Raw genomic sequence first — 72,089 nt, forward strand, 5'->3', positions numbered from 1 at the left:
AGCTCTTCTCAACATGCTGTGTATAGAAGTGGAGAGACGACCCGTGACCGCCCAATGTATAGATGACGTCATCACCCGCCCACACTGAGCACACAGACAGCTAGCAGACCAAGGTCATGTGACCTCATTAGATGTAATGTGGGTGGCTGAGCCAGCAGTTCCGATTTTAATTAATTAAGAGCCGGAAGGGAACCCACAGTATGTGACAGGTCAACGAATCAACGTCTGTCTTCTTAGAATGGAGGTTTTTGGTCGCTAATTGGTTTAATTAAGCGGCAGTGAAGTTGTTTCGCTTTTATCTCTCATGCTCGACAGGAGGTGAGCATTATTAATATGCGCGCAGTGCACCCGCCCCGCCCGTGGCGTGCACACACGCATGTAGACACGCACGTACACATTTGCAACTTTAGTTTTTTTACTACGTTTTGACTTTTTGTTTTCACACAGGCACACACAAACTGAGTAAGTGTCAGGGCATCTCAAACATCTTTTTTTTGTAAAAGCACGATTAAACTTCTCAGGATTAAACGGGTGTGAACATGACTGCAATATTCAATGTTGTAACGTTATGTACAGTTGGATGAACACCCCTCATTTTCGCCTATAACGACCTGCTCAAAATAGTGATGCCAGGTTGAAGTACAGTACATGTCCCTGCGAAATACTAGCGTCATATCCAAGGGGTGTACTTGTACATCATGTCCATGGGCACTGTGCTGAAGGAAGTCAAGGACTTCAAGGACCTGCAGGGCTCATGGGTCAGCTCAACCGAGCAAGACCTGAAAGTGAGGAAGGCACTTGCACGGAGGGCCGTGAACGTCATGAGCAGTGTATGGAACCTCCCCCGTCAAACCAAACTGAGCTTCTTCTATGCAACGATAGAGTCTGTTCTTCTATATGGCAGTGAATGCTTGGGGAGACAGGGCCTTCGCAGTGGCCGCCCCTTCTCTTTGGAACACACTCCCAACTCACATCAGAGCTGCCCCCACCTTCGAACTGTTCAAAAGCACACTCAAAACCCACCTTTTCAAACTGGCTTTCCCTACATAACCCCCCCTCCCCCCACACACACACACACACACACACACACACACACACACCCCTCTTGTTTGTCCTTTTTCGATTTTGATTTCTAGTTTTTAACCTTTTAAACCTTTTAAATAGTTTTCTAATAAAATATGTCTGTACTTCTTTCTGTGAAGCGACTTTGGGTACCCAGAAAAGCGCTATATAAATCGTATATATTATTATTATAATGCTTGACCCTGAAGCCAACCCTGCAGAAAGAAGTCTCTCTAGACGGGTGTTACACCACTGGACGCGGTACACCAGAATGTTGCGTGCAGTGTACTTAACATCAGCAAGAGTGTATGTTATCAACAAGATCCTGTATGGGGGAATACCAAAGGGTGAGACAGAAAATAGCAGCCAGGAGAATGAGTCTAGCAGGACACTGCCAAAGACATCAAGAACTGCCAGCCAGCAAATTGGTGCTGTGGGAACCAACAGAAGGGCCTCGATCAAGAGGACGTCCCACATTAACATCCGTGGATGTACTCAAGAAAGACGCAGGAGCGTCCGAGGAACTGGCCAGATGTATTGAGAACCGGGATGACTGGAATCGACAATGGATGTCTGAGGATGAGAGAGAGGGGGTGTACTTGTACATCAAGCTGCCTCACACTCCAGCTCGGCAAGGCTTACAACCATGAGGGTCCCTGTACCCCACTTTGAGCTCTAAAACAAATGTCTCCACCAAAAATAGCAAATCTAAGCCGGTAGGTTGTAGCGTGGCTATTTTCTCTGAAGGTTTGTGCCCAGCACCATGTGGTCTATTCAATATACTGTACTGCAGTATACCTTGAGACTGGGAGGTCAGAATCGCTCATTATCGCTCGTATTGACGCGTATCCTGTGCAGACTATATTACGTGATGCTACACAGACATACGTGTACATTTGACTGTTTATCCTCTCTGTCCTCTGAGCACTTTTCTTTGTGATTCATGTCCTTTTAACAGCAGCATTATTCTTCTCCACTTTCCACTGACCTGTGCTCCTTTTTTGGGTGATGCTCCCAACCTCTTGACACGTTGCGGTCCTAACTAGGATCAGAAAGAGCAGTGTTGTGTCTGGATACTATCAGCCTGTAAACATCACACTAGAGTTATGTGACTATAGCTCCCCTGGCCTACAGTATGACACACTGATTTGATGAAAAAGGAAAATGAAATACAACATTGCAGTAGAACTCTTAACCAGTAGGTGGCTGCCTACTCAAGGTTATTATAGTAAACATAGACTAAATAAAAACTGAAACTTGTGTTTTTGTTAGCTGAAATACAAATAAAAACCAGACTTTTGACAAACTAAAAAGTCATGGAAAAATACAAAACTAATAACTCATTTGACAACAGAACACCCTTAATTGCGCATAGTATGTCACCCAGTTAATGACCTTTTTGATGCACGTGTGTGTGTGTGTGTGTGTGTGTGTGTGTGTGTGTGTGTGTGTGTGTGTGTGTGTGTGTGTGTGTGTGTGTGTGTGTGTGTGTGTGTGTGTGTGTGTGTGTGTGTGTGTGTGTGTGTGTGTGTGTGTGTGTGTGCGTGCACATGTACGCGTGCCGCAAAAGCCACCCTCTATGCAACTGTATACTGTATTGCGTTGCTGTTGTGTGGAAAACTTGTATATATCCAAAACCATTCGTTTTTTTAATTATTAGCCTATTATTAAAACATTTTCAATTGCTGATCAACTGCCTTAAGGCTTAAGTGGTTAGGTTAATGATCAATAATGGTCCAATAACTAATAATACATAATTACTTTTGCTACACTTGTACATTTGGATGTTAAGACTTTTGTACTCTATGGTTAAAATTCAATACAAAGTACATTGAAAATAAAAAAATACTTTTGTACTCTGACTTCAGTATGTTTACTTTTACGTTTTAAGTACTTCTTCCACCACTGGTTTAGTGGAGTGAGCTCTGTTACTCCTCCTCCGTGCTCATTATAGTTAAAACAAGCCTTTTGGAGGTGATTATAGAGGGGATGTCTGAGCGCCTCAGCAGACCAATAAAACCTGGTGCTGTAATTAAGACTATTGAGCTGTCTTCATTGGTTCTGACAAGCACCAGGCTGGACAGAGAGGGAGAGGGGGGGGGGGGATGCTGGCATGGATGAGGAAGGTGAGGATGTGTGATACAGGAACGAGACTGAGGGTCAGAAAGAGAGAGAGAGAGAGAGCAGGGGGCATTCTGGGTACATTGGAGTGGAGACGTGAGGAGAGCTGTGGAGACTCGAGGGAAAGTATGTCCTATGTAACACTAGAAGCACAGTCAGTCTCATGGGATGTCAATCGCTCACTTTATTACTTTACAGTTATACCCTCTGGCACAATCCTGACAAAACATTAGCCAACGACGGCTAGCGGCGAGTAGAGAGAGGCCGTCTGGTAAAGCAGAAGGCTCCCGGTCCGCCCAGTCTATATGTGTCAAAGTTTACCAAGACATTTAACCCTGCAGGCCGGGTGATGTATTTAATGGCACTTGACTCACTGCTCCTAATGGTTAGGATGCAGGGATCGGGAACATAACTAAATGGCCACACTGGCCTAGAAGAAAAACAAACAGTCTGGGCCAACACAACGGACACTTGCACACTCAGGCCAATTAAAATATTGCTTTAGAGATAAAAAATAAACCAGTAACACATATTTTGGTATTATTGTCATGTATACGGCCTACTGGTGTTTTTTCAATGATTTCTTTTTGTGGTTAAATCATGCAGAGGGAACATTTAATTATGTGCAAATATAGTCACAAATCCCCCCCCCCCCCCCCCCCCACCCACCCACCCAAAGAAACAATACGGGGCTAAATTTAGATGAAGCAGATGATGATGATTAATTGGACTAGTTTTTGCTTTTCTGCAGGCTGATGCTGGAAGGAGGTCTGTTTTGTCTGTCATCCTGAAGGCTGACCACAAACAAACACAAACAAAGGCCACTGTGACCATGGCCGTGGGACTCACTTGCACGCACTGCAAACTTTCCCACCTTGCGTGTTAAGTGTGAATAATGTGCTACAATATGCCCCACAGTCCCAGTAAAGAAGGTACTTACAGTAGATAAGGTATTTTACTGTTCACTGTAATGGCATTATCAAATGAAGCATTGATCAAATGAAGCAAATGTTCTTATTTTTTTCCTATTTAACGTTTGGTGCCCACGTGGAAAACAATTTAATTTGTTTTATGGCATCATCTTCAACAAAGTATGGTAAATTGCCCATGTTATTTTACATTGCTAGAATTTAAACAATGGATAGGCCTTATTCATTGTGTGTTGTTTATTATGAACGAAGTCAATTCATTTATTTTGTGTGTATGTGATATATTTAAGAGATCAGTCATATATCAGTGATAATAGACTTGGAACTATGTCTAATATCAGCCAAGAGCTTCACAGCATGGCACACATTTGCCCATAAACTCACATGCCACAATTAACCTAGATGCTAAGCTGGCAACAAATGGAGCTGGATTCAATAACAACGGTGTCTTTGTGAGAGGGAGTAAGCAGATTTACACACAGCCAACTTCAGACTTTGTGAACCCTAGTGTTTCCTATTCTGTATTCTCGGGGGCAAAAATAGCAGAAGCATAAGATCACAACGTGTCACAACACGCCGCATTGTGATCTTGTAGATCTGTTATTTTCGACAAAGAAATTTGGTGTCGAGGGAAATAGTAGCAGACCTAGTATAGAGCCCTGGGGGACCCCGGGTCAACTCAGGGTTTAAGACCTTCAGGTTAGAGCTGTGTGCTTGTGTGGTAGGAATTATGTTCCTGATTTGATCCCCTTGTCAGGTTGGAAAAGATCTAGTCAGGGAAATGATGGAGCAACTACACTCACCTCTTCCTCAGTACCCTCTCTTGAAGTGCCCTTGAACAGTAGTATGAAGATCCTTACACACTAGGGGCTTGAGATAAATCCGCCCGAAACTATTATTATTTTTGTGTCAAAACTATAAAACGCAAAGATTGCTCTGAGATAAAGCGACGACATTATATGCACAGCGAATAAATGCATCAACTTGTGTGAGACCTAGCTCATTAGCAATAGTTTCGATTCAAAATAGAGGGCAATTCTGTGAGTGAAGAAGGGACGAACCTTCCGGTTATACGAAGCTAAATCGTGTCATATGAGGTTGCGAGGAGCGAAGCGCTGACAGCCTACAGCAGGTGCTGGCCACTTCCCTGCCATCACACGTGTGTTTTGTACTGTATACAATGTCTACAGTGAGTATTAATCAGCAGGGCATGGCACAAAAAAAAAGATCAACCCGCATGGATAAAAGTTTAAAATGCAACCAATCAATCAAGGATCAGTGTGCATACATTTTCACTGACTGTGTTTGCTCCAACAGGGTCGCTGCTGATCCGGAAAGGCTTTACAACAGGGCCAAAAAATACAGCTTAAATCTGTGCGTGCGTACGTATGTATGTGCACACCGCTGTGCTCACATGAGTATGTGCGTGCGTGTGAAAGAGTCTTTGTTGTAGAAGGCCTTGTTGCTCTTGACTCAAACTCTAAGCACCTTACAGTGTAACATCTTAGCTCCCGATGAGATTAAAAGATGTTTCTATCGATGAGGCTGAATAATTAGTAGGAATAAATAACTGAGAAGAGGAGTGTGTGTGTGTGTGTGTGTGTGTGTGTGTGTGTGTGTGTGTGTGTGTGTGTGTGTGTGTGTGTGTGTGTGTGTGTGTGTGTGTGTGTGTGTGTGTGTGTGTGTGTGTGTGCGTGTGCGTGTGCGTGTGCGTGCGCGTGCGTGCATGCTCAATCTGTACCTCAGGGCAAATAATGTTTAACCATCTCTGATCATATCTGGTTCAGAAATGACCCTGACTTGAACATATTCACCTTGGATCTCACCAATGGAATGCTGGTGTTGTTGCTGGTGCATGTTGCTATGTTCACGTGTGTGTGTGTGTGTGTGTGTGTGTGTGTGTGTGCGCGCGCGCAGCGCGCACGCACGTGCAGGTTAGGACGCACGAGCCACGAGCACGCCCTATAGAAATCCTGAGTGTTAATAATTTCACAAATGGGCCCCGAAAAGGCTCAAGTAAGCACTCAGGATTTGGACTGTGGGTGTTTGTATTTGGCCCGTCGCAGTATTAGGCTGATTAGCAGCCGTTGGAGCCACAGTACGCTCAGCCAGGCTCACAGCCACCATGGAGCTGTACACGGATTCCACTGCACTGTGCTTCCATCCATCCAACTCCTAGTCACCTGGACGGCAGAATAATGCCTCTTTACTGACCACTGGGAACCCTGAGAGACGGAGAGAAGGACGAGAAGAAGCCTGGTTACAGGAGGAAAGGAAGTATGAGTGCTGCTATGGGGCGGTCGGAGCGAGCCTGGTGGGTCGTGGTGGAATGCGCCTGCAGAGTTCTTGGCATCTCCACTGCAGTAGGTACGGAATCCACGTTTGCTTATTTGGTATTGATTTTATATTTTGTCAACACGGCAAAAATTGCTGAAAATAGCCGATCTACATAAGCTCACAATGTGAGCTTGGCAACTTGTAGTTTAATGTAGTTAATTTTACTGATAGTGGCCCGGCCGTAGCTGAGTGGGTAGAGAGAGACCGTCTGAGAATCAGAAGCTCGCTGGTTGGACCCTCAGCTTAAACTGGGGGGACCATAACTCAAAGCGACGCTTTTATTTGTTTCTATTTTTTATCATCAGATCTAAACCACGTCTGGTGGCGCGAGGTTCCTCAATCTGAGTTGGGTAAGTGTCCCAAGACAACTTAACCCGTAACCGCTCTGACCTTGTGTGCTCATCTGAGCCATCTGAGCAGCCATCTGCTGGGTGAATGTAGAAGAGTCATTTCCCCTTGCCCCCGGGCCCAGGGACCAGTAAATATAGGTGCTTCCGCCCTTTCCCTTGATCCAAAACCTGAGTACATATACAGTAAACTGCTCTCTGTCTATCCTGAAGTCTGTTTGTTGCTTTACCTTTGACCCTGACACGACCTTGAGATCTTCTCTCGGCAAAACACTGCAGGGTGAGTTTGCTCATGGCCAATTCGCTGAGCATACAACAACATATAACGTTATAGCGTAAAAGAAATATGTTTTACTGCCCCTGGTGGCTCCAGAGAGTCCAACAGGAAGCGGGATGCATGCACATGTTCCCAATGTGGAGTCTGGGGGCCCCTAGGGGGTCCTTCATGGGGCTCCCCAGCTAAATGTCTGATAGCTAGTAGGAACCTTAATGGAAATTGGATTCCTCAGCCCTGATTAGGCCCGAAAATTCAGTCCGCTAGGTATGATACTATGATTTTGCAGTTAAATCCTCAAGTGTTCATTGATGATTGACAGGGTCTGTAACTCTGAGAGTGTACACATGGCCCCGTCACTGAGTAAGTAAAAGGCTGAGAACGGCTGCAGTACAGTAGTAGCAGCTACTATAGCTACACCCTCCAGCCACACTAGTAAATCGTGGGGAGATTGTCTAGTTGCCGCTTCCCTCCCTCTCTAGACCTCCCTCCGCTCTAAACTCAAACACATGCAGAGTTGCAGACTCTCTGTACATCCACTGGCCCGCAGTTGTCTAACCTCGCCTCACGCCGAGGCCTCTTTAGCCTGCTGAGTTATTGGGCTTATTTGATCACAAGATGCTATATGCACTCACACCTTCTTGATCTTTATAAGTGCACAGAGTGTGCACGTGCGTTTCTGTGTGTACTGTATGTGCGTGTTCCTCTGTGCATCTCTGTGTGTGTGTGTGTGTGTGTACTCCGGGGTCTCTGTGTGTCTGGGGCAGCCCCGTGGGAGTATCCGTGCGTCTGTGTGTGTTCCATATAGACACAGACACGCACGGTGAGCACTGAACATACATGTTAATTTTCCACCAGCGTGTCTGTAAGCAGCGTTAATTCTCCTCACACTCCATAAACTCCCAGAAAGCATTTAGCTACATCCCCTCGCTGTATAGCTCTCTAATCCCACCGGTGCAGATTCTATCTTCACATTTCTGGTAAACAGGCCTGACCAATTGCTTCCACATGTTTAGCTGTGACCCCCCCCCCCCCACACACACACACACACACTCTGGGTTTACCTCATTCCTGCCTCCCAGCAAAGGGCATGTTATACACTTTTTATGTGACTGCAAGGGGTGTAAGAGAAAAGTGTATCTATATTCTGATAACAATCATTGCGTGTTTGTAATCCAAACACGCAATCTACCCAGCTCAGAGAACTCATTTTCAGGTCAAAACACCAATATATCCAGTCAGGAGAGAGAACTCACACAGGATACAGAATACACAGTGAAAAGGAAGTGATGAAACACAAATGGCAGACACAATTGTAACTGCCTCTGGAACAATATAAAATTGAAGCTGATAATTTGATTGATTGATTGATTGATTGATTGATTGATTGATTGATTGATAGATAAATTGTATCAGTTTGTAGAATGAGCACAGTTGAAAGCACAGAGGAAAGCACACACTAGCACAGTTCAATACAAGGTCTGCTAAGAGGATTGAGATACCTTGTGGAGTTCTCTCTCCTGATTGGCATCCCAACCTGAGCATTCATTTTCTGTTTATTAAAGTGCTGGAGAGATGTGAAGACCCCCTACTGAACAAAAAACACTCTATAGCTACAGTATAGGCTATAGTATGATAACTATTGAAATATAAAGCTTTTTAACACATCACTTACACCCCCTTAATTCATACAGCTGAGTTGACATCTAGACAGAAGCATAGGGTTAGGTACCCCTGTACTAGGCCTCCATTTTGGGTTTGCACATGCCAACGATGTGAACATGTATCTGCAATCAGCATAATTTGTTTTGAGACGGTGTAGAGACTACAGTGATTTGAAAGACTTGCAGTTCTTTGTCATTTAACAGAATCATGAACCTACCCTGACACCTAGTGACCACTTTGCAAACAGCTTTAATAGACTCTTCACGTTGAACCTAATTTTCATCATTCTTTGTCAGATGCAGTGTGCTCTGTGGAATGTGGGATGATTTTCTTAAAAAGGCATGGACTAACAATTACATCCCCACAAAGTTTGGTGCTTAGAAGTATTGCAGGGCCAGGCTATGTAAAAACAATTACATCAATGAAAAGGAATAATTGACCCTGTTGTCTCCATTCCAGTGTTGTGTGCTGTAGGCGTGGAGACACTGCATCGGGGAGAGTTCCACAGTCTGGCCATTTATCTGATGTAAGTAGCCTATATGCTCATTAGTCACAAAAGAGCTTTTTCATGGCAGCCATATTGGCATTGGGTAAACACTGTTAGGGCATGGTCCAGTCCAGTCACACGTCAGACGTCTATTCATGTGGAGCTTCCCGCGTCACATTCAACACGTGGAGTTCATCATTGGTGAACTTTGACCAGGCGTCAACCAAGCGCCGTGGTTGGGGGTCCGCTCATAATTCCGATATTGCAATATTCTGTCCATTAGGTTAGTGGGTGGTTAGGGTTAGTTATGATATGGCATCCGTGGTGGACCCCACTTGGCAGACATTTCGCTTGTAAACTAATTTCAATGTTACATTTTCTTAAGTCAAACTAACTGCACAGCAGCAAACTGGCACCGCCCCACAATCTGCATGACAACATGTGTAATTGACTGTATACGTGTGACCTTACCCGGAGCCTACCAATATTTCTTTTTTTTTATTTATATTTTTTGACCCACGATTTTTGTAACCCCTGTGTCAATCATCCTGTGATGTGATCCTGGGCTCTACACACCCTCCGCCAACCTAGGGAGAGTAACGGACTTAACTCATGCTTCCTTCATGCTTGAGTGTCCAAGTTGCTCCTTTACACCTGACAGGGGGGAGTTTCCCTGGTTGGACGTAGCGCGTGGAAGGAACACGTTATTCCAACCAGTTCCTTTCCCCTCCATCAGGCGTCCCGGCTGGCCAGGGGGAGGCAGTTTTAGAGACCAGGATTACTGCATGTTTTTGTGAGGGTACCTACCCTAGGGGACACGGGGAGAACATGCAAACTCCACACAGAAAGGCCCTTTCGCCAACCCCACCTTCGGGTATGGGCACTGATGACGCGGAGGAGGAAACACGCCGCCAGCACCCACAGCACCCCGAGCGGGAATCGAACCCAGGACCTTCTAGCTGTGAGGCGACAGCACTACCAACTGTGCCACCGTGCCCCTTGCCTACCAATATTTCTAATTAAGGTCCTGTTCCATTACATTTGGTGTAGCAGAGAGCCAACATGCACAATAGCAGCCCCCTAGTTTGACCTGAATGGAACACAACCTTAATTAATATATTGGCACCATCTGTGTTTAAGGAGGATGAATCTGATGCAATGCATATACATTGAGACAGTCTGGAGCAATGACAAAGCTATCATAAGTAAAATACAATGGTAAAATATAAAGAGGCACGAGCCTCCTCCCCACAATTCCGTTTAATCTTTACAGTCGCGCAAATTTATCCTAATATAAGGCCTATATAGCTTGTTGGTTAGCAAAAAAGGAAATGAAAAAATATAATGTAAAGATATTTTAAAATATATTTTCGCGAACGGAAATAGCAGCTTCCTTACTCAGATTTCGGGAGGCATGGTTCCAGACTATATAGCATTCGGAGATTGTGGAATAGTTGTCTGGCTACACGAGACTACCTGACCAGTTACAATGATTTGGACTGATGGGTGATGGGCCACAGGTGTGGCATGTCACACTATGTGTACAGTGTATATAATGTTGTCAACTCCTTCCATGTGAAGGTCTGAAGAAGGGCTACGGCTCGAAACGTTACCACTTTAAGAAAAGACATTTCTGGGAGCAGAAAATGTTTTTTTCATTTATTTACCATCTGTGTTTCTACTATGTCATGCCAAAGGTAAATTATATCTATCTATCGATTGATCTCCATCCTTTTCATTATCTATGGTCTCTGTCACTCAGTTGGAGGCAACATATTGTTTCGGTTCAGCCAAATGAGGACCAACTCAGCAGAGCATCTTGTATTCATTTATATCGATATAATCCACCAAAGCCCTCTTGAACTTGGTTCTACTTGGCCTGATCTGGTGACATTCCAGAGTTGCAGAAAATACTAATGAACTATGAACTGTTTTAATATAGGAAGGAATGTGTGTGGCCAAATCTTTCAGAATAACTTCCCCAACCTATACACGGTATTACACGCACGCACGCACGCACACACACACACACACACACACACACACTCACTCAGGCAAACACAGCACGCACGCACGCACGCACACACACACACACACACACACACACCCACACACACACCTACACACACACACACACACCTACACACACACATCCACACACACACACACACACACACACACACACACACACACACACACACACACACACAGTGGGCATACAGTTGGCATGCAAACAGCAGATATGGTATGATGGACAGGATACCCTGGGGGACGTGATGAGGTGCAGAGCATGGTGGCAGATGGCAGAAGTCACCAGCAGGCAAGGCTGACATTCTGTCCTACTTATTGTTATCTGTGTGGCTCACTCCCACACTCCCACAGAGCCACAGGAAAACATCTCCCCAAGGAGGGCACAAATGCATGAAAAGTATGCATGTTTATTTCATGTGAACCCACCCCCCATACATGCACGCACGCACGCACACAGTCTCACACACACACACACACACACACACACACACACACACACACACACACACACACACACTGTCTTAGGGGAGGCTGATAGTGGTGGGTGGTTATGTTCTCCTTGAGAACATTACTTCAGTTTCAGATGGTTAGATGTTATCAAGACAATCCGTAGAAGATGGAATAAATTACAGTACACTTTAAATGTAGGAGCTGTAAGTTTCTGTTTGTGTATCGTTGACACATGCTTACACTTTTTTTAAATAGCTGATCTACAAGCTCACAACCACGATGTGCATCTGCTATTTTTGACTATTCATAGTTTTTTGGTTTCAACACAGCAATGCAACATTGATATTAAAAGGTCCTTTGTAATTTGTACTTTTGAATACTAGAATATAAAAGCAAGAACTCCAGTACGTTAACTCAAGTCCAAGGTGGACAGAACAACTTTCACTTAGTACTGTCCACCTCTGCACCTGATATTGAAACTCATACAACACACCTGACACTAAGACTGCAATAAATGTACATATGGTACATGCAAATACACATACTGTAGCAGTGCAGTGCCCATACATTTACAAAATGGAACCATGCGCACAGCACCTTCAAGCACCTCAAAACGGGCTATGATTAATGTACATACAGTATTTACCTCATATTACTGTTGATCATTATTATTCCTGTTATTGCTACTGCAGTGTTGAGAAACCCTTTATCTCTCCCACCAGTGTGTCATCTGTGTGCATAATGCTGGTTGAAGTGGCCTACTTCCTGGATGTCATCTTGTCCATGTGTCTGCCGTAAGTACTGTACAGCATAGACAGACACTTTAATTTATCCCTGAGATATCCCATAGCTCATACAGGCATACAATTAACACATCACACAGGTTAACACTGAGATAAATATACAAAAGAATATATTATGAAAGCAAGAAAAGCATTAAAAAGGTGTCACTGGGAATAATAATCCTTTCTTATTGCACATAGACCCATAAATAAGTCAAACTAAAACTATTAGTCCAGTTCATAGGCTGGTCATGGAGTTGAAGAGCCTAATTGCTTTAGGGGACAAAAGTGTTCTTAAAGCGTTCATTCTTGCAGGGCATTGGACGGAACAGAACCTTGCGATTATGTTGTGGAAAGGATGACTCACATTGTCCATTATGGCCCCGTCTCTTAAATGCGTGTGCATCTCTCCACAACAGACTGCAGGGACACAGCATGCATCTCTCTTTATCTGCATATTTGCATTCTGTATTCTGACTGCGGTGACTGCATGCACGATGCAGTGTATGTCAGTGCCAGCCAGATACACACAGAAAAGTGGGCCTATGGTGAAAAAGCACATTAAGAGTGGTACGCCTTCATCCCCTGCCCCCTGAGATGCCCATTTGAAGTTTGTATTTTTAGATCACCAGTGAGACAGGTGTGTGTGTGTGTGTGTGTGCGTGTGCGTGTGTGTGTGTGTGTGTGTGTGTGTGTGTGTGTGTGTGTGTGTGTGTGTGTGTGTGTGCGTGCGTGCGTGCGTGTGTACTTAAGTGAGCATGAAGCAGCTGGAGCCACTGAAACAAGTGCGACTGTAATGCTCAGTCTAAATCCCTGTCTGTCTGTCTGTCTGTCTGTCTGTCTGTCTGTCTCTCTGTCTGTCTCACTGTCTGTCTGTCTGTCTGTCTCGCTGTCTTTCTCTCTCTCTCTCTCTCTCTCTCTCTCTCTCTCTCTCTCTCTCCTCATAGCTTTCCTCCAGACTGGCCAGTGTTTTCATTGTGCAGGAGGTTCTGTCACGTTGGCGGTTTCCAGAAGTTCCTCTACTACTCCATCATGTCTCTGGTCTGCTTCCTGCATCCTGTGCTGGTGTGGCACGCCGTTATCTCAGGTATACAACCACTCTGCCAGGTACTGGAGTTTTAAAGCTGCAATCCACAACGTTGTTAGTGAATACGGTCGTTAATGATGTTGTTCATTTAACTACTGCATCTGCATTGGTTGGAGGTGTCTGGTCTCCCTACTCTTCCATTGAGACATATATAGATCTAATGGTTGGGTAGGACACCAACTGGTTGACAGGCAGTACTGCATGAAGCTCAAATTGTAACATCTCCCCGGCCCTACCCCCCCCCAAAAAAGTCTTGCATGGGAGTTCGAATCCTGGGTAGGACATGAATCTTGCGGAAATGTACCTATAGGGGTCAATTGACACTCTGTGTACCTGCAGTTTTGAGCATTAATGGATAAACTCTAAAAATCGCAGAAATTCATGCATGTATTTTGATTCTGTTTCAGAATAAAGTTGTAAATATCATAGGATGTCTTGTGACCGCAGGGAGCATGCTTCTAGTGACAGCCTTTCTCAACTTCATACTAAGTAAGAAGGTCAAGAGCGAGACTCCCAAAGCGCCTCAGGGCCAGGACCCGTCTGCGACAGAGAGGGGAGGCTCATTCCTTCACATGGTCCCAGGAAGAAGGGGACCCGACCAGCCTATGACACCCAGACACGGTGGCCTCCACCCGGGAGAGGAAGGAGAGAGCGTCCAGGCGATGCTAGAGCCGGCACACGCCACAGTCCCAAAGGACAAGCAGAGAGAGAGCAGGGGATGGAAAGAGAGGAGACAGGTGCGTTTCACCGGCAGAGAAGTCCTTGTGGAGAGAGAGATGGAGGAGATGGAGAGGTACTGTGACGCAGAGCCAGAGACCACCTCGGACACTGCACCCATGATCACTGATTGATCTATGGTACTTCTCTGTGTGGATTCAAACCAGCTACTTGGAAAGTAAACATCTCAGCCAGAGAGGAATATTAAACTTCTGGTCCTCAGACAGAGCTACTCTGCTACAATCAACAATCACCCTCCTTTAACCCTCGATGCACGCACAGACGCACGCACAGGAAACCAGTTGGATTCAAGCCAAAGTCTACCGCACAGCAAACATCTACTGCTGCGCCGAAGGGAAGTCCCCCCTGACCAAGGTAGATGTTAGGCTTCCGGCCTTCAGTCAGGGGCAGAGCTATAAACAGAAAGACACAGTTTGCGTACGGTACTGGATGTAATGCAGCGCTCCCCACATGTGTTTTTATAATTTCTGCATTTCAGGCAGAGCTACTTTGCTGCAGACAAACTACACTCAACAGCGCATGTATTGTATTCATATTGACAATCACAAACTGTACATCCATGTGACTGTATTTCAGTCTCTGTTTTCAGCCTCCGTGTTGAACTTGGTTCTTTCTGGTGAAGAGGTATGAGATTTTTTTCCCTTTTTATTTCTTTTGAGAATCAACTTATGTGGAAACTTGGAACGTCTTGTGCCCATTTATTGTTTTGTTTTTTATTGTTTTTGTTTTTTTTACAATGAAAATTACATACAAAGCATCTGTTAACATTTCTATAAAGAAATAAAATGATTTATACCAACATCTGCATGGGCCTTTGCCCCTTTTGTTCAAAGGTCAGCGCAGACAGAAGACGCTGAAGGAATCCAATCCACTTAGAGCATGCATGCATAATTCATGAGCCAATAAATGAGATAAACCGTTTCATTTTGTACAATCAGACAACATATGCGCTTTAAGGAGACCCTAGACACATCACGTGACTGAGAAATTCATTCAGATGCCTTTCTCAAAAGCATGCAGCAGCGTACACCTCGCGTGTGTTTGCCATCTCTCCCCCTATATGGCTCTTGCCACGTGATGAGCTGTGAGCGCCGGTGACCATGGTGACCGCGCTCAGGGACAGAGACAAAGCGCTGGGTTCGTCATGGTGATGAGCAGAAACAGCATGATTGTTAGGTGGCTCCAGCTGTAGTGTTGCTGTACACGCAAACATAAATATATATATGACAGTAAAATGTTTAAAACTTGACACAGAGAATTCCCAGTCACCTTTGGTTCTAACCACTTTACCTGGCTCTCTATACAAGGTCTGCTCCTTTTGTTTCGTGCAATCTGCCGTTTTTGCCAAATGTTTCCCCCAAATAGATGCTAGGGTTTATGTGGTTAAAACAGTAACAGGAAGAGTGGGCACCTCGATGTAAACTTATATTTTTTATGTAAAGTGATTAGAACATTCGACAATTAAGGTCTCATATTGCTATACGAATTGCTACAAGACCCACATCCAACAATTTTGGGCATAGAATTTGATTTTTTTTATTTTTGGTCTTTTATATATTTAAAAAAAAAAAAAACATTTTTGATGACAAAATATGCTCTTCCTTAGTGCCCACTCTTCTTGTTTCCGGTTAAGGGGCAACGACAGGGAATGGCTTGGCCGGTCACCTTTGGTTTTGACCACTTTCAACCTGGCCGCGGCATCCATATTTTTTGCTATCCCTTGTATGTCAAAGTGACCTGGGGCAGAAAGTGAAGTGCAGATCTGTGTGAAGTATTGTGGAACTAGCCCGGAAACCGGACAAATCTGCCAGAGCAAAATCATTTATGTTTTAGTCTGGTCATGCCAGGCTACAGTTAATACATTTAGGGCTCTGAAAACAAACAGTAAAAAAATGTCAATTCTGTATTTCAATGGTAACCGGTGCAAGTGAGCCAGAGCAGGGGTGATGTGTGGTATATGACATCCTTTGAGAACTATACTCGAGAAAGAAAGGGAATTAGATACAATAAATAAATAAAATAGCTTTTTTTGTTAGTTGATAATCTGAGCGATCAGGCTTTTTACTTTTTAAAGCATTAATGCTTTAAAAATGCTTTTTGAAAGCATTATTGGTCTTTTAAATTTTTTATAAGATGCAATTCACCATGGGCTACAGATATTCCTCTATTGTTCTTCTGCTCATAAATCAATGCGGTTTTCTTTTCTGTTTTCTCTCTCACACACACACACACACACACACACACACACACACACACACACACACACACACACACACACACACACACACACACACACAGAGCATCTGGACTGCAGTGTTGTGTGTGTAGATATAATACTGTATGTGTAGCCTTAAGAGACAATCTCTCCCCAACATCAAAGCTAAGCGGTGAATCAATAGGTGCAGAGGAAGCAGCCATTCATCAGACATCGCCTCACTGAGCTCAGGTGCCAGACAGAACACACACACGCAAACGTGCGCACACGCACGCACGCACACCACGCACACACGCACACAAACATACAAGGACAGAGACACCCCCAACTACTCATCCGGCATGCACAAAAAGAATGTGTACATTATATTAAGGTGTTCCTCTGCACACACACACACACACACACACACACGTACATTTGTGTGACATGTGAGGCCATTCTAGAGGGGTTATAGGCACTTCATGTACAGATTCTGCTAATAGCGGATTTATAAGATCACCACAAGCGCTGTGAGCATGTAGATCAACTATTTTAGGCGTGCAACACCGGTGTCTGGCTTATGGGGCTGTTTGCTGCATGCATCCCTCCATCAGGCGCCCCAGATGTCCAGGGGGAGGCAGTTTGGAGACCAGGATTACTGTATGTTTTTTGTGAGGGTACCTACAGTACCTATACCCTAGGAGACACGGGGAGAACATGCAAAACCACACAGAAAGGCCCTTTCGCCAACCCCAACTCAGGACAGGTATGGGCATTGGGCACTGATAACGCGGAGGAGAGAACACGACCCCAGTGTCCCCAGCGGGAATCGAACCCAGGACCTTCTAGCTGTGAGGCGACAGCACTGCACTACTGAAACTGTTAAGTCAGTAGGCCAGAGAGGAGAGGAGAGGAGAGGAGAGGATGAGACATAGACAAAGGCAAAATGATGATCTCAGTTTTTCCAAGCTGGTTCCAAAAATGTCATTAAAAAGGTCTTTCTTTTTTTGGACATGACTTTGTCACAATCTATATCCTCTATAATGAACTGCTTCCTAGAGGGGAAGTTATTCGGGAGCTGGAACAGATTACTTCCTCTGTTATGTTAAGTCATCTCTGCCCTGTTGGAGAGAGGGAGGGAGGGAGGAGAGAGAGAGAGGGAGGGAAGAGAAGGAGGGAGGGAGGGAGGGGAGAGAGAGAGGGAGGGAGGAGAGAGAGAGAGAGAGGGAGGGAGGGAGGGAAGAGAGAGAGAGAGAGAGAGAGAGATGGAGGGACTTCCTAAGAGTTATACCACCCGAACAGTAGTTTCCTAGACGGCATTTATCCAGACTCAAAAACAGGATGAGAGAGTATAAATCTTAGTGGTCACACGGTGACTTCCTCCCTAGAGTCCCTCCCTACTGCACATCATTATAACTGCTACAATAGGCTACTGCAGTGGAAAACAACATAGGCTTATCAATAATTAATTGGCTTAAAGATTGCATTATGGAAAAAATCCATAAAAACTAAACAATTAAAATGTTAGTTTTGTAATCATTATACTACTGTACCGAAAATAACCTTTACGAGAGTCTAAATGTTTGGGCTAATACTACTATATTGCGTTAATAATTTAAATGCTATTGTTTAGTTAAGCCTAATAAATAAATAAAGCGTATATAGCATATATAAAGCATAAAATAAATAAAGGCTATATATGGCCGATCTACAAACTCACAGCACGTCGGGATGTGAGCGGCGAGCGGCGCTGTGAGTTTGTAGATTGGCTATTTTCGGTGGAACCTTGGTGAACGCCGACCCGCCCACAGCTGACGGTGATTGGTCGCGGCTTATCAGTACGGCGTTCTATTGGGTTATCCTGCCGTCGTTCAGACCCGGCAAGCCTCCAGGATACTTCACGGCTGTTCAGAGCTGCGCAAACTGATAATAAAGCGTAAGTGCAATCATATCATAAAACCGCAGTGGAGAAAAACGAGAAATAATAAAGGACGCCTCGTTGCTTTTTTTTGACCAGGCAGAAGACGAGCTTCATTGGCTATGGTAAGAATGTGCATGTAGGCACTAGGCTCTACTCTAGTTTTTCGTTTGATAATGTATCATGTACTAGTATGATCGCTGTAGGCTCAGGTTGTTAGAGACGCGACCTGGTTTGTGTGCGCTTTGGGAAAACGTGAAACAGAATTAACCATCATAAATCACCGTCGCTCTGAAGTTGTCATGGTTACATAGAAAAATAGGGGTTACATTCCAATGACATGCACTCAATTGCCATGGTATTATTATTTTGTGTGTTGTCTATCTTTTGGGGAAACTGAAACAAAAGATCCAAACTAAAAACTTAGTCCCCCCCCCCCCCCCCCCCCCTCAGCTGCTTCTGTTCTCAGTGATGGACTAATAACGGATACTGATCCTACCAAGTCCAGACTTGTGCGCTAGTCATGAATGCTTTGTTTTGTTTCTCAGTATTTTCATTGGAATTCCGCTTTTTGGGGGGCATAGGCTATATGGAGCTGCCGTGGACCTTGGTAATGCATTGTTTACGGCCACAGCTGCTGTGAAGGTTGGGTAATTGAGTATGAAATGAACTAGCCCGCACCCGAAAATGAATCATGGAATGATTAATTAAGACCATGGGATTGGAGAGTCTTTTTTGCAGGCCAGGGAGCTTCACATAGCACGATGAAGATGATGAGAGGACAGGAATGCACGTTTTCTTTGCAGTGCAGTGACCCCCATTCTATATGGTTCTAGGGGCCATGCAATCTCAACCCGTGGATCGATTTTGAGGGGTCCCCCAGGACCCCAGATGACAGTGAAGTGACAATTTAGGACGTTCAAGACCTTTTTAATAAAAACATAAATGTAATACCATAAAATACCATTATCACTGAAACAAAAGTAATCAACAAACTATATCCTACTATAAAAACTGATTTGCCAAATTGTCAAATAATAAGAAAGATCTACAAAAGCATTGTGAGCTTGTAGATGAAAAGGTTGAGAGGTGAACCTCTGGACTATAGGCTGGCTACTACTGTATTATTCTTGAGCTTCTGGTCTGCCTGTGTGTGAACTTGTGAAGCCATGTGTGGTGGACTGGTGGTTAAATAATTCATAACGGTGACAGACTGGGAATCCTTAAACTTCTTAGCCTATGGAATATTTATGCGTCCATTACTTTGTATGCATATGCATGAGGAGGAGTAGACTGACCACTGGATAGTCCCATTAGGCGGCAGGCCTACTTGCTTCCTTGATGGAGGTGAAGACTGCTGACACTTGAGATTTTCATATGAACATCCCCTCCTGCGTGACTATAGACTCCAATGTATCTCATAACTCAAATAGGAATGGAAGATGTATAACTTATTGGAATAAATGGACAATGAGGTCAAATGGAATGAACATCCCAGAAATGGGAAAGGGGGTTTTAAGTGAATATAAAACAGCCCTATCTTTATGCAGTACAGGTATTGAATTAACTGAAGCTTTCTTATTGGGGACAGCAACATTTGTTAATATAGCATCAACATTATTTTTAATTGTGATGTGTGAGCTTGTAGATCTTTTTTTTGTGTATATTATAGATTGTTTTGTTACACAACTCTTGGCACAAAATATTGTTTGTTAGAATAGTTAGAGAAGGAGACTTGGTTACAGTTGTATTTGTCTCGGTACCCAGGTTTTTATTTCTGTTCGCATTCGGCTCAAAAAGAATAGCCTGGGGAAACCCATTGGAAAATCTGGCATAGGAAGTGGGAGTAAACTTGTATTTAGCTAACCAATAACATTGGTGCAGAGGCGCGTAGTTCCAAATTTGGTGACGTCGGTGTTCTCCGCTGTTTTCTACCGGGGAGGGGAGGAGGTTGAACCAATAGGACCCACCGCTTGTTTTCATTTTCAACCGGCACCATACTGAGAATTTTACTGTGTATCCTACTGTGTGTAGCCTACTGTTCCTACTTTGAAGTGAAATGGGGTTAGTTCTGTAACTGGATGTGTTTAGGTTGAGGTGGATTGGACTGATGGGAAATGAGGAGAGTGACACACAGCAATTTAAAGGTCGTCAGGATTCGAACGTGCGGCACGCTGTCAGGCTGGCATTGCAGCCTAGGGTGCCCGGACCACCACACCGACGGCCTGGGCCAAGGTGGAGCATCTTCTGATCAGTTGATGATACTGAGCTGGTTGTCTGTTTCACGTCAGAGTTAATTGTCTCAGTAGTCAGTAGTCTGTTTTTTCCTTCCCTCCCCCTCTCTCTCTCTCTCCACTATTTGTGAGACCAAATTATGTAGTGTGTAACCAAAGCATTCAATGGCTGCCAATCTGTATCTTTTAATCCGGTTAATTGGGTGTGAGGAAAAGATAATGATGCAATCACGTAATTGCATGGGTGAAGATTGCTACTGGCCAGTGGCTTCATCACTACTAGTACACAGATGGTTTCATTCATTCAGTAGTGAGATCAGAATCTGCGTGGATAGTTACACACTAAAATCCAGTGTTAATTTCAGAAAGTATGCAAATATGTAGCTCTGGTCCATAGCTCTAATGCATTGCATTTAGAGATATTTTACTCTCGACTTCCGCAGCTCGCATGAATGCAGACCAGCCTCTTGTCTTTAGTGTAAATAAAAAGAACGTTTTTGCTACTCACCAAAACAAAGGCGGGTTATGTCATTAGAAAGGCTACTTTCCTTAGTGGGAGCACTCTGAGCCCCCCACCACACGTATAAACGGTACTTTTTGGCCAGAAAGGGATTTTTCTATTCTCTATGAGGCCATTCTTTTTGGTTTGTATACTCTGCTGTAAATTAACGCTGAGGATGTTGCAGTTTGTGTAGTAGCATTGTTCCAGTTGATTGGACCATAGATAACTGTGACCAATCAGAAATACTGGTGCATGGCAGTTCAGGATTTTCAGTATGCTTATTGGTTCAGCCACAAGGTGGCAGTGTCATTATCTTACACATAAATACCATAAGGAAACCTCTGTCTGGTCTGACTGTATGTCAGCCTGTTTGTTCTGCATGGTTCAACTCAGTGTGTTGAGCAATCTGAACTTGCACAGGCTTTGGAGTGGTGCATTGGAGACGAAAAGGTGCCTCCATTAGAACTGGACTGTGGGGCTGGTGAACAGTGGATATTTTAACAGCAACAAGTTTGATCCAGACGTTGATGATTGATTGCTAAATTATGTATCAAGTCAATTATCTGTTTCAAAGCATTACATGGTAATAATGTAGTGGCTGGGCAATATTACTAAACAAATGCAAATTAATTGGAGTACGTGTTTGCAATAACTTCCTCCACGCCCGGCTTCCCTCCTCCGAACACGGACCTGTAGTGTTGACATAGACAAAGCCGGATGCACCACAGTGCACCACAGTGCAGCCACAAGCTCCATGGTGGTGAACAGGGACTTTGCTGGGAAGTACTCTGTCTTTTAGTTGTCCTCGGACTGAATTCTGGGTCTGGACACCTACACTTTAATCCCGGGATAAACGTTTTAAATCTTTTCTATGGACCTTGACCTACATGTCGAGATTGGACGTCAATTCAATACAGTGCAGGAAAAGTGGGCATTACAGTAAAACACTTGAGATTCGTGTAAGTTGTATTGTGTATTGCAATTTGCAACCTACATTTAATAACGGTGATCGATTCCCATTTAAATACACTGTGGCAAGAGGAGCTGACAGACTGAGCTGGAGTTACACATTGACACAATGGGCAATGGAGTTGCAATTATGTGATGGTTATCTGTAACTTTTAGCAAAACGTATGCTTTAGAAGAAAATGCTAAATGTTAGGAACAGTTGGGCTTAAGTGGCCATGGCCTAGATGGGTAGTGGCATTATGATCCAAGGAATCCAGTGATATCTTTAATTGTGGAGTCTGGAGTGTCTGACTTCCTTGGCCTGCTGGGAGAGTGCAAAGTTTGACCCTGATCTGTTCAGTGGTTTGTGAGGTTTTCTTATTTTATTTTTTAAGAAAAAAAAGGTATCCAAGAACAAAAAAGATGTAGAGAGGAAGTAACCTTAACCGGACAGACGGACGGACGGACGGGAGTTAAAACATAATCTCAGCCTGGCAGAGATGGCTTATCACAAATGGCAGTTATTTATTGGTTTAGCCACAAGGTGGCAGTGTCATTATGTATAATCATTTTGACAAAGCCTGTTATATTATGATCACCACATGAAGCTGTTTTTTCTCTTTTATAATTTTTATCCCACGATTTTGTAACCCATTTTTCACCCCTGTGTCAATTATCTAATGTGATCCTGGGCTCTACACACCCTCAGCCAACCTAGTCTCCATATATGGGGGACATGGGGAGAGCAACGGACTTGAACTCATGCTTCCTTCATGCCTGAGTGTCCAAGTTGCTCCTTTACACCTGACGGGGGGGGGGGGGGGGGGGGGGGGGGTTTCTCTGTCAAGCTGTTTTTTAATGCAGATAAGATGAAGTTCATGCTACTCTCCACTAGGGAGTGAGCTTTTGCTAAATCTTGCAAGGATAAGGATCAGTTATTGAACTAGTCTCTAGCTATATCACCCGGGTTACCATCTGTTATTTTTTTAACTTCACATCTCAAGTCTAGTCTCAAAGCACTAGGCAAAGTTGTTTTGTCTATATAAATATAGCAGCCAGAAAATGTCCTGTCATCAACCTTCTTGCTTGACTATGGTGATTTCACAATCAATCAATCAATCAATCAATCAATCAGAATCATGTCTCTATCATTGTGCCTTAAAGGAGAATTCCATGCTAGAAGGCTTTCTTAACTTTATTTGTAGTTGTTACGTCCCCACCAAAGAGGTCCAGGTGTTATTTTGTGTAAAAGCGCATTATTGGCTATTTCCCCTACCATAAGCCCCCAATGAATTGAATTGAATGGGGCATTGTGGTGTTGTGCTAATTCGCTTGTTTCGATCGCTTTTTATATATCCTCTCTTCATAATGTAAATAGTATCCTAAGCGGCACACATTACTACTTATTTCGATGGAAATAAGCGAATTAGCACAAAAACCCAACCCCCATTTAGGGCTTATATTAGGGGAAATAACCAATAATGCACTTTTGCACAAAATAACACCTGGACCTATTTGGTGGGGACGTAACAAACAACTACAAATAAAGGTAAAGCCTTCTAGTATGGAATTCTCCTTTACTATTACTATGTAACTTTTCTGGATTGTAAGTGCTGAGATTTTTACAGTTGAACTAATGGAGCTGACTTCTAATAATGTCCTCACAATCCCCCTGCCTGCCCTGAACTGTGACAAGAAGGATCTTGTTGAGTTGCTCCCTTTCACTTTAGCATGGTGTATATTAGAACCATGCGGCCCAAGTATTGGCATGCATTATTCAGCAGCCATATCGCATTTCTAACCTCTAACGAAGACACGTTCCTACAAGCATCACTGGAAGAAATACTGTGTCTGTATCAGTCAGTCAACCGGGGGTTCCTGTATGACCATATCCAGTGCATCCGTTCTTCTCACATGGTTTACAGGAAAACTCAGGGTTTTTTTTTTTTTAAAGGAAACCATCCCTCTGCTTCTCAGTGCTCACCTGGGCTTCTCTGTTTTCAGAGGGTTCGTGTCACGTGTTCATATTACAGGCTGGCTGCAATGCATCACAGGTGTAATATGAAGTGAACCGCGATGATGAGATTACTGCCTTTTGTGTTTGAGGAAACGGTGCAGTGTACCAGCCCGCATTGCAAGCGGGTCCTATGTCACTCTTAACGTTGATAGGCTTTCTTTCCTCAAAGCAGGTTTTGATATCTTTTTTCCGTTATTGAGAAATCGACCTGTGATTATTATTGAAGTCTGATGCCTCTTCTTCACTGGTTCTCAATGTCTGATTCGGGGACCGCCAGGGGTCCACATGGACACTTGGATTAACACTGAGCATTTGACAGTGTATATTGTGGTCCCAGAGATGGCAAATAGTATCAAATAAATACATACTGTAGAGTAGATAGCCGATCAACTGCACAAGTTCACGTGTCTCATCACAACGCATTGTGAGCTTGTAGATTGGCTATTTTCACTGTTTATTAAAACTTTTTTTTTTAATGAATGATCTGTATGCAGTGGCGTTTCCAGGAATTACATTTTGGGCAGGCAAGAATTACATTTTGGACAGGCAAGATGTGTTAATTGTCGTCTCCCCGCGCACAATCGTAGCACTAAAGGTTTTCAAAGAGATATACCTGCCAGACGAGTAGGATACAAAGGCTGAAAGGCTCTCATTTACATTCCAATGGGTGATTGAGGGTCGCGCTCTACCGCAACGGCCAATCAGCTGTCCACTAATAGTTCTCATGTCTTGTTTTTGTCCCTTTTCTTTTTTTCCCCTTCTTTCTCATTGTATGGATTTTGGCCAGGCCAGAATGGATTTGGACAGGCGGACGCCTGCCCTCGCCTTATTGTACATACGCCTCTGTCTGTATGGTAGTTATGTTAATACCATATAAGTATACAATTGAGGTGGTTTTATTTTGTTTCCCTGCTCTTTTTTTGAGACATTTAGATTGTGTCAAAGGTCATGTCTCACCTAGAAAAAATATGCACTTGCCGGATTGGTTCAAATCCAGGGTAGAAGAGGAAAGCTTCATAGTGCAGCTTCAGGGGTCATCAACACATCCGTGCACAGACAAAATGTCTGCGGCAAAGACTTGTCCTTGTCTGTGGCAAATATTAGATTATTTATAATCTTATTTTAATCATAAAACCCAATTACTGAATCAGTTTCCAGGTTTTGTTTCCCCACAATATTTATGACATGTATTTACTACAATGCTATGACACATTAGGAGTGCACTAGTAGGCTACTAGTAGTGCTCAAATGTTTTATTTGCAATGACCCGTAAGGGTCCATTTGGTTCCATTTGTACACTCTCAGAGTTACAGTTATGGTCATTCCGGGCTTTCTCTTTGTGTTTCTGGTAATATTAAGTGTGTCTGTGACGAAAATGACCCCTGCGTAGCTTTAACAGCAGTAATTATTTTAACTTCTGAAATTCTTTTTTTAAGTTCTGAATGTTAATTAAGATTGTAGGATATGGGTCCATGGCCGTACTGTTGACTCTTGAAGCCCCAAAAGCCTTTCAGTTTCAACTTGGCTGAAACACATTGGTCTTCACTTTCGGGGAACAGTGTTTACATTGTAGCCGCCTGATGACTCATGTCCTGTTGTTGATTAATTAAATCTCAGGCTCTGCTGAGTGTAACCCCTCATTTCCTTTGTTTTCTCTTTCTCCTCATTCAAACCTAAATGGAAGAAGTGACCATTTTATTAGATAAATGACCACAAAACGTTGAGCTGTATTTGATACATTTATTTACAAAAGTGCAATATAAAAAAACATTAATATTTTTAATAATAAACAAAAAATGCATCTCCAAAAACGTTAAAGTTATGACTTCATAACATACGTAACGGTGTATAAATGCTAAAAATCCTACTCGATGGCACATAATAAAACGAAGAACCAGCTTTGTTTTACTGTATCTCAGACATACAAAAATGGAAAGCTACTGCCACCAGCAGAGCAGGAAAGGGAAAATGTTCCTTATCCAACAGTCCCTGGAAGTCTGTCTTATCAGACAGGAGTCATCATTGGGTCAGATTCTGGACGGGACACTTCCTCTCCATACAGTAGTTTTGTATTGTTCTGGTTGATTGCCTAAGAGGAGTTCGGGGACATTGCCCTCCTTTTGTGGCCCCCATTCCTGTGTCGTGACCTCTGATGCTGCGGACGGCTTTTCCTACTCCGCCTCAGGCAAAGCTTTACGTTGCGACCCAACTCAGTGGCCCTGAAAGAAAGGAAACAAACATACGAATGTTTAGCCTTAGTGCTTGACTTACTTACTTACTGAAACGCATTTAGGTTCTCTGCGTTGGTCAGACTCTTGACACAAATAACCTCTGTTCTGCATGGTTTTTAGGCCTACTGTGATGTATTTGTACAAAAGCATAACTCATAAATGGAACCAAATAGACCCTTGTCCTTGTGTGTCCGTGTGGTTGTACTTGCACACTCTTCCAAGCTAAATTAGGCGATCACACTGGCATTTTGTTGCATTACTGCGATTAAATTAATACAATGTTTTTTTTCTGGTGGGTTAGGACCGAGAACTGGGTCACAAAGTGGTCTGACACAGCTGTGACTTGTAAATCAAACATTGTTTGACACAATGCTGTTACACATTGTTACACAATGCTCTACCCCCTCCAAGTTCCAACGCTATACACTTTCCCCATTTTCAACTGTTTTTATTATATTTTGACACTTGCTTTGGCAATGTAAACGTATGTTTTCTCATTCCAATAAAGCTCCTTTGACTTGAAAATTGAATTGAATCCTAATGCAAGACAAGTTAAAATTGCAAATATTACAAACTTTTGTTTTCAAGGACAGAACATAGTTAAACTCTAATTTAGTTCATCACAAGTGAACATACAGTATGTGACATCATGTCTCTCACCTGGTCCAGCAGCGTATGAGTAACCTTCCAACTCGTGACTGTGGATTCAGACACACTTCAGCATTGTTCTTCTTCAGAACGACTCTGAAATACAACACACCCATTAAATCAGAATCCTACTTAACGGTAGCAGGAATTTTGTGTGTTCGTGTGTGCGTGCCAGGATGGGGTACTCACATGATGGTGTGTCTGTCACAGTTGGGGTTGCTGGGAGTTACTCTGAGATCTGCTAGTTGTCCTCTGACTGAGTTCTGGGTCTGTGGACACCTGCATCTTAATCCTGGGACAAACGTGCCGCTTGTCTCTGGAACTAGACATTATATAACAACTTAAGGTTAGAGGTCAAAAGATGACAAAAATTTTAAATCAATAAAGTGCAACAATTCAGAATTTATGTCTCACTTGCACAGGATATCTGCTGTTGTATAATTGTTTCTATTTGCACAAGAGTGCGATATGCAGCCTTTTTTATTTTCTGCTCTGATCATGCATCTTATGTGTATTTGACATATTGCACCCTGTTATCTGACTTCCTTTGTTTCCTTCTCTGATCGCTATTGTCTGTTTTTTAAACTAAAGTTTATACAAAAAGTAACAAGTAAAGTAGTCATATTTCCACAAACATGATGGATTGGCAGATGGATGGATCAATAGAAGTAGACAGATATGGTAGGTAAATGGATAGATTTCTTACCCGTGATGCAGACACAGCAGAGGCTCAGAGCAATGAGCTGGCAGACTGAGCGAAGTTGAAGCTTCATATTTACACACTGACAGTGCTCTAAGCCACGTGTGTGAGTCGTTATATAGACACTGTATACACATACCCCGCCCACACACCCACACAGCCACTCTGGATATTCCAAACCATGCGGAAAACCCCTCACTCTCTCTCGCAGTAAAAAAAAGAAAAGAAAACCTTAAGTATCGGTATCCGGCTGCAGAGGCCCTGACGGTCAGCGACAGACATTCCTTCAGATTTGTCATATTGAAGGACATACTGTAGTGGTTAATACGTTTTTTCCCATGTCTGTTTTCAAGGCGGTTTCCTTTTCACTGACTGTGCAGAATGTGTGCAGAATGTGTATGTAATTGTCAAAGAATCTAAATATATATATTTGAATGAAGAAATAATGAGTGTCATCTTTTATTGCTGTGACTGAGAACATCATAAATTATCAGTTATTGACTACGGTAGCTGTATCCTTCCTTTAATCTTTGTGCTCGTAGTGCATGCCGAGCTTTGCCCTGACATGCAGCCTTTGTTAGTCCACCTGGCTCTGAATCAATAAGTACATGTGATTTCCTTGAAACCTCAGCGAGGAGCCACCATGGATTTAACAACCTTTTTTTTAAATTAAAAACATTACCAACTGTGCATTGTTGGAAGACCTTTTGACCCGGATCCACTGACAGCAGTTATGGGAGTCAGGGGGCCCGGGGTCAAACTGTCTACTTTCCAATATAACATGGTAAAATATCTGACTCTACTGGCTCGCAGACTGATACTGTTGAATTGGAAACAAGCACAGGTTCCGACTCACACTACACCTATGAGAGAGGTTATGCACTACTTTCAATTGGAAAAGATAAAGTTTGAATTGAGAGGGAGTGAAGATAGATTTTACCAGACATGGCAACCCTTCATTGACTATGTCAATAGGTGCACGCTAACCCCTCCTACACAATAGATAGCATAATAGAAAATTGGAAAGAAAAGGAAAAAAAATGTTTTTTCTTTATTTAATTTTGTTCTCATTTAAAAAATAATAATGTAATTCATTTGACTTATAACAATATATTGGAAAAGTTTGAGAGCAAGAGTGTCTGTCCTGTTGTCCGTTTTGTTTGTCTGTTCACACTTGTCATTGTTTAACTGTTTTTAGTAATGTTTATCACATTTATATATCCTTTTTATTATGTATTGTATGTGGAACATTTACATTACCTGTCATTTTTTTCATTTTATATAACTGAAACACTCATTATCATTGTCGATGATATTCTGATTTTGTCATATGCAAAAAATGCCTAATAAAAACAGTATTAAAAAAAAATATATAATTTACCAACTGTGAAAAAGCCATTGAAACCCAAGCTAATTATATTCAAATGTTAGCTGAAATGATTACATTTAATGCTTATGCTTTTTTCCTCTCCTATTCTGCAGCTATGTTGTGGACAGAATGGGTGATAGTCAGACCTACGTGAAGCTTACTGAAGAAAAACGCATCGCAAAGTAAGCACTTGTGTATATTATTTGATTATAGCATGAACTTAAAGGGATATTTCACTTTCAAACATGTTTGTAACTTCTAAATCCATTTTAACCATGTTAGATTCATTTAAAGTGAAATATACCTTAAAGGGCCACTTGACTTAACCCATTTTCAACCTATCTTCATAGGTTGAAACTCACTAATGCTCATGTTACCATTTGTGTCTACTCGGTCTGTACGTGTCTCAGAAACCCACCTACCTATCATCGGTAGGGAATAGAAACTGCACGCTGTCTATTCCTGGAAAGTTAGCATGCTATAATGGAAGCCATTGTTCTCGCATTAAGAACATACAGCCCTGCTATGATACACAGGCCGAATAGAAAAAAATGAGCATTACTCAGGACAAATTATATTAAGTTAAAAATGGGTGAAGTCGTTACGACATCTCCGTCCACTTCATGGGGCCAGTCCTCTTCTACATAGACTTATATTGGCAAATAGGGACACGGAATGTATTGTAGTCGATAGGGCTCGCGTGAGTACATGACCACGTGACCGGGCTGTTTTCTGCCCCCTCAATGTCGCAACTCTGTCTATACTCTATGGCTCTGTTGTAATCCAAACGTACACGTAGGTGTATGACTTGACTACCGCGGCCTGAATGATTCAGCCCTGCAGCCCTGGTGTGAGATATGATCTGGACAACAGATGTCAATATGAAGTTGAGGATAACATTGACCACTTCTGTGTCTTAGTCATACTAATCTCTACTTTCTTTCGTAATCTTTTTTTGTCAGACGGACAGCTTGGTCATATACTTCTCTCTTTGTTGACGTTTTGTTAACTCATCCTCCTGCCGTTAACCTAGTGGTGGAAAGTAACTAAGTACATTTACTGAAATACTGTACTTAATATTAAAAACGGGTTTAAAATGCATATTGTAGTTCCTTTTAAAGGTGGTGGGAAGATGCAGGGGTTTAAAGTCACAAGTACTGTACTATTTTTGAAAAATCGTGAAAATATTTATTTCAGAAAACTGGAGGATTTAGAAGTTTTTTATTTTTTTAATTTCGAGGTCAGGCCTAAATGGGTTAATAAGTAATATCAGCCCCACCTTTACCATCTTCTACAGTAAAGTGATGAACACATTAACCACTTTCACCCTACTTTGGGCATGTCATTATAGGCCGATTTCTGCTATTTGTTGTACATAAATGAAGTAGGTTTGTTTTTTGACTAAAGTACAATTTTGAATGCAGCACTTTTACTTATACATAACAGAGTAGTCCTGCATTGTGGTGTTGGTACTTTCAGAGGGTGCTTGCATTGTGTTGGCAACTTGGCATCTGTGTAATCGATCCTTGGTGGTAATGTGTTCACATTCAGGTCTGACATTTTGTCACTGCTGAGAACCTACAACTGTTACCATGAAGGGAAGAACTTCCAGCTGAGAACGCGGGAGGTAAGACAATGTGGTTATCACCTCTCTGGAGAAAGCTACAGTCTATGAAGAACACGGTAGATTTACAAACCGTTTCATTTTGGTAGAAGCGGTTTCGTTAATAATTTACCACTTTGTACATCAAATATCTGATCTGCATACAGTACAAGCTCACAACGGAGCTTGAACACTGTCTATTTTCACAGAATGTAGTTCTATTTCTGTAGAATGTTCGCCTATTATGAGTCTGTCTTGGTTCACGAGACACAGGAGCTTGGCAATTATCCAGATATGTGATCTTACTCAATAAACAAGTCACAGATGACACAGAAACCAGTTAAGCCACACATGCCAAACAAAGTTGTTATTGTAATCCTCTTTTTTTATTTTCTTACTATGTTTTATATACAGCATGTTCCTATAATATTTGGTCATTTTTTTATCTTTGCCAATTTATTTTATTTGGAATCACAATGACTCTGCACCCGTTGTATGAAATGTAATGTAATGTAAACAGACTTGTTTTGACTTGCTATTAAGCACAGGTATCTTCATTATTCATCTTCACAGGCATGAAGCCTTCTGCTTGTTCACGAACGGGAGTCGGGACAAGTGCAGGTTAGGGACGAAGACAAACAAAAAAAATCCCCGTCTCATTCCAGTTGAGTGAGCATGGGGAACATTTGGACATGTAGAATCCAGACGTATACACTATGTGTCTGGCAAAGTAGTACCATATGTAGCTGTTGTGGTATACATGACGATGTTGGACAACTCTATGCAGGAGTGAGGTTATTTGTTTCACCCGTTATTCTCTGGCTTTTATGGTTGGGAGTTCCCCCTTAGGAATCTAAACAGGGCTGGGGGGGGGGGGGGGGGGGGTGTGTGTGTGTGTGTGTGTGTGTGTACGCGCCACACTGTGTCTCCTCTTCCATATGACTACTATATTAGCTCACTGACCCTGGGATTTTTCCATGAAATAGACACATTTTTGTGAGCAGGACAAGACTTGGACACACGCACGCACGCACGCACGCACGCACACACGCACGCACGCACGCACGCGCGCGCACACACACACACACACACACACACACACACACACACACACACACACACACACACACACACACACACACACACACACACACACACACACACACACACACACACACACACACACACACACACACACACACACACACACACACACACACACACACACACACAACCCAGAAAGCGAAACCAAAGCCGACCCAGAACATTGCCCGGAACGTAACGGATCAGTGTTTCCTAACCTCAGGTCCGGGTCAACGATCAGAAGGGGGAGGAGGGGGGGTGGTAGGGGGAGACCTTACAAAAGTGTAAACATGTTGGTCAAAATCATAACTTGCAATGGTCATATTGTCACATTTATTTAACGTTTATGCCCGATGAAGGTCTGAGTGACCGAAACGTTGTATCAATACATTTCTTCCCCTTTTTCTGCTCTTCAAGTTCATTACTCTTGTTGCACTGTCCATCTCGGTAGGTGTGCAACAGGACTCGTCATGGTCCTAAAAATGCTCAAAATTAATTGTCTCACAATTAAAATATGATTTTACTCTGATTATAAATTAGTTTCAATTATATCTGCACATACTGTACAGTGTACAGTATAGCCACACTGAGTAGAGCGGCATTAGCAACATTATTGTTGTTTGATTTTGGGTGTCGACGGAACCACAGACACATGTTCGTTTAACGCTGTTCCGGATGAACTTGGTGGTTTTGTAAATCATTTATATGTCTTAACGGCTTGGCATACGGACGTTATTTGAATAGTCCATCTAACCTCATAAACCAGATAATGATGGCGTAGATTGCTTGGGAGTTGACTCACCAGACCCTGTGGTCATGAGAGAGGGACCGTATACACTATACAAGTATACAGTATTACTCAGCTGGGACACTGGTGGAATGTTATCATAATACACCACTTTCAACCTGCCATACCTCTTCTTTCTCTCATCTTTTTAACCATAACATTTCTGCAAGCTCACAACGTGTCACATTCACGACACATTGTGAGCTTTGTCTATTTTCGAATAGCCAAAGTATTACTGTAAATGCTAGTGCCCCTTGCCTTGGCCCTGTTCTTTTCCCCTGCAAGAAATCTCTTTGCTACATGTTGTTTTGCAGAATATTCACCTACTACTAGGAAATGCCTAGAAAAGGATGCAACAAGTTGTTAATTAACAACTTGAACCTTGATTAACTGCTTATAAGTGGTTAATCTTCTACATCAAAGAATAATGGGCTAAATGAGATGTATGCGGTTGAAACTGAGTGGGTAAAACTGATGTTCAGACATGTTGGTTAGTGTAATCTGTCAGACTGTCTGCTTCTGTTTATTTTAGTAGCCAGTCTGTCAAACAGGTTCTTCTGAGTGAAAGTGGAAGAGGCCTGGGTAGTTAGACAGGTCACAAACATGTACAGTAAGTGTTATGCTCTTGTCATGATGCCTGGTGTTGTTTGTCTTCACACAAAACGGATAAAACATTTAACACGAGGTTGTGTTTTTGTTTTGTTTCCATACAGTAATCTACTTGTACATTAATTCATGAATGTACAATGAATTAATGTACAAGTAAAGCTCAATAGCCTGCGGCTGCATCCTTGTTGGAGGTTCCTGGTTAAAAGGATTTATCCCCAGGCCCTCCTAACTGGTCCCGATGAGCAGTTTGGTGCCTTTCACGGTTTCTGCCGGTGTGAATGCGATTAAATTGAGAAAGGTGTTATATCCTACTATAAATGCAGTTCATTATTACACTTGAGAATGGTGTGCTATTGACAACCTGATTGACAATACATGAGTATTTTTATATATTGATTGATAATAATTAATTATGCATGTAAATTGCATTTCAATCTAATCCTATGTTGCTGTGGGCTGTGTGTATGCTGAGCACTGCCTGTGGTAGGTCTAACAACCAACCTATGATCTATCTATAAATATCCATGCATGCAACTCCCTCTAGTGTTTAAGAGTGTTAGTTTATTTAGCTATTGTGCTGTTGTACCGCTGGCTACCAGCAGAGGGCACAGAAGTGCTTTGTCTTCAGCTGAAAGTCACTTGTCAGGTAATCACCAGTAATGGCTTTGGCTTCAATGTAAAAAAAAAGTATGCTGGTAACTTTGTTCTCAAAAGTACAGAGCTGATTTGTTTTGTATTTTAACTACAATACTGGTTTTCTTTTTGTAATTTGTAGTATAGGTTACCAAAAATGCATTTGTCAAAGAAAAAATACAAAAAAGCAAAATAAACACATTTTCATTTGTAGGTTTTATTATAAATTGTAGAAAAGTCAACATAGAATAGAGTTTGAGAATGTAAACATGATGACCTGAGTCAACCTGAGGTGTTAGAAATAAATATATCGTAAGCTCTCCAAGAGACTTGCTACATTGTTCTGTCGTCGTTCTGTCGCAGGATAGAATCGCACGATTCGGTATCGTCTGTACACTGTATACTGGTTCTCAACATGGGGTCTTGGCTCCTTGAGTTGGTCCCCAGCTAAATGATCAACACAACATGTTTGTAACTCATGGAACCTCACATTAAATTGGGGTAAATTGGGGGTTCCAAGGAGTCCCCAGGAAAATTTGTTAAGCATCACAATCATTTTCAGATAGAACAAATAATATCAATGGAAAAGGTTTGGGTTACAGAACCAAACGATTCGATTGCCAGAGCTTCGCCTGCATATCCCATCATGCACCTTGTCCTTCAAGTCCTACTCTGTGACTGTCCAAACAGCCAATCCACAGGGTCTCTTGCTCTGCCCCCCGTCAGTGAGAACTCCTCATGAGTGGAGGATGAGGCGAGCCTGGGAGTCCTTAGTGTGCGGGGGGATCCGCGAGGCATCGATGCCGAGGCAGAGTGCTTCATTTGGGCCTTGGAAAAAAGCCGCGGCCTCTGGGTCCTTTGCAGCCGGACGGGGCCATAGCTTGCGGCCCCTGCGGGCCGGGCGAGTGCCTGGATGCTGCTCATGTAGTCCTCAAGGGTCTGGGTGCTCTGCAGAGACTGTGAGGAGGAGGAGGAGGAGGAGGAGGAGGAGGAGGAGGAGGAGGAGGAGGAGGGCAGGGCAGGGACCCCATGTGAAACGGAGTCCTCCAGGGTCTCTTTGATGGTGGGTAGGAGAACCAGGGGCAGGAGCAACTGTCTGCGCTTCATTCTGCAATGAGAAGGACTGTTGAGTTGGGTTGTTGTTGTTGTCACCATGCTGCTATGACATGTGGATTTCCTTCCCCACAGGGATAAGTAAAGTGTCCCTAAATTAACTAACAGTTATCTTATACCATTACAATTATTTAAAAAAACAGTTGTGTTGTTAAGCCTCAAATGTAATTTATCAGCAGTAATATTTTACAACTTGTTAAGGCTATAGAGATTGTGTAGCTCCAGGTGATATAACTTTCACATCTCACACAAGTCTTTACTTTATTTTTTAATTAAGTCAGTTATAATAATCTTAACCTTTTCCAGGCCAGGCTAGGTTATACTGCATATGAGAATACAAGGATTTGAGTATAGTACTGGATTTCCTGAAAATTGGATACTGAACCAAATTAGACTTTTTCTTGTAAATTATTGTGATGAATATCATAATTGCATACTGAACCAAATTAGACTTTGTTGTAAATTATTGTGATGAATATCATCATCATATATATATATATATATATATATATACATTAAATCCTCTCATCCATTCAAATCCTTAATTCATCCAATTGTAACAGAGTGTACACGATGTAACCAAATGGACCCTTGTTTTTTTTTTTTTTTTTTTTTACCTGCTGAATCCCACTGAGATGCAAGAGCCCCTTAGGATATTATTATATATAGATTAGATATATATAAGAAGCGTTCTCACCTTTAGGATGTTGGAGTCAGAAACACACTGTGAGAGAGAGCGATGTTAACTAAGTCCAGTGAGCGAGCGAGAGTGAATGATACTATTGCACACGTTACTGGGCTTTATATACACGCACACTGCACGGGAGAGATAAGAGGACCACGCTGTGGTACTAAATATAGTGCTGCTGACCTTGCTGTGTGTGTGTGTGTGTGTGTGTGTGTGTGTGTGTGTGTGTGTGTGTGTGTGTGTGCATGCGCGTGTGCGCGCTCACTGTATCTGTGTGTTCAGGAAATTCAGGAGTGGCTGGTTACAGAGAGGTTCAACTACTCTGAATGTTTATACTTCAGAAACAATGAGACCCTGAGAGCAGCCACATGCACTCTGTCTCACACAATGTGCGTGCCCCCACACACACGCACACTCCCATTTGAAAGGGTTATGTGATCAGAAAGCCAACACACTCCTGAAGTCTGAATGCATTAAATCGTCTACTTTTCTAAGTAGCAGGTTTAAAGAGATGCAGTATAGGATACTTCATAGACGACACAGAACACCTGACATTTTGATATACACCGTTTCTGGGAATGTCCCAAGATGGCCAGATTCTGGTCTTGTGTGACAAAATAATCAAGTTCAATTATGAAGTCTACGATCTGTAAAGATCCTAGGCAATTTTTATTAGGGCTGCCATCAAAATGTGGGGTACTAGATCCTAGAAGAGCTAAGCTACTTAATAAGCTCTGTGTAGCTAGAAAATGCATTTTGTTTAATTGGATTCACGGAAAACCAGTGACTCGGTGGATGAATTGAACAAGGTGGACCCTCTTGTAAACGAGTGTAATGCTTAAAGGGTAAGACCACTTTTTGGTTTGGGTTTGGGTTGTGTAGTTACTTTGCCATGATGCAACTCCAAATGTGGACAAGAAATAAAAAAATACTGCTCCAGTGATTAGAAATTGATAATTCAAAATATGCTCCTCATTGACTTACATTGTAGCTAAAACAGCTCTCAAAGTCACTCTTTTAGTACGTAAACAAACACAAACAAAGTTGATTCAGACAATATAGAGCATCACCAAAACTCATGTGGTTTTTCTTTTTTCATAAAAATGTTAGATTCCTGTTGATTTTACTATTTGAAGATCTGGAACCGGATCCACTGATCCAGTCCGGGTTTTCTTCCCAATAAAATGGACAAATCAACAGGAAGATAACATTTTTATGAAAAAAAAGTGAGTTTTGGTGATGCTCTATATTGTCTGAATCAACATTGTGTTTGTTTACGTACTAAAAGAGTGACTTTGAGAGCTGTTTTAGCTACAATGTAAGTCAATGAGGAGAATATTTTGAATTATCAATTTCTAATCACTGGAGCAGTTATTTTTTATTTCTTGTCCACATTTGGAGTTGCATCATGGCAAAGTAACTACACAACCCAAACCTCAAAAAAAGTGGTCTTACCCTTTAATTGGGTCGTCCACTCACAGTTAACAGTATTTGTATTGAGTTTGTGCTTGAAATGCACTGTAATTCTGCAAACTGTTAATAAATATTTCAATCAATCAATCAGAGAAATCTACAGAGTACTTCCAATGGAAAGGCTCAGTGCCAAATTAAAAGAGACAATAACTTATGAATATATGGCAGTCGCTGATAGATTACTTGCCCAGGGATCTATCTACTGTGATTTATAAAGAAAGTGATTCATTGGATTGGAGAGCCCCAGCTGTACTCTTGCAATTTACCTTCTGATGTGCCCATGTGTGTTGTGTGTGTGTATATATTTCTTTCTTCTAATGAATAACTGACTGTATTGTGTATCTATAGTTTCTTTTTTTTAAATTATTATTACTGTGATGTGCTGCTTGCTCTTTCCTGTTTTTGTTTTGTTTTTTGTTTTTCTTGTCTGTTTTATTGTATTGTGCTTTTAATTTATACCTTTCTAGTTTGTCTTACTTTATTTGTATACATTTACGATTCATCTTTATGTAGAAATGTGAAAATTCAATAAATCTTATTTAAAAGAATAGCTTTCTTTCATGCAGTTCTTTGGTCTTGCCGTGGGTACTAAGTCAATAACAACATCCGTCATGAATGACTCGTATGATGTGTGTGTGCACGCGCGTGCGCACATGTTTTGTATATTTCATGAAGAGAAACTTATTCAGGGAACTCATGTTTTCATGCTATGTTATAATAGAAAAAATAGAGTCTGCAACACTGGTATGAAAAACTCAGCTCCACTGGTTTATTTGATTCAACGTTTCGATCCTTTAGGATCTTCTTCAGGAATGCTATGTTATAACAGTTATGCAGTCTTGTAAGACTTATAAGGTAAGCAAAGTACAGCTGTGTATTCTCTGTTTAACATAAGAAATTCATGGAAAACCAATAAGTAGTGGAAGGGGTCAAATTCTAGGACCATGGATTGGACATTGGAACAGATGAGGAAACCTAATCATGGATGGCCACATCAGCACTCCTACCTGACAAATAGGAGACAAAGATGTCAAGGGCACGAAGAATAGAATGGTCAATAGTGTGAAAGGCTACACTTATAGGTCAAGAAGCAACGCTCTCCAGCATTGGAACTCACAAGGTAGTCATTCGAGGGCCTGAGGAGAGCAGTTTCAGTACTGTGCCTATCATGGAAACCAGACTGAAACTTGTTGAAAATGTAATTGACTAGGACATGTCGTAGTTGCTTAGAGCAGTGATTCTCTTGTTTTTATTTCAAGTATCCTCATAACTCTGAGAGTGTCCAAATGGAACCAAATGGACAGTCAGAGTTACAGACCTGTAAGGTTCCATTTTGATTTTGGAACCCCCTCAAGGAACCCCTGGATCCCACATTGAGAACAACTGACTTACAGACTCGCTTCCTCTAAGATAAAATGATACAGGGCTGTAATTACTGGGAATAAGTTTCCCCTAATCACATTCTATTCTTAGACCAATGATATGGCACCGCCGTCTTCTAAATTTAGCTCTCCACAACGTGAAATAGAAATGGCCGCGTACGTGACCTGAAGCAGCCGTGTCTCTTTGACTCATGGCCGCCTCGCTCCGAGACGTGACTACACCTCTGGTCAGCAGGGCGGGGCGGTCTGGCCTGGCTTTCTCCAAGATGAGAGGGCTCAACCCAGTGACTGTGAGCGACTGCTGTTGCACGTACACCTGATATTGAACTGATTTGTCCGGCTGCCAACAGGATATCCTCTCTGACCAGGGTGTGTGTGTGCGTGCGTGTGCGTGTGCATGTGCAGGAGGACGGAGAGCTGACACTTGAAGGGTTACTGAACATCTACTGGGGTCTCCGGCGACCAATCAGGCTTCAGATGCAAGATGACAACGAAAGATTCCATCACTCCACCACTGGAGCCAATCGGTAGGCGTCGGCGATAGACTTTCATCATTGTGTACAAGTTGCAGGAATGACCACGCTCATAGTAACCAATGAGGCAGCTGTCTGCTTATCTCTTACACGGTACTGTAAAGTGAGAGACCAAAATGATTTTCACGTCTTCTTAGGACCATATCTGTACATATCATTCTCTATTCACAGATTTCATTTATAAACTAAAATGTTGCTAGTCATTAACAAATAACATTGATTGCATGGTTAAGTCATGGGTGTTTGAATTTCAAATTACTCTCACTAGCTTCCTCTACCCTTTTCAAATCGATTAACCCATTCTGGACGGGAACCCCTTTTGGTGTTTTAACTAAGCATTATGTTATACCAGCTCAGTGGCCTTGTGGTTAGAGTGTCCGCCCTGAGACTGGGAGGTTGGGGTTCAATCCCCGGCCTGGTTGTACCAAAGACTGTAAAAATGGGACCCAATGCCTCCCTGCTTGACACTCAGCATCAAGGGTTGGATTGAGGTCGAAGTACCTGCGACATACTAGCGTCATGTTCAGGGGGTGTACTTGTACATCAAGCTGCCTCACGCTACAGAAACAGGAGATAGGCTCCTGCCCTATGGGCCTCATGGCTCGGCAAGGCTACTTACTATGTTATACTTTAGCTACTTAAAAATAGCTTGTAGGTCAGCTATTTTTGAAAAATCGTGAAAATGCGCCACAAATCTTTGTGTGTGTGTATATATATATATTCTTTCAGAGCACTTTTTTTATTTCGACGTCTTGGAAAAAACCCCCAAAACATGTTATTAATACTTAAACCCTATATCACTTGGTTGACTGAGGTCCCCTGCAGGGCTCTATACTTGGTCCTCTTCTTTTCCCCCCTCTCTACACCAAACATCGCTGCTCTACATGCTCACATCGCTGAACGTTTGCCCCCAGCATGAGAATGCTAAGATTCATGTGGATAAAATGTAAAGTCAACATGACGGACATAAATAAAGCATAATGATATATCGGGTTACCTTTCACAAGCATGTGTCATGTCTCTGCGAGATGACATTCATGCTGTACTGAGAATAATGTCCTTAAAAAACAAAACAAACCACAGTATGCTTTGGGGAAAATTGTCAGCAGTAATGCCAGGTCGTACTCGAGTGTCTAAACAAATCCACAAGCTCACAGAATGTGGACAATGAGCACAGCAGAGACGGGGGGCTCATCTTTTATTGCTGTGACATAACTGAAATAGCGGCGCATCCGTTTTTGGCCACACAGTTGGCAGGATTCTTCCTTTTGTCTTTGCGTGTAGTGCCTTTCTTTCCAGGCTTTCCAAACATGCAGCCTTTATTAGTCACCTGGGGGCTCTGAACCAGTGACAGGAGCCATAGTTTTAATAGAAACCCAAGGTTTCTATTAAAACCCATTATAACCCATTATATTCAAATATTAGCCAAAAGGATGACATTTGATAGAATTGACCATTTAACTCCCTGCCATCCCAATTCTTGACATGTCATAATAATAGACCGACATTCTATGTAAAATAGCTGATCTACATGCTCACAGTCACAATGCAGCTGCAATGCATCGCATTGTGAGTTTATAGGAGGGGACCTAGGCTAGTATAGACCCCTGGGGGACTCCGGTCAATGACTTATACAGGGTTTAAGTGGTTTAAGAGGTTAAGTGGTTTAAGTCCGGTGTACAAAGAAGCTATACGCACACCAAAGTCCTGGTACGCCGGCACACGGGAGAGGGAGTGGTTTAAGTCGTCTTATTTGACAGCAGTCTTAACAAAATCGTAACAGTATGTTCCAACAACAAAATTAATTACAGATTGTAAAGGAGCAATTTTCCATAAAACATAAATCCTAAATATATACCTTTCCATGCTTGTGTTAATGTTATTGAAGGTACTTATGAAACAACTGTATTGCTTGCTTTATTGTCTTTGGAATAAATAAATATTGAGGAGGAAGTGTAGCAACTTGACTATTCTAATTGAACAGGAATGAGAGATCTCCTGTCGCAAAGCAAGCAGCTGGAGAGTTTAACAATAATCTTCTGGCCAGAGAGACGGCTGCACTGCCAACTAGTAAGTACCGGTAGTACACTGTGTACACACACACACAAAACACAAACCAAAACACATGTAAGATAATGTCCTGTGTGACTGTCCATGACAAACATGGCCACAGGACATGCAGGCATGTGCACACCCACACAGACACAGCAGAGATTACCGTGTTAGAAGTGCGAGGCTCAGCAGTTCCAGAGGAAAACCCTCACCTCACGTGTAAAGTGCAGCTCATCACAAGAGACCAGCGTGAATCAGATTAGTGATGGTGGAACATACCGGTACCCACGAGGCAGAAGTACACCGACATGCCATTACGATAATGAAAAGCAATTAATCCAACAACAAACGTGTCTTAAAGCCCAAGACACACCAAAGGGTCGGTTGGGACAAAACGATTTTTAAGGTAGACCTCACCAATGCAACTCATTGGAACTCAATGAGTTGCATTGGTGTGTTTTACCTTAAAAGCGGTTTTGTCCCAACCTGACCCTTTGGTGTGGTTTGGGCTTAAGAATCAATCCGACCATGTTCATGTCCTCAAAATGCAGACGTTTTTTTCTTTCTATTTCAGCTACCTTCAAACATGGGGTTAATTATTTTTGTCATGGATTCAAAAACCATGGACCCAAAATGTACATCCCTCATTATCTTTAAGAGTGGCAATCTTAGTTTAGTGAATAAAAGTCTATTTTAACCATTCTGTATGGTGAAGTTATGTAAATACAAATACAATATAACCAGTACATGTGCAGTGGTGGGAGGTGGTTGACAAGACCATTACAGGATGTGTAATAGTTGTTTATTTCAAAATTGGCCTGAGACTTCTGGAGAGCACATGTGGAAGTAAATGTAATTATCCCATCTCTTTTGTAGGCTACATACAGTGTTTGTATTTGTTGATGACATGCGTCACTGTGCTATTTTGTTAGGCCGCTATGTTGATGAATTGAATGCATACTGCAGGACCACAATGGAAACAAGTTTAGCCTTAATGTCTTACTGTACCACAACATCAATCAGTCAATCAGAAAGGCATTAACAGTTGCCATTAGCTTGGGAGACGACATTAAGCGTGCAGAATGCAGATTTAGTCGCAACTGTTGGGGGGTGTGTGTGTGTGACTGTGTGTGTGTGTGCGTGCGTGGTAGGCACCGTGGGGAGCCAGGAGGAAGAGGAGGAGGCCCCACAGCTCTTGAGGACCAGGAGCGATGCCTCCTTCATGGGAGTTCAGAGGAGGCCTAAAACCCACAGTACCAGGGACCTGCAGCGCCTCCGTGCTCACCGCTTCTCCATCAACGGACATTTTTACAACCACAAGGTAACGCGTGTAAGCGTGTACAATACATGCACACGCACACACATTTGAACGTATCCCGTTGTTGACATAGCTCCAGGTGCAGAGAGCCAGTGGTTTCCTGTGAGGGGTGTGTCTGCACAGTCGCTGAGTGCTGCACAATAGCACTGTTGGACGCTCTCTTTGCGCGCGCGTGTGTGTGTGTGTGTGTGTGTGTGTGCGTGCACCTTGCATGTTGCCACTGTTATATTGTATGTGCACACAAACGCACACATAAATCCCACATGTGCACACACTCGCACACATTCCACATGCACTCGCACGCAGCTGTGCTGTGGAAAAGCTTCCATTTTGCAGGCCCTGCAGGTATTTCCTTCCTCGATGTCTTCAGCTTCCTGTTCTAAATGTGTGTTCTTCTGCCTGGAGATGAACAGAAACGGCATGGTGGTGTTTCCTAAAGCTTCCCCCATCTTCCCCCTTCCTGTCCCCAGACGTCCGTGTTCACTCCGGCCTACGGCTCGGTCACCAACGTGCGGGTCTGCAGCTCCATGACCACCATACAGGTCCTCAACCTGCTGCTCCACAAGTTCAGGGTAAGAGACGAGGCCTAGTGGACAAAGCACTCGACCCCAGTGCTTTGAGTCAAAGGGCTGTATTTTGCGTGTCTTACAGTAAGTACCAGGTCTTATTCCCTAACTTGAGTAAACTAAAGACCTGGAGGCGTGATCAATGCTCTTTGGCCACTCAGAATAGCCAAATGGCATTGATCACGCCTCCAGGTCTTTAGTTTACTCAAGTTAGGGAATAAGACCTGGTACTTAAGACACGCAAAATACAGCCCATAGTATAGATACTGCAAATCATTGCTATCGAGGCAAAAAAAACTCTTATCTCCAATTTCTCCATATTATAATTCTTTGGTTTATTGTAACTTTTTGGTTTATTTCGCAAATTAACAGCCCTACTTGATACTACAGCGTCACTGTATTATTATTTTTAATACTGTATACTTTAAAAGTATATGCTCTTAAAAATACTTAAAATACTTGAGTATTCAAAGTACAAATTCCAAACTAGATTGTCTTTTTTAATATCATTGCATTGCCGTCTTGAAATTCTGACATTTTCCAGAAAATGTCAATATTATAAGCAGCTTAAAAAAACGTACTTAAGTACAGTACTCAAGTAAATGTTCTTAGTCACTTAGTCACTGGGTCAAGTGCTACAGCAGATGACTGGTCAACCATGTGATAGCAAACGCACTCTGTTCCAGTAGCGCTCGACACCTGTGTTTCATGTCTCCCCCTCTCTGTCCTCACTTTCCTGTCCTAATGTCATATCTAAATGAGCTCAAATAAAAAAGAAATCCTCTCTTAAATTGTCATTTGCTGTAACCAGTATCCACTTGTTCATGTTAGGTAGATAGCATGTTGTTTAGACGGATGCTGTTTACCTTGTAACTTAGTTTCATGGATTGATTGATTGTTCTGTTGACAAAGAACAGATATTTCTGTCAAAAGGATAAAACCCAAACGCTCAAGAGAATATTTCCATTGTGGTCTTTTGTGAGTGCTTTTTCTTCTAACCACTTTTTAATAGACAAAGTATTTAGAGATTTAGATATACCTTATGAACCCATTTTCCTCGGGACCCCCTGGAACCCACTCAAGGACCCCCTGGGGGTCACCAGACCCCACATTGAGAACCCCTGTATAACTCTTGGTTCCGTTTGTACACTCTCAGAGTTACAACCCTCCATATCGGTGCATTTGGTTCCTAACGATCAATAATTTAGCTGAGGACCCCCTGGAACCACCTCAAGGAGCCCTGGGGTTCCCCGGACCCCACTTTGAGAACCACTGTGCTAAACAGCAAAATTCTGTCTGTGTCTCAATCAAGGTGGAGAATAAATCGGATGAGTTTGTCCTCTATATGGTGCACGAGTCTGGTGGTGAGTCCAAAGTTCTGCTCAGATTTGTTTGTCGCTAGAGTTTTCAGCCGCCGCGTGAATTTGTTCTCAGCTGTGGCTTTTCTTTGATCTCTGACGGCGGTAGAGAGGACCAGACTGAGGGACGGGGAGTACCCCCTGGTGACCCGAGTGCTCTACGGACCCTGTGAGAAAGTCTCCAAGATCTTCGTTATGGAGTCAGACCTGGGAGAAGAGGTCACATATGACGTAAGTCGGTGCTCCTCAAAGTGGGGACTTGTTTATTATTTTGATTTGTATTATTATTATCATTATTATTATTATTACTAGAGTGATGCCCGTGGGGCAAGGCCTACTTGGAACGATGCAAGTTCTTTATCAGGCATGCCCAAATGTGCAGTCTATGCAGATGTCGGAACATAATTGCGATGTCATAACAGGCCAGCTCTAGGGGTGATCAGATGTGATCAATAGACTATTTGGGCCGTGTCCAGAGCCTTGGCAGGGGCCATGTCCAGAGCCTCTAGAGCGGTCCCCGTTGGGCACTGGCCTACACATGTCTGTGTCCCTTTTATGCCCATATATTTATTTGTCAGAGTCTATGCAGCTGTCAGAATGATGTCCGAACAGGCCAGCTCCAGATATGAGAGACGGAGACTTGGTGCATTTATAGTTATTTTATTAATTTGTTTGAAAAAGAAATAAATGAAATGGGCCCCCTGGTGGCCCCCACTTTGAAAGCCTGTGTTATTTGCCTAGCTAGCCAGCTGTCTTTCCGTGGGTCTATATTTGTCCCATAGTTCCCAACATGGAAAGAATGACACAATGGACCAATGATAGACCTTTGGGCTAATTTTAGCAATCTGAGAAAAGATATCCTGTCTGGGGACTGATGTAACTAACAATGGGCCTTAGCCACCTGACATAACAAAACATGTTAATGACAAAACAGTCTTGATGCTGGAGGAAGAAGTTTTATCTGGGTCATTCTCATAGACAGTGGTGGACAGTAACCAGAACCACGTACATTTACTTGCGTACTTCTTGTGTACTAGGCTACATCTTTTAAATATCTGTAGGCTACTTTACTTTAGTATTTGTAATGTATATTTCAAAATTCTGGACAGTTGTGACCTTCACTCCACTAGTACATTTAGAATATATTGAAAATAGCTACAAGCTCTAAACACGTCAAAAATATACTTTGTTTTGAATACTGAAGTTATTTTTAAAAGCAAGTACAGTACTCCAGTACTCCAATATAAATTTGACAGAGCAACTTTCACTTGTACTGTAGTTGAGTAATATTTGACAAAGAGAACCTATAGGCCTACTGTGACTCAGTCTTATACTCTTCTATGAGCAGTGGTGGACAACATTTTTGTCCACCACTGCTCATAGAAGAGTATAAGACTGAATACCTCTCACTGGCGTGACATCTTTAGTTGATGCTTTGTTACTTTGTCACTCCCCAGGTTGCCCAGTACATCAAGTTTGAGATTCCAGTTTTAGACAGCTTTGTAGAGAAACTGCAAGAAGAGGAGGAACGTGAAGTGTCCAAACTAACCAAAAAGTAAGTGCTTCTCTCATTCCTCTGGAACACACACAAGCCAATGCCTACAATATGTCAATATGTCTCTCTGCTGGCCTTAAAGCTACGATCCGGGACTTATTTTAATGAACAAAGCATTATTTTAACCAATCTGTAGTGGTGGGAGGTGGTCTCCTAGTCTTCCATTGAGAACTTTAGTCACCAGGATGACAATGACAATATCATTAAAGTTATGTATTTTGAAGCAGATGACACAGCGGATTGGACACTTGGGTGCGCTGCCATCTTTATTGTTGACACACACAGAGCCAGAGAGACTAATACTTTGTCTTGTCTATCCTCTGCAGGTACAGTGTACTGAAGTCCATGATTCTACATCAACTTGAGGGTAGAGACAACACCAGTGAGAGAGTCTGACTGTGAGTGAGTGCGTGTGTGTGTGTGTGTGTGTGTGTGTGTGTGTGTGTGTGTGTGTGTGTGTGTGTGTGTGTGTGTGTGTGTGTGTGTGTGTGTGTGTGTGTGTGTGTGTGTGTGTGTGTGTGTGTGTGTGTGTGTGTGTGTGTGTGTGTGTGTGTGTGTGTGTGTGTGTGTGTGTGTGTGTGTGTGTGTGTGTGTGTGTGTGGCTGTGCAGGCATGTGCACACAATAAGCAGGGTGTGAGAGAAGAAGAGAGGTTTGTGTGTGCGGCTGTGCGTGTACTGTATTAGAGAGGGAGGGTGGGAGGTCCGCAAGAGTAGGAGTGAGCATGGAAACTAGTTTCTGCTTCATTGTAGTAACATTGTCACTCACTGATGTTCAACTACAACATGACAAGGTGCTGTTTTGGGGAGTATCACTATTATGATAAAGTATATAAATGAGGTGTAACCATGCAGGGCAGGCTGATGATTGTTCAACTACACAGTAGGACAGTGGTCCAAGGTTTTTTGTGGGGGTCCCGAATTCAATTTAATAACTTTTAAGACCTTTTTAATATACTTAAAAAAAGACGGGCAACAATTGTGAAAATAGCTGATCTACAAGCTTGTAGATCAGGGGGTCGCAGCCTGAAAAGGTTGAGAACCACTGCAATAGAATACAGTAGAGAATACAGTAGAGAATGTTGATGTAATTAATAAAGGCTGCAATAGAACCATATGATATACCAATGTGCTTCTACTTTCAGAACGATATGAGCTTACAATTTGTATACGTGCTGTTTAGTTTACCAAGTGTTTTTATTGCTTTATATCCTAATGTATTAATGTTTTGTATAGAATATATCCTTCACGACAGGCTGTTACTCCTCCAATATTTGTACTTGTTTGGATGTTTTTTGGCAATGTTTTTCTATGTAATAAATACATTTATCCAGTCTGGGTCACGGGTGTGTCAGTGCTGCAACAATTGTTGCCCGACATTGTTCGTGCAACTTTTCAAATGAAAAAAATAACCTGTGTTCCTGTTCCATTGGATCCAATGTAGTTATAATATTTAGTCACAAGCTCTTTATTTTTATTTTTATGCCTTTATTATTGATAATAGGACAGTAGGCTGACAGTAAATGGGGAGTGACAAGCAGCAAAGACTTCGGGATTGTAGCGTCAGAGATCTGGGCCACACAAGCCACAAATAAATTATAATTATATATAACACACATATATATATATATATATATATATATATATATATATATATATATATATATACACACACATACATACGTACCGCTACTGTTGTGCAACACTGTTGAAGGATGATGTTTGGAAATTTACAAAAAATCATAAAATGTTTAAACATGACGTACCGTACAATCGAATCATTAGTGATCATTTAACACAAGTGTCCCAATAGGACCAAATGTTAAATGGAACACTGGGAATTTATTGTACTGTAACACAACTCTTATTGTTCCTGCTAACAAAACAGCCATCTTTAGTATTTCCTTTTCAGTTTCAGCATTGTTCTCTTAACTGAGTGACCGTCTTGGCCAGCAAGTTCCCATGAGAGAGAGAGAGAGAGAGAGAGAGAGAGAGAGTGTGTGTGTGTGTGTGTGTGTGTGTGTGTGTGTGTGTGTGACCCATGAATCCAGATAACACAATGGCAGTATCCTGATTCCTGAGAGATGGGGGTCTCCTTTCCCACAGTTCCACAGCAGTTCTAGTAAGATTCACTGCTAGTCCTAGAATAGCATCAACATAATTATCATAACAAACTTAAGCCTTTTATTTGTTTGTCTGGCCCTGCGGATTGGATACACAGATATTAATAATAATAAAATAATAATAAAACTTTATTTGTATAGCACCTTTCATGACATGAAATGCAGCTCAAAGTGCTTTACAGAACAATGGAGAATAAAAGAAAAGCAAGGCAATGACAAAAAACAAGCAGTAATACAATACAGTGAGGACAAAAATAAAATAAATAAAAGATCAATTAAAAGCAATGTTGTAGAAGTGGGTCTTGAGCTGAGCTTTAAAAATGTCTACAGAGGCTGCCTGACGAAGGTACAGTGGGAGCTTGTTCCATGCCGACGGCCCGTAGAAGCAAAAAGCTGCTTCCCCGTATTTTTTAGTTGCCATTTTTTTAGGCAAAGCGAGCAGGCCAGCAGTGGAAGACCTTAGGGGGCGGTTTGGGACATATTTAGGCAGGCAGTCATGTAGGTAGGAAGGTGCGAGACCATTGAGAGCTTTATAGACAAGTAAAATAATTTTAAAATCAATCCTAAAACATACATCTTAATAGTTTGAAATGGTATTTAAAAAAGCAGGGTTTGTAACCACTTAAAATCCCTTATGGTTGTGTGGAGTCCCTCAGGGCTCTATACTAGTATATTTTCTGTTATTGTGGGGTAAGCTTTTGCCGAAAATAGCCGATCAACAAGCTCAAAATGCAATTGGAACAAACTCCCACTGTACCTTCGACAGGCAGCCTCTGTAGACATTTTTAAAGCACAGCTCAAGACCCACTTCTACACTCTTGCTTTTAATTGATCTTTTAATTTAAACGTCAGCACCAGACACTTCATTCAGGAGTGGTGGATATTAGAACCTGTATCTTCACTATTGTTCAATTAAAAACATTTTAACCACATCAGTGGCCATTTTATCAGTTTTTTCACTATTATGCTTTCAACTACGTGCCCTTATCGGCTGGGAGGTGTATTGCACTGTGATTACATTATAACTACATTTTTCGTTCTACAAGTGATTCTCCCTTTGACTTTTTTTTTCTTTTTTACCTGTTTGAGGATGCAAAGAAATTCTCTCCTTTAATCATGGCGTTGCAATTAAGGCAGAAGTTACCTGATTATCATTTTTAACTAGTTTGTCTATTAGGTTCTTAGACCTTTTGTTTGCAAGAGTAGAAAAGGTTTTACCTATAGATGCGACACTGGAGAGTGCCAATTGCTTTTTAACTTAATATGTTGAGAAATAGGAGAAAATGTGCTAGACAAAACTATTCTTTGACCTGTTGAGAGAAAATTAAAGTCAAAGGGAGAATCACTTGTAGAACGAAAAAAATTGTCTACCCTACCTCCTTAAATGTCCCTGTGGCTTTTGCCATGTAGGAAAAACTAAAAGAGAATTAAGAACCAGAATCACTGAACAAATAAAAGTAATATCAGATCAAAAGATGAAAAATCCCTCATACACTTTAACAGTACTGGACATGATATATGTACCCTGAGGTTTCAACTCAAGGCATAGAATATATTTACCCCTTAAAGAGAGGTGGGGACAGAGACCGGTTATTAATGCAACGTGAAACATTTTGGATCCATTTCTTAAATAGCCTACTGTATTTCCTAAAGGTCTAAATGAAGAATTGGTGTTAAACTGTTTTCTATGATTATGCTTTTTGTAAAATAGTCTACTTATAAAGTATTGAGGGTTTAAGTATTTAAAACTGAAAACCCACATTTAACATGAATTCAATATGTAGTGGGGATCCTAGCTCTGGTCCATATAGCTCTAATGCGTTGCATTTAGAAACACATTAGAGCTATGGACCAGAGCTATGGGGATCCTTGCTTCATCTCTCTCTCAGCTAAGGGGTCCTTGACCTGAAAAACACTGAAGACCCCCTGCTCACTGCTTTAAAGTGCTGCAAACCGGTTGCGCAGAACATTTACAATGACATCTTTATGTCTTTGGTCTTTAATTGCAATTCAGCCAGCAGAGGGTTCCACAATATGGAAACAGACTATTGTGAGTCCTGTTGCTAAGAACAATTACCCAGATGTCCTGAATGGTAATTGGTGCATTTATATAGCGCCTTTATCCAAGGCATTCACACACACATTCATACACCGATGGCACGGTTGGCACCAACCAGCACATCAGGAGCAATTTCCGGGTTCAGTGTCTTAATTGCTCAAGGACACTTCGACACTAACTCTGGGGGAACCCGGGTTCAAGCTGGCAACCTTGCGGTTACCATCCAGCCACTCTACCCCTGAGCCACCGCCACCCCTGAATGACAACAGGCCCTGCAGTTGCCATGACCTCCCTAATCATAAAGTCAAACTGTAATAACAGAAACTTCTGGAGTCTGGACAAAACCCAACATCTACAGTAGGCCTGGCTGGGCAGGGTGTACACAGGAAGCAACTGCCATATTGCTTGAGCTTTTCCCCAAACACCTAGTAGGTGGATAATAAATAAACACTCTAATTACTTGGCTGACTCCAGGGTCAAATTAAGAAGACAAAGGGCCTCCTCAAAATGACCACACAATATTTCCATCCTTTAAATGGAAATCAAACAAAGCATGCATGCAATGTGATAATGCCTAACAACTGCAGGGCACTGTACAATGTACAGTGTGATGTACACTGTACATCACATGATTCAGAGCTAAATGACAATGTTGCTTTTTAGAATTAGTGAAGAATTGGGATTCTCTTCAGTATTTGTAAGTACCGGTACAGTCCGGTAGGCTTACTATTGATATCCGCAAGATGGCGCCATCACTACATATACAGCTACCGGTATCAGTTATACTGTATAATAGCAGCATAAATAGCGCGCGCACGCACGCACACACACACACACACACACACACACACACACACACACACACACACACACACACACACACACACACACACACACACACACACACACACACACACACACACACACACACACACACACACACACGACCCATAAAGGAGACATAATTGACCAGTATATAAATGATAAATTGGTCACTGAAAACGTTTACGTTTTAACTTTTAAATGCATTTTATTATTATTTATTTTTACTAGTTTTCCTTAATTCAAATGTCAAAATCCACAAGAGGAGTGGCTAAACTAGAGGCGGAACTAAAACACATTACTTGTTGTTGTAGGGTGGTGGACTGAAGTGAACTCCAAGTGCATCAGGAAGTGCATGTATTATTGCAGAGTATGGTGTAATTTGGGAATATTTCGTATTAAGCGCGTGATAAGAGCCATGGCGTTGCAACCGGGTCTGGACACTCGGATCATAATAATCGGGTGTGGTATATCTGGGATCGGAGCGGCGCAAAAACTTGTTAAACATGGATTTAGGAATGTTCGGATCCTCGAAGCAACGGCGAGGAGTGGAGGACGAGTCAAAACGGGACGAATGGGTGAGTGACAGCGACTGTAAACTTAGATCTGCTGTTTCTGTCTGAGTATAAATGATAGCCCCATATGGAACTCTCGTCTCGTAGTTCCGAGCTGGTTCCATATGGGGCTAGAGAGAGTGTCACCTTGAAGACCTTAACAGGAGCCCTCATACAAGGTTTCTTTGACTATGCATCCACCTCTTGGTACCACAGCACCTCAAAGGCCCTTAAAACAAGGCTCCAGACCTCCCAAAACAAACTGGTCAGGCTCCTACTTGGCCTCACCCCCCGAACCCACCTCACCCCTGCCCACTTTGACAGGCTGGGATGGCTTAGGGTCGTCGACAGAGTACAGCATCTTGCAATGGGTCTGGTCCACAAGATTCGATACACCACCAAGATACCCATGTACCTGTCTAAATACTTCCTTAATGTAAACGAAGTCCACACCCACAACACCAGAGGGAGTGCAACAAACCATGTACAACCCAGATTCGGCACAAACAAGGGACTAAATTATTTTCGCTCCTATGCCACCAAAATGTGGAACGCCCTACCAACAGTCATTAAGACATGTGAATCCCTTGACTCCTTCAAAACCGCTCTCAAAGGGCACCTACTGATGGCTGCAATTCGAAACTGGCCTCTGTAAAATCTGAATCCCCCCCACCCCATTTCCCTCACTGTATATTGTATATTTTCCCAGTGCTTGTATATTTTCCCTTTTTTGCTTCCCATATGATGAATTCCTGTTCTGTTCTTTAGCTACATAGAAATGTCTATTTGTATGTCTCTAAATGGTTGTATGTCTTTAAATGTTTTGATGAATTGAACAATGTGGACCCTGTTGTAAACAAGTGTAATGCTTAATTGGGTCGTCCACTCACAGTTGACAGTCTTTGTATTGAGTTTGTGCTTAAAATGTACTGTAAATTCTACAAACTGTTAATAAATATTTCAATCAATCAATCAAAGCCCTCGATCAAGACTATCATAGATGTATGAAGTATTTCATCTAGTCTGACTTTTACTTCAGTCACTCAGACTCAATAATAAAATACATCTAACCAAGGCAGATAGAGTCAGATTTTATATTTTTCAGTGATAGGCCTATACATTCTGTATTTGCATTATTCTGATTAACATCTACGATAGTCTAAATATTAGGCTAGATCACAGTCGTTCCCTAAATTAAGGCTGCCAGTGCCCTCCCTTGATAGTAGCCTAGTATTTTGCACATTCTCCAGCAGGGAAAATGTGTAATTCCTTATGTCATTGATTGTTTTATTTTAGCCACATGCCCCTGAAACAAAATGTAATAATAACTCTGAGGCAGGGTATTTTGTAAAAAGAATTACTTCTGTTTGTGTGCTTTTTTTTATACCATCCCTTCCCTTATTGTTTATTTTTCTCTAGGCAACAATATCATTGAGATAGGTGCAAACTGGATTCATGGACCAAGTGAGGAGAACCCAGTGTTCCGTCTTGCCCGCCAGTATGATCTCCTGGAACCAGAAGCTCTGACCCCAGAAAACCAGGCCATGGAAGTCAAAGGACATCCTCCCTGGCTCTCCAACTGGTTCAGCAGTTCAGGTCACACATTAACATTTCATCATCCACACTCTGGATGTCACAAGCCCTATTCAAGAGTCAAGACTGTCCTCTCTGTTATCTTTATGAGTTTTATGTAATGGTAAACTACAGTAGTAGGTAGGATAGGTCACTAATTAATGCCTGTCTGTCATCATGATACAATGTGCTTGGTCTGAACATAAATTCCAGATTATAATTCGGTGTGTTATCCTGTGTTATATGCAGGTAAGAAGCTGAGTTATGAAGACACATATCCTGCGGTGGGAATGTTTAACGACCTGCTGGATGAAAGTGGGGACTGTCATGATAAGGGAGAAGAACCATGGCCCAGTGTGGGAGATTTTATTCGGACACAGGTACATTTTGGCATTTTGATAAAAGACCCACTGGTGCATGGGGTGTATACAGTATATGCCTTTCACAGGAATTTAGCAAACTATGCCACCATTGTATTCTTTGGCTCTGCTTTGACTGGATGAACGTGACATACATGCACTTGCAGCCAATCTGCAACCAATTACGTACACCACACCTGGCCAACTCAGTCGACACGCAAGTCACTGGCTGCTTAGCTCGGGCACTTGCTCTCGTCTCTTCACGTTGTGAAGAGAGAGACGTGAAAATGACAGAGATGGGGCCTCAGAGTTTGCCAAATGTGCTGGTGCAAAAAGTAATCATGCGGTGCGGGGTGATTATAAGAGCTCCTTTGGATATTAAGCCATAATGTGTGCATGAAATACATGTTCTGATGTGTACATGTAGGCATCACGGCGAGCAGCAGAGCAGTGGGCAGATGAAGATGCCTCCACTAGGGCCATGAGACTGTGTCTGATGAGTACCCTGATGAAGGGGGAGTGCTGTGTCAATGGCACACACTCCATGGACGAGGTGGGGCTGGGGGCTTTTGGGATGTACAAGAGTATGCCTGGTCTTGACTGCACATTCCCAAAGTTAGTGCCCCTGCTGTACCATGTTTGCACACACACATTGATGATGACATTGTGCATTGATAACCACACATGTTTATGAGCACAACCAGCCATTTTAAAAATTATTGCATCTTATAATTGTGTTATGAACACGTTGATAATCTCTGTTTATAGAATGGGTGCATATATGTTCGGATGTCCTCCACACACAGAATGATGCCGTTGCAGATGTCTTTCTCTTTAAAAATGTAAGAACTTTATTCCCCTTACAGAGGCTATGAAGGTGTAGTCAAGAACTTGATGTCAGAGCTCCCCGGAGGGATAACGTCTTACAGGCGACCTGTTCACTGTGTTCACTGGAATAGCACAGCGAAAGGAGAACGCCCTGTGACCGTTGAGTGTGAGGATGGAGAAAGGATCACTGCTGACCATGTTATTGTTACCGTGCCTCTGGGTAAACTTGTGCACCTAGATTTAATACCATTTTGTAATATCGATGTGCCATGGCAAAAAGGTTGGCAAAAGGGCCTTTCTGTGGGGAGTTTGCATGTTCTCCCCTTGTCCCATAGGGTAGGTACCCTCACAAAGATATGCAGTAATCCTTGTCTTTATACTGCCTCCCCCTGGCCAGCCTGATGGAGGGGAAAGGAACTGGTTGGAATAACGTGTTCCTTCCACGCGCTACGTCCAACTGGGGAAACTCCCCCTGTCAGGTGAAAAGAAGCGGCTTGGACTCCTAATGCATAGAAGGAAGCATGAGGTCAGTCCGTTGCTCTCCCCAGGTGGGCCGAGGGAGTGTAGCACTCAGGATTACATTAGACAATTGACACTGGGGGAAAATAATGGGTTACAAAAATTGTGAGATAAAAAGAAATATCGATGTGCCATTTTTCACCAGAGCACTTGGAAATGTCAAATCAAGTGAGCCAACAGAATACATGTAATGTGGCAGACCGTTGTCTATGACAGTATGTTTACATTTGAAAGCTATGCAGACACATACACCACACAGTTGGTTTCCCATTGATATAGACTTGTGTACAGTACCAAGGTTCAGTGTCAGATCATTCTTCATCATATATTCAGGCATCTACTGTTACAGTATATATGACATCTCGGTTCAAAGTTCAGAGTTTAGTTGTTGGGCAACAGTAACTCAGCTCTTGTGGACTCCTGTGGGGTTGACCTGAATTGAACTATGTTTCTATTTTCTATTATATCAGGATACCTAAAGAAACACCATTCAACTCTGTTCAGTCCTGCGCTGCCTTTACACAAGCTGCATTCTGTCCAGAGGATGGGATTTGGAACCAACAACAAAATCTATGTGGAGTTTGATTCTCCATGGTGGGATGAAGACTGTGAGGTCATCTACCTCCTGTGGGAGGATGAGGTGTGCATTAGTGTAACGATGACCACAGACAAGTACACAATGTTGATGGGCTCTCATTAACCTTAAACATTATACGTTCTGGACCATAACCACTTTCTACCTGGTGTTCCTATTTTGGTCGTGCCCATTATAGGTTACAAATACAATTTAGGCATTTAGCAGACTCACATAATCCAGAGCGATTTACAGTAAGCAATAACAAAAGATGGTAATACATCATCATATACATAATGAAGGTTACAAGATTTCCCAAAATGACGTTTCTCTAATTTATAATAATATTATAAATTATTTGAAAGGATTTTCAAAAACGGGGAGTTTGTAATTTGGTTGTTTTCACTATTTTGTTTACGGCAAAGTATGAGCACTTAGATTAGATTAGATTTTACTATTTTCACACATGTTTATATGAACATAAATACCCATTTAAACTTCTTCCAGGTGGATATGGTTGATCAGGTGCCAGATCTACAAAGGTCTTGGATAAAGAAGCTATTTGGTTTCACGGTGCTCAAGCCCACAGAAAGGTAACATCATTTTCTCCTTAAGAAATGATGCACGGACAGCGAAATGTAATCCCTAATGTTTTGTTTGTTTTTTTAGGTATGGCCATGTTCTGTGTGGTTGGATTGCTGGACATGAGTCAGAATATATGGAGACGCTGTCGGAACCGGAAGTCACCCACTCCGTCACACAACTCATCCGCAGGTTCACAGGTGAGCCTAAATATCTTATGCCCGATTTGTGTTGAGTTTTTAACTGGCTGTGTGCATTTAGGACGATACAGTTTATTTCAAAATGGTGTGTTTTAGGAAATCCCATCCTCACCCCGAGGAGTGTCCTGCGCTCCCAATGGTTCCATGACCCCTGGACCTGTGGATCCTACACTTACCCAGGAACTCGCTGCTCTGAGCAGGACCTGCAGAATCTGGCAGAACCCCTCCCCGCAAAGGGGGCTGATTCTCAGGTACACACACACACACACACACACACACACACACACACACACACACACACGTTAAATGCTATGTAATGCAGCAATATTGTTTAAGTATTTTCTCTGTTGTTGTGCATCAGCCTCCATTCCAGGTGTTGTTTGCTGGAGAGGCCACTCATCCATGCTACTTCTCCACTGTCCATGGAGCACTGCTATCTGGCTGGAGAGAAGCTGACAGGCTCATCTCTCACTACTCTTCCATCAAGCCCAAGTCAAAGCTATAAACGAAGCAACTCACTGTACTTAAATAATTCTTGTAATGTCTTGTCTAATCCAGGGGTGCCCAAAAGGTAGATCGCGATCTATCAGGAGATCAGAAAGGGTGTGCAGGTAGACCCGAGACCACATGACTATGCCCCTAAAAAATAAATAAATATATATATATATATATATATATATAATATTTAAAGAAATGCATCTGCCACTTGAATTAACGTGACTTGATTGATTGGCATCAAACAGGGCCTGTCAACTCAAACCCACAATGGAATATTGTTCTTTCAAGAGTGTTGCGCACAAACGTCACTAGCATTATATAAAAGAAACGACCAATTCCATTTCCCCGCCTCTATTTCCCATTCCATGTGCGTTTGTCTAATATGTAACGACAGTGCCACTATTCCAAAGCCCCATCAGGTACATTTTTAAACTATTTTCAGCATTGGGATAATGTTTTTGGTGGGTAGATCTTGTTCAGGAGGTCATTTTGAAAGTAGCTCTCAAATCAAAAAAGTGTGGACACCCCTGTCCCTGGTCTAAACACTTGGCCCTGTTGTAGTTTGACTAATTCATTGTTCATGGCATTTTATGCCAATCTTGCACTAAAGTAAGTTGCTCTGCATTGCATTGCATTTGCATTGAAAAAGGTTTTGAGAGAAAATAATATATTTTTTGTAAAGTGCAATGTTTTCAGTGTTTTATATGATCCAAAAGTGTTCAGATTAAATTGCAGTTTTGTAATCAAAGGAAAGGATTATTGTTAAAAAGCCATGTAATTTGTATATTGTATTGAATGACTACATCTGTCCACATTGTAGGTCTACTTGTAGATCATTGTTGTATACTCTACATGAGTGATATCAAATACATTTTCTTACTTGCTCTTTTCTACTTTGATTCTTACAGTTGTCAGTCTGAGTTTGAACTAATTTCAACTAATTTGGCTCTGATGTGTGTGTGAGCTTTTAGAGAAAATGACAAATTAGTAATATAGACTATAGAGGACACACCTACTATTGAGAGCGTACAATGAAACCAAATGGACCGTAAGGGTTTCATTTGGCTTCATTTTACACTCTCAAGCGTAAAAGATCTTATAAGGGTCCATTTGGTTAAAGGGACATTTTGCTGCTGGAACAAGCTGCAGTCACTCAGTGTCAGTAGTATTTGTAGTAGATAACAGTAGCACAATTAGAAATTTGCCCCCTATGGCCTGAAAAATAATGAACTCTGTGTTTGACTAGGGTTTGACTGGATTTCTGAATTCCTACAATGACCCCAGGGAGGCTGCATGAATGACTTGTAGTCCAGGATGGACGTGAGACCACATTTTCCTGACAATTTTCGGTCATGATGATTATGGCACCATGACTAAAATATCTAAAAACACTTATTGCACACATAAAAAACCCCAGGAACATGTTTGTGCCCTAAACATTTAAATAAGATCTGGTTGCAAAAGGGGTGAAGTGGTCCTTTAACAATTCTCCATCATTTAGCTGGGGACCACCTGGAACCCCTTCAAACCCACTGATATACTGACCTACAAGGTCAACCCACCCTCAAGAATAGCAGCGGTGAAACTGCTATGCTGCGTTCTGCCCGTTTCACTTCGTGAACAGTTGTACTAGTAATTGGTAATATGTGACGTGTAGTCATAGGCAGAATAGATATATGATAGGCCTAACACTTATTCCACACTGCAGAACATTTAAACAAAAATCACCTGTGTGAAATGAGGGTCGCTCTTATCATTTATCATCTCATTCCGGCCAATCACAATTTGCGTCCTCACCTTCGTCATCAATAGTGGTGTTTACAGTACACAAACCCTCAGAGTGAGAGGCTAGCACCCCTCCAAAATAGATTTATTCTGAAAATATCTACAAGCTGAGCTTGGCCATTTTCTGTAGCTTGGCCATTTTCACTATGTTTTAAACTGCCTGCTCTATTTTGAGGGGCGCTGGTCTTACACAAACATTAAATCCCCATTGACAATGAATGGACAATTTTACATCAGTGTCTGAGCAAATAGGCATAGTGTCTATTATACATCATGATGATGTAGAGAGCACGCCTCACTTCTTTTTTTATACTATTTTAATAGGGCCTAAGTGGTATTTTCTTTTTTTCCACAATGTGTGAAGTCAGTGTGGTTATTTTTTCTTCCTGGAAATAATGTCTGGCTTTCCGAGGCTAGTGTGGCTGCAGAGTAAAGCCACCATGTGCTAAAGGTGTAATCACAGAGCTATCTGGTCGTAGGACAGTGTCTACAAGAAAACATAAGTGGGTTTCAGATGAGCCGATCTTAATTTGTTAACTGGACAGCGTGACAATGAATTGAACATTTTCTGTAAACATACAACTGGACAGTGGACAGCAGTGAGACAGCATTTGACAGCCCTCCTGGGAGTTGCACCCAAATCCCAACATATAGCTGGCATGTACTACCTACCAGGGCTTTGTTTGCTATGTCATCATCGCTACTTACCATCACTACTTGCATGTGACTAAATAAATTTAAATTTAGGGAGGAGTAACCTGTGTTGCAGTGGTTGATAACCAACAGTCCAAAGCCTCAACTCTAAATATGAGTTTGCAACAGGCTGAACACAGCATCCACAATCATGTACACCACTACACATAAAGGATAAAGGCAGGTCTACACATGTCTCAAATAATATCAATAGGCTACACACATTCAGTACACCCTAGAATTAACAGCGAATTTAATATATATAATATTTAATAACATTTTCTCTCTCTGGGGCCGCAATCTGGACTATATTAATTTGTTTTGCCTGGTTAGCTATCATCTTCAGGTGAATGGCCCATTGACTTGTGATTAATGGCTGAGTCAGAGTAGACCCATTGAAATATTATAGAGAACATTGATTGGGGTCAGGGGACCCCCCAGGGGTCATGCCATGGCCAATAGTTGTGTTTACAGTACACAAACCCTCAGAGTGAGAGGCTAGCACCCCTCCAAAATAGATTTATTCTGAAAATATATGCCTGGCATGTCTGAGAGGTCATTTTGACCGTTTTATTATTATTTTGAAGTTGATTATCTTTGCCCATGAAGCTTTCAGAAGGTTCCCCTTCCATGAGCATCATCATCCATCACCATTCTATCATCTCAGAAAATCTTGCCATGGTCCCCAAAAATGTGTTAACACATGATAGCACACAACTTAGTACCTATTATAAAATCCCAGGTTGATCTAACAAATCAGTCCTGTGTGATCACCAACTCACCACAACTTGCCCTATTCTAGCTGCTATATTTGGTGATCTTAATTTAATTTTGGCCTACAGACAGAATAGCCCTGAGAAAAAAAACTCACACTTAAACAACACAGGTGGTAGACTTAATCTACATGTTAATTTCACTCGTCCATATTATGTTAAAATGTTATAGGCCTACTTTCAAAGTTGGCTGCTCGGTTGCTAGGCAACACAGCACCTGTGTTGACGACAGTTTGGACCAATAAGCGGGACGCCTGTGCCAGCCCATGTGCCAGCCACGCACAAGCTGGGCGCCTGTCAACCTATCACGAGCCTGGGTGCGGGAGGGGGAGGAGCAAATAGTCAGGTCCGAACGCACAGTGTCCAGAATTTCAGAAGATGTCTCGCCACCACCCTGACCAGCAGCAACCGCAACACCTGTCCGCAACTGACTCTTTTTTCGAGACAGACTGTTGACTAGTCTGTCCCGGCGCTGTTTTTCCTTTATTTTTTGACGATGGGCTCTCAGATTGGCAACTGATCGACGACACGCACCGTGACCGTCAACTTTAACTGGACGTGAAAGACCAAGGAATAGTCGCAACGGCTCGTTTCGCCAGCAGATGGCCCTCCGAGCTTGGCGACGGGGACTCTTTTGGATACCACATTTCGTTTTTTTTAAGTTGTTTTTTGAATGTACTATAATGTACTAGTCTGTCTCGGCGCTGTTTTTCCTTTATTTTTTGACGATGGGCATGGGCTCTCAGATTGGCAACTGACCGACAACACGCACGTCAACTTTAACTGGACGGTGAAAGAGCAAGGAATAGTGCAACGGTTTTTTTCGACGGTTTCGCCAGCAGATGGACCTCCACGCTTGGCGACATTCATCACTGGCCCGGGGACTCTTTTGGATACCACATTTCGTTTTTTTAAGTTGTTTTTTGTATGTATTATAATGTACTAGTCTGTCTCGGCGCTGTTTTTCCTTTATTTTTTGACGATGGGCATGGGCTCTCAGATTGGCAACTGACCGACGACACGCACGTCAACTTTAACTGGACGGTGAAAGAGCAAGGAGCAGCCGCAACGGCTTTTTTCGACGGTTTCGCCTCCAAGCTTGGCACGTTCACCACTATAGGCCCGGGGGACTCTTTTGGATACCTTTACATGCATGCAGGTAGGTGATTTATTTTAAGAATTAGGCAGAATGTTTCGTTTGTACTTGGTTTCTCTGTGTGGTGGTGTCCGACTGTCCGTGTTTGAGTGTTTAGTGTTAGTGCTGGTCAGAGCCATCTAATAGTATGTCAGAATCAGATGTCTAGATATCTGGTGCTCTGGTGCTTGTTAAATTGCAAGCAATTTTGGCCTGGTTCTGGCTCTGTACGAGGCCACAAAGCACCATCGATTTTTCAGTTCATTTGCAGTCTGGGAAACTGTTTTGATCGTGTCATTTTCAGCTGTTGTTAACAAGCTAGTAGCAACTGTCATGTTGAATGTGTATGTCAACTGATGCTAATATGTACATATATTGTCCCCGCGACCTATTTAAAACTAACGTCCGAATTTATATATTTTTTCAAACACAGATTAGGCTATGTTAATGTCAGTTGTGATATGCTAACGTAATGTCGCTTAATGCTAACGTAAAAGTACACAATGATTTTAAAAACGTTTATTGGGAGTATTTTTGAACCATGGGGCTTGGCGCTTACGACCAATGAGAGTGACTCATTCCGCAATGACGTCACGGTCGGCCAATCACAACTGTCCTTTTCCGGGACTTTCCTTGCCTTGGGAGGACTTTCCAACCGTCTGTTCTGCCGGTTCTGCCGCAGATAAGTAAGCCTGGGACCGAGGCTACTGTTCTGCTAGTCTCGCATTGCCAGACTGTTGGTTGTTTGTCATGGTCTGCTGATTCACAAACACAATACGTTGTGAGCTTGTAGATCGGTTATTTTCAAATATCCAATGCATGCATATAGTTTTAAAGTCATGATGTGGCCTTCTTCTTTCGGCAGTTTCTGGCTTGTTTTCATAGACCTGGTTGCTTATTTCTCCCGCAAAATCTGGCAACGCCGCTTGTACAGTGAACGTTAACGATTCAGGGACTACTCATTTTACCAGTGGAGGGCGCTAAAGTTCTGTAAGTAATGCAAAACATTTAAGTTCATTATTTTTGTGTGTTGTCCATTAGAAAGACACTAATAACGGTAATGTTTGGTTGTCTGCTGGCATGGTTAAATACGTTGTGGTTGGTTAAAAATCTTATTGAAGGTTGGTTGTACATAGTTAAGGTGTTGTTGAGGCTTGATTGATGGGTCATATTTCCCTTATTATGCATAATTTAACATTTCGGTTTTTATGTATGTCTTTTAATCTACATAATTAATGTTTTATGTTATTGTACTAGTGTTATATGCTGTTACTGTCATGTGTCGATTGTATTTGTATTAGGCTTTATTAGTGTTGTTACTGGTGTTAGATCAGATTTTCAAAAAAAATGTCCAGGCTAAGGGATTAAGGACTCCTTAGCTCCCACTGCATATTGGATGAAGTTGCATAGTTGCAGATTAAACCTTTCCATAGATTCCATAGACTTGTTTGACAATGACAACACTATTATTGTGTGCTGTTTCATTGTTTTCAGTAGCGTATTGTATTTTGCACTTGCTGTTTGTAATGTGTGATCTTAACCCATTCTGACCTGAGATCAGATTCATACGAGGTTTCCGCCGGACACACACTGGTCTGATGAACCCATTCTGACCCGAGATCAGATTCTAAAAATGTCAGTCGTTCTTCGATTTTTCAAAAAATAGCAGACCTACAAGCTCGTATCGCGCCACTCGGTGGCGCGATATGAGCTTGTAGATCTGCTATTTTTCAATAGCTAAAGCATAACATGATGCCAACACCAAAATGGGTGCCCGGTCAGAATGGGTTAATTATAATCATCTCGTTTTCAGTAGCATATTTGATTGTGTTTTCCCGTGCTTTTTGTAATGTCACTGCGTGATCTTATAATCATCTCGTTATGTGTGTGTGTCATTTTACAGGTAGAGGCTGAACTCCAGAAAAAGGGAAGACGAATGATGGAAGGAACTGAGTGAAACGCATATGTGAAGTCTGTGGACATGAAGGTGGACATGAAGCTGGGGAGAAGCCGAGGTATCAGTTCGGTCTGGAGGCATTGGTAACATTTCGTTCCATCAGAGGAGGTAAGATGATGGAATGACATTTTCTCAAGGCCAGCGTCAGACGAGCATTTTTGCCCTTCCCCCAGCTCGCCCACTGGTAATGTTGAGAAGAATGTTTCCTGTCATTCCTACATACACTTCATTTTCTGTGTACGGTAGGTATGAAGTGGGTAAGGTGTATAACATGTGACAATGTCCACTTAATTGTATTGTTTTCAGTAGCATATTTGATTGTGTTTTCCCGTGCTCTTTTTAATGTCACTGCGTGATCTTATAATCATCTTGTTGTGTGTGTCATTTTACAGGTAGAGGCTGAACTCCAGAATAAGGGAAGAGGAATGATGGAAGGAACTGCGTGAAACGCTGATGTGAAGTCTGTGGACATGAAGGTGGACATGAAGCTGGGGAGAAGCCGAGGTATCAGTTTCGATCTGGAGGCATTGGGAACATTTAGTTCCATCAGAGGAGGTAAGATGATGGAATGACATTTTCCCAAGGCCAGCGATAAATTCAGACGAGCATTTTTGCCCTTCCCCCAGCTCGCCCACTGGTAATGTTGAGAAGAATGTTTCCTGTCATTCCTACATGCGCTTCATTTTCTGTGTACGGTAGGTATGAAGTGGGTAAGGTGTATAATCATGTGACAATGTCCACTTAATTGTATTGTTTTCAGTAGCATATTTGATTGTTTTTTCCCGTGCTCTTTGTAATGTCACTGCGTGATCTTAAAATCATCTCGTTGTGTGTGCCATTTTACAGGTAGAGGCTGAACTCCAGGAAAAGGGATGACGAATGATGGAAGGAACTGAGTGAAACGCTGATGTGAAGTCTGTGGACATGAAGGTGGACATGAAGCTGGGGAGAAGCCGAGGTATCAGTTTCGATCTGGAGGCATTGGGAACATTTAGTTCCATCAGATGAGGTAAGATGATGGAATGACATTTTCCCAAGGCCAGCGATAAATTCAGACGAGCATTTTTGCCCTTCCCCCAGCTCGCCCACTGGTAATGTTGAGAAGAATGTTTCCTGTCATTCCTACATGCGCTTCATTTTCTGTGTACGGTAGGTATGAAGTGGGTAAGGTGTATAACATGTGACAATGTCGACTTAATTGTATTGTTTTCAGTAGCATATTTGATTGTGTTTTCCCATGCTCTTTTTAATGTCACTGCGTGATCTTAAAATCATCTCGTTGTGTGTGCCATTTTACAGGTAGAGGCTGAACTCCAGGAAAAGGGATGACGAATGATGGAAGGAACTGAGTGAAACGCTGATGTGAAGTCTGTGGACATGAAGGTGGACATGAAGCTGGGGAGAAGCCGAGGTATGAGTTTCGATCTGGAGGCATTGGGAACATTTAGTTCCATCAGATGAGGTAAGATTATGGAATGACATTTTCCCAAGGCCAGCGATAAATTCAGACGAGCATTTTTGCCCTTCCCCCAGCTCGCCCACTGGTAATGTTGAGAAGAATGTTTCCTGTCATTCCTACATGCGCTTCATTTTCTGTGTACGGTAGGTATGAAGTGGGTAAGGTGTATAACATGTGACAATGTCGACTTAATTGTATTGTTTTCAGTAGCATATTTGATTGTGTTTTCCCATGCTCTTTTTAATGTCACTGCGTAATCTTAAAATCATCTCGTTGTGTGTGCCATTTTACAGGTAGAGGCTGAACTCCAGGAAAAGGGATGACGAATGATGGGAGGAACTGAGTGAAACGCTGATGTGAAGTCTGTGGACATGAAGCTGGGGAGAAGCCGAGGTATGAGTTTCGATCTGGAGGCATTGGGAACATTTAGTTCCATCAGATGAGGTAAGATTATGGAATGACATTTTCCCAAGGCCAGCGATAAATTCAGACGAGCATTTTTGCCCTTCCCCCAGCTTGCCCACTGGTAATGTTGAGAAGAATGTTTCCTGTCATTCCTACATGCGCTTCATTTTCTGTGTACGGTAGGTATGAAGTGGGTAAGGTGTATAACATGTGACAATGTCCACTTAATTGTATTGTTTTCAGTAGCATATTTGATTGTTTTTTCCCGTGCTCTTTGGAATGTCACTGCGTGATATTATAATCATCTTGTTGTGTGTGTCATTTTACAGGTAGAGGCTGAACTCCAGGAAAAGGGATGACGAATGATGGAAGGAACTGAGTGAAACGCTGATGTGAAGTCTGTGGACATGAAGGTGGACATGAAGCTGGGGAGAAGCCGAGGTATCAGTTTCGATCTGGAGGCATTGGGAACATTTAGTTCCATCAGATGAGGTAAGATGATGGAATGACATTTTCCCAAGGCCAGCGATAAATTCAGACGAGCATTTTTGCCCTTCCCCCAGCTCGCCCACTGGTAATGTTGAGAAGAATGTTTCCTGTCATTCCTACATGTGCTTCATTTTCTGTGTACGGTAGGTATGAAGTGGGTAAGGTGTATAACATGTGACAATGTCGACTTAATTGTATTGTTTTCAGTAGCATATTTGATTGTGTTTTCCCATGCTCTTTTTAATGTCACTGCGTGATCTTAAAATCATCTCGTTGTGTGTGCCATTTTACAGGTAGAGGCTGAACTCCAGGAAAAGGGATGACGAATGATGGAAGGAACTGAGTGAAACGCTGATGTGAAGTCTGTGGACATGAAGGTGGACATGAAGCTGGGGAGAAGCCGAGGTATGAGTTTCGATCTGGAGGCATTGGGAACATTTAGTTCCATCAGATGAGGTAAGATTATGGAATGACATTTTCCCAAGGCCAGCGATAAATTCAGACGAGCATTTTTGCCCTTCCCCCAGCTCGCCCACTGGTAATGTTGAGAAGAATGTTTCCTGTCATTCCTACATGCGCTTCATTTTCTGTGTACGGTAGGTATGAAGTGGGTAAGGTGTATAACATGTGACAATGTCGACTTAATTGTATTGTTTTCAGTAGCATATTTGATTGTGTTTTCCCATGCTCTTTTTAATGTCACTGCGTGATCTTAAAATCGTCTCGTTGTGTGTGCCATTTTACAGGTAGAGGCTGAACTCCAGGAAAAGGGATGACGAATGATGGAAGGAACTGAGTGAAACGCTGATGTGAAGTCTGTGGACATGAAGGTGGACATGAAGCTGGGGAGAAGCCGAGGTATGAGTTTCGATCTGGAGGCATTGGGAACATTTAGTTCCATCAGATGAGGTAAGATTATGGAATGACATTTTCCCAAGGCCAGCGATAAATTCAGACGAGCATTTTTGCCCTTCCCCCAGCTCGCCCACTGGTAATGTTGAGAAGAATGTTTCCTGTCATTCCTACATGCGCTTCATTTTCTGTGTACGGTAGGTATGAAGTGGGTAAGGTGTATAACATGTGACAATGTCGACTTAATTGTATTGTTTTCAGTAGCATATTTGATTGTGTTTTCCCATGCTCTTTTTAATGTCACTGCGTAATCTTAAAATCATCTCGTTGTGTGTGCCATTTTACAGGTAGAGGCTGAACTCCAGGAAAAGGGATGACGAATGATGGAAGGAACTGAGTGAAACGCTGATGTGAAGTCTGTGGACATGAAGGTGGACATGAAGCTGGGGAGAAGCCGAGGTATGAGTTTCGATCTGGAGGCATTGGGAACATTTAGTTCCATCAGATGAGGTAAGATTATGGAATGACATTTTCCCAAGGCCAGCGATAAATTCAGACGAGCATTTTTGCCCTTCCCCCAGCTTGCCCACTGGTAATGTTGAGAAGAATGTTTCCTGTCATTCCTACATGCGCTTCATTTTCTGTGTACGGTAGGTATGAAGTGGGTAAGGTGTATAACATGTGACAATGTCCACTTAATTGTATTGTTTTCAGTAGCATATTTGATTGTTTTTTCCCGTGCTCTTTGGAATGTCACTGCGTGATATTATAATCATCTTGTTGTGTGTGTCATTTTACAGGTAGAGGCTGAACTCCAGGAAAAGGGATGACGAATGATGGAAGGAACTGAGTGAAACGCTGATGTGAAGTCTGTGGACATGAAGGTGGACATGAAGCTTGGGAGAAGCCGAGGTATCAGTTTCGATCTGGAGGCATTGGGAACATTTAGTTCCATCAGATGAGGTAAGATGATGGAATGACATTTTCCCAAGGCCAGCGATAAATTCAGACGAGCATTTTTGCCCTTCCCCCAGCTCGCCCACTGGTAATGTTGAGAAGAATGTTTCCTGTCATTCCTACATGCGCTTCATTTTCTGTGTACGGTAGGTATGAAGTGGGTAAGGTGTATAACATGTGACAATGTCGACTTAATTGTATTGTTTTCAGTAGCATATTTGATTGTGTTTTCCCATGCTCTTTTTAATGTCACTGCGTGATCTTAAAATCATCTCGTTGTGTGTGCCATTTTACAGGTAGAGGCTGAACTCCAGGAAAAGGGATGACGAATGATGGAAGGAACTGAGTGAAACGCTGATGTGAAGTCTGTGGACATGAAGGTGGACATGAAGCTGGGGAGAAGCCGAGGTATGAGTTTCGATCTGGAGGCATTGGGAACATTTAGTTCCATCAGATGAGGTAAGATTATGGAATGACATTTTCCCAAGGCCAGCGATAAATTCAGACGAGCATTTTTGCCCTTCCCCCAGCTCGCCCACTGGTAATGTTGAGAAGAATGTTTCCTGTCATTCCTACATGCGCTTCATTTTCTGTGTACGGTAGGTATGAAGTGGGTAAGGTGTATAACATGTGACAATATCGACTTAATTGTATTGTTTTCAGTAGCATATTTGATTGTGTTTTCCCATGCTCTTTTTAATGTCACTGCGTGATCTTAAAATCATCTCGTTGTGTGTGCCATTTTACAGGTAGAGGCTGAACTCCAGAATAAGGGAAGACGAATGATGGAAGGAACTGCGTGAAACGCTGATGTGAAGTCTGTGGACATGAAGGTGGACATGAAGCTGGGGAGAAGCCGAGGTATCAGTTTCGATCTGGAGGCATTGGGAACATTTAGTTCCATCAGAGGAGGTAAGATGATGGAATGACATTTTCCCAAGGCCAGCGATAAATTCAGACGAGCATTTTTGCCCTTCCCCCAGCTCGCCCACTGGTAATGTTGAGAAGAATGTTTCCTGTCATTCCTACATGCGCTTCATTTTCTGTGTACGGTAGGTATGAAGTGGGTAAGGTGTATAACATGTGACAATGTCGACTTAATTGTATTGTTTTCAGTAGCATATTTGATTGTGTTTTCCCATGCTCTTTTTAATGTCACTGCGTGATCTTAAAATCGTCTCGTTGTGTGTGCCATTTTACAGGTAGAGGCTGAACTCCAGGAAAAGGGATGACGAATGATGGAAGGAACTGAGTGAAACGCTGATGTGAAGTCTGTGGACATGAAGGTGGACATGAAGCTGGGGAGAAGCCGAGGTATCAGTTTCGATCTGGAGGCATTGGGAACATTTAGTTCCATCAGATGAGGTAAGATTATGGAATGACATTTTCCCAAGGCCAGCGATAAATTCAGACGAGCATTTTTGCCCTTCCCCCAGCTCGACCACTGGTAATGTTGAGAAGAATGTTTCCTGTCATTCCTACATGCGCTTCATTTTCTGTGTACGGTAGGTATGAAGTGGGTAAGGTGTATAACATGTGACAATGTCGACTTAATTGTATTGTTTTCAGTAGCATATTTGATTGTGTTTTCCCATGCTCTTTTTAATGTCACTGCGTAATCTTAAAATCATCTCGTTGTGTGTGCCATTTTACAGGTAGAGGCTGAACTCCAGGAAAAGGGATGACGAATGATGGAAGGAACTGAGTGAAACGCTGATGTGAAGTCTGTGGACATGAAGGTGGACATGAAGCTGGGGAGAAGCCGAGGTATGAGTTTCGATCTGGAGGCATTGGGAACATTTAGTTCCATCAGATGAGGTAAGATTATGGAATGACATTTTCCCAAGGCCAGCGATAAATTCAGACGAGCATTTTTGCCCTTCCCCCAGCTTGCCCACTGGTAATGTTGAGAAGAATGTTTCCTGTCATTCCTACATGCGCTTCATTTTCTGTGTACGGTAGGTATGAAGTGGGTAAGGTGTATAACATGTGACAATGTCGACTTAATTGTATTGTTTTCAGTAGCATATTTGATTGTGTTTTCCCATGCTCTTTTTAATGTCACTGCGTGATCTTAAAATCATCTCGTTGTGTGTGCCATTTTACAGGTAGAGGCTGAACTCCAGGAAAAGGGATGACGAATGATGGAAGGAACTGAGTGAAACGCTGATGTGAAGTCTGTGGACATGAAGGTGGACATGAAGCTGGGGAGAAGCCGAGGTATGAGTTTCGATCTGGAGGCATTGGGAACATTTAGTTCCATCAGATGAGGTAAGATTATGGAATGACATTTTCCCAAGGCCAGCGATAAATTCAGACGAGCATTTTTGCCCTTCCCCCAGCTCGCCCACTGGTAATGTTGAGAAGAATGTTTCCTGTCATTCCTACATGCGCTTCATTTTCTGTGTACGGTAGGTATGAAGTGGGTAAGGTGTATAACATGTGACAATATCGACTTAATTGTATTGTTTTCAGTAGCATATTTGATTGTGTTTTCCCATGCTCTTTTTAATGTCACTGCGTGATCTTAAAATCATCTCGTTGTGTGTGCCATTTTACAGGTAGAGGCTGAACTCCAGAATAAGGGAAGACGAATGATGGAAGGAACTGCGTGAAACGCTGATGTGAAGTCTGTGGACATGAAGGTGGACATGAAGCTGGGGAGAAGCCGAGGTATCAGTTTCGATCTGGAGGCATTGGGAACATTTAGTTCCATCAGAGGAGGTAAGATGATGGAATGACATTTTCCCAAGGCCAGCGATAAATTCAGACGAGCATTTTTGCCCTTCCCCCAGCTCGCCCACTGGTAATGTTGAGAAGAATGTTTCCTGTCATTCCTACATGCGCTTCATTTTCTGTGTACGGTAGGTATGAAGTGGGTAAGGTGTATAACATGTGACAATGTCGACTTAATTGTATTGTTTTCAGTAGCATATTTGATTGTGTTTTCCCATGCTCTTTTTAATGTCACTGCGTGATCTTAAAATCGTCTCGTTGTGTGTGCCATTTTACAGGTAGAGGCTGAACTCCAGGAAAAGGGATGACGAATGATGGAAGGAACTGAGTGAAACGCTGATGTGAAGTCTGTGGACATGAAGGTGGACATGAAGCTGGGGAGAAGCCGAGGTATCAGTTTCGATCTGGAGGCATTGGGAACATTTAGTTCCATCAGATGAGGTAAGATTATGGAATGACATTTTCCCAAGGCCAGCGATAAATTCAGACGAGCATTTTTGCCCTTCCCCCAGCTCGACCACTGGTAATGTTGAGAAGAATGTTTCCTGTCATTCCTACATGCGCTTCATTTTCTGTGTACGGTAGGTATGAAGTGGGTAAGGTGTATAACATGTGACAATGTCGACTTAATTGTATTGTTTTCAGTAGCATATTTGATTGTGTTTTCCCATGCTCTTTTTAATGTCACTGCGTAATCTTAAAATCATCTCGTTGTGTGTGCCATTTTACAGGTAGAGGCTGAACTCCAGGAAAAGGGATGACGAATGATGGAAGGAACTGAGTGAAACACTGATGTGAAGTCTGTGGACATGAAGGTGGACATGAAGCTGGGGAGAAGCCGAGGTATGAGTTTCGATCTGGAGGCATTGGGAACATTTAGTTCCATCAGATGAGGTACGATTATGGAATGACATTTTCCCAAGGCCAGCGATAAATTCAGACGAGCATTTTTGCCCTTCCCCCAGCTTGCCCACTGGTAATGTTGAGAAGAATGTTTCCTGTCATTCCTACATGCGCTTCATTTTCTGTGTACGGTAGGTATGAAGTGGGTAAGGTGTATAACATGTGACAATGTCCACTTAATTGTATTGTTTTCAGTAGCATATTTGATTGTTTTTTCCCGTGGTCTTTGGAATGTCACTGCGTGATATTATAATCATCTTGTTGTGTGTGTCATTTTACAGGTAGAGGCTGAACTCCAGGAAAAGGGATGACGAATGATGGAAGGAACTGAGTGAAACGCTGATGTGAAGTCTGTGGACATGAAGGTGGACATGAAGCTGGGGAGAAGCCGAGGTATCAGTTTCGATCTGGAGGCATTGGGAACATTTAGTTCCATCAGATGAGGTAAGATTATGGAATGACCTTTTCCCAAGGCCAGCGATAAATTCAGACGAGCATTTTTGCCCTTCCCCCAGCTCGCCCACTGGTAATGTTGAGAAGAATGTTTCCTGTCATTCCTACATGCGCTTCATTTTCTGTGTACGGTAGGTATGAAGTGGGTAAGGTGTATAACATGTGACAATGTCGACTTAATTGTATTGTTTTCAGTAGCATATTTGATTGTGTTTTCCCATGCTCTTTTTAATGTCACTGCGTGATCTTAAAATCATCTCGTTGTGTGTGCCATTTTACAGGTAGAGGCTGAACTCCAGGAAAAGGGATGACGAATGATGGAAGGAACTGAGTGAAACGCTGATGTGAAGTCTGTGGACATGAAGGTGGACATGAAGCTGGGGAGAAGCCGAGGTATGAGTTTCGATCTGGAGGCATTGGGAACATTTAGTTCCATCAGATGAGGTAAGATTATGGAATGACATTTTCCCAAGGCCAGCGATAAATTCAGACGAGCATTTTTGCCCTTCCCCCAGCTCGCCCACTGGTAATGTTGAGAAGAATGTTTCCTGTCATTCCTACATGCGCTTCATTTTCTGTGTACGGTAGGTATGAAGTGGGTAAGGTGTATAACATGTGACAATGTCGACTTAATTGTATTGTTTTCAGTAGCATATTTGATTGTTTTTTCCCGTGCTCTTTGGAATGTCACTGCGTGATATTATAATCATCTTGTTGTGTGTGTCATTTTACAGGTAGAGGCTGAACTCCAGGAAAAGGGATGACGAATGATGGAAGGAACTGAGTGAAACGCTGATGTGAAGTCTGTGGACATGAAGGTGGACATGAAGCTGGGGAGAAGCCGAGGTATCAGTTTCGATCTGGAGGCATTGGGAACATTTAGTTCCATCAGATGAGGTAAGATGATGGAATGACATTTTCCCAAGGCCAGCGATAAATTCAGACGAGCATTTTTGCCCTTCCCCCAGCTCGCCCACTGG

At 42.3% G+C, this 72,089-nt stretch overlaps 5 protein-coding genes across 5 annotated transcripts; 3 read left to right on the forward strand and 2 right to left on the reverse strand.

The window, feature by feature from the left end:
• Positions 1-6,403: 6,403 nt before the first annotated feature.
• Positions 6,404-14,423, forward strand: tmem72 (transmembrane protein 72; the record flags this gene model as incomplete). Its single annotated transcript, XM_083775024.1, has 5 exons — positions 6,404-6,479; positions 9,195-9,261; positions 12,426-12,497; positions 13,469-13,572; positions 14,020-14,423. 5 exons carry the CDS (start codon positions 6,404-6,406, stop codon positions 14,421-14,423), a joined length of 723 nt encoding a protein of 240 aa, XP_083631150.1.
• Positions 14,424-18,433: 4,010 nt separating this feature from the next.
• rassf4a (Ras association domain family member 4a) lies at positions 18,434-47,149 on the forward strand. Its single transcript, XM_083775635.1, has 11 exons — positions 18,434-18,547; positions 29,185-29,253; positions 30,623-30,698; positions 38,848-38,969; positions 40,960-41,045; positions 42,179-42,348; positions 42,816-42,917; positions 44,224-44,275; positions 44,379-44,500; positions 45,727-45,824; positions 46,151-47,149. The coding sequence occupies exons 2-11, from the start codon at positions 29,201-29,203 to the stop codon at positions 46,218-46,220; spliced, it is 951 nt and encodes a 316-aa protein (XP_083631761.1). The 5' UTR covers positions 18,434-18,547; positions 29,185-29,200; the 3' UTR covers positions 46,221-47,149.
• Positions 25,850-27,779, reverse strand: LOC310865556 (C-X-C motif chemokine 11-like). Its single transcript, XM_083774716.1, has 4 exons — positions 27,709-27,779; positions 27,192-27,324; positions 27,015-27,098; positions 25,850-26,342 (listed from the first exon to the last, which is right to left on the reverse strand). Exons 1-4 carry the CDS (start codon positions 27,773-27,775, stop codon positions 26,213-26,215), a joined length of 414 nt encoding a protein of 137 aa, XP_083630842.1. The 5' UTR covers positions 27,776-27,779; the 3' UTR covers positions 25,850-26,212.
• LOC310866187 (uncharacterized protein) lies at positions 33,984-35,665 on the reverse strand. The gene is made up of 2 exons (XM_083775636.1): positions 35,597-35,665; positions 33,984-34,894 (listed from the first exon to the last, which is right to left on the reverse strand). Exon 2 carries the CDS (start codon positions 34,891-34,893, stop codon positions 34,447-34,449), a length of 447 nt encoding a protein of 148 aa, XP_083631762.1. The 5' UTR covers position 34,894; positions 35,597-35,665; the 3' UTR covers positions 33,984-34,446.
• Positions 47,150-51,150: 4,001 nt separating the features above from the next.
• Positions 51,151-57,396, forward strand: paox (polyamine oxidase). The gene is made up of 10 exons (XM_083774720.1): positions 51,151-51,404; positions 52,800-52,976; positions 53,202-53,332; positions 53,739-53,926; positions 54,178-54,359; positions 55,129-55,298; positions 55,740-55,825; positions 55,902-56,014; positions 56,111-56,265; positions 56,376-57,396. Exons 1-10 carry the CDS (start codon positions 51,182-51,184, stop codon positions 56,517-56,519), a joined length of 1,569 nt encoding a protein of 522 aa, XP_083630846.1. The 5' UTR covers positions 51,151-51,181; the 3' UTR covers positions 56,520-57,396.
• Positions 57,397-72,089: the final 14,693 nt, after the last annotated feature.

Source organism: Protomyctophum parallelum, assembly GCF_964188405.1.
Source record: "Protomyctophum parallelum genome assembly, chromosome: 10".
Taxonomy (NCBI): Eukaryota; Metazoa; Chordata; class Actinopteri; order Myctophiformes; family Myctophidae; genus Protomyctophum; species Protomyctophum parallelum.

What these genes read in the sequence shown, in the direction of transcription:
- LOC310865556 (XM_083774716.1), bottom strand. Translation starts at nt 27,775, where the DNA reads ATGAAGCTTCAACTTCGCTCAGTCTGCCAGCTCATTGCTCTGAGCCTC. An exon ending in CTGCTGTGTCTGCATCACGG is followed by an intron (nt 27,325 to 27,708) that starts GTAAGAAATCTA and finishes TATAATGTCTAG; the next exon opens with TTCCAGAGACAAGCGGCACG. An exon ending in CTCATACGCTGCTGGACCAG is followed by an intron (nt 26,343 to 27,014) that starts GTGAGAGACATG and finishes CCTTTCTTTCAG; the next exon opens with GGCCACTGAGTTGGGTCGCA.
- rassf4a (XM_083775635.1), top strand. Translation starts at nt 29,201, where the DNA reads ATGGGTGATAGTCAGACCTACGTGAAGCTTACTGAAGAAAAACGCATC. An exon ending in GACATTTTTACAACCACAAG is followed by an intron (nt 42,349 to 42,815) that starts GTAACGCGTGTA and finishes TCCTGTCCCCAG; the next exon opens with ACGTCCGTGTTCACTCCGGC. An exon ending in TGCTGCTCCACAAGTTCAGG is followed by an intron (nt 42,918 to 44,223) that starts GTAAGAGACGAG and finishes GTCTCAATCAAG; the next exon opens with GTGGAGAATAAATCGGATGA.
- LOC310866187 (XM_083775636.1), bottom strand. Translation starts at nt 34,893, where the DNA reads ATGAAGCGCAGACAGTTGCTCCTGCCCCTGGTTCTCCTACCCACCATC.
- paox (XM_083774720.1), top strand. Translation starts at nt 51,182, where the DNA reads ATGTATTATTGCAGAGTATGGTGTAATTTGGGAATATTTCGTATTAAG. An exon ending in GAGATTTTATTCGGACACAG is followed by an intron (nt 53,333 to 53,738) that starts GTACATTTTGGC and finishes GTGTACATGTAG; the next exon opens with GCATCACGGCGAGCAGCAGA. An exon ending in CAAAGGGGGCTGATTCTCAG is followed by an intron (nt 56,266 to 56,375) that starts GTACACACACAC and finishes GTTGTGCATCAG; the next exon opens with CCTCCATTCCAGGTGTTGTT.